The sequence below is a fragment of the Rutidosis leptorrhynchoides genome, chromosome 9, assembly GCF_046630445.1.
Source record: "Rutidosis leptorrhynchoides isolate AG116_Rl617_1_P2 chromosome 9, CSIRO_AGI_Rlap_v1, whole genome shotgun sequence".
Taxonomy (NCBI): Eukaryota; Viridiplantae; Streptophyta; class Magnoliopsida; order Asterales; family Asteraceae; genus Rutidosis; species Rutidosis leptorrhynchoides.
Window position 1 is genome coordinate 49,686,225 of NC_092341.1, and position 72,089 is coordinate 49,758,313.

Genomic DNA, 72,089 nt, shown 5'->3' on the forward strand with positions numbered 1-72,089 from the left:
CTCGTTAATTTTAAAAAAAACTCACCGTCACTAAGTCAATGCCAACCCTTTCTGTTACGACTAACTCCAAATACGTAACACAACATTCAGATAATTTATCCCGCAATTGTTTATAGCATCACAATTATCGCTTGAAGGTGTAACCGAGTACCAACAATCTACTGTTTAACATGGGCCGTGCACGTCATCTTTTATCCAAGCGCTAAGCTAAGAGGATAACGATCAAACAATTCAACACTAGAAGTAATCAACATTCATTCAAATACAAGACAACCCAAAAGTATTATATAGACCCATCATCAACTTAATTGACTTCCACAAAAAGTTTCACGTCAAACTGCCACTACACCCCACTTTCTAAAGATACCAACGGTTATATACTGTCAATTTCATTGAATCGGACTGATCCATCAAATTTCGAGATTACCCATAAAGTTAACCCATCAAATCTTATATTCAGTTTATTCTAAGTCATCAGTCTGTTGTCAACCTGTCACATGAAGACGCAACTTAGTTAAGCCCACAATTCTACATCATCAAATCAACAAAGGTCATGGGTATTACAAACCACCACAACGGCCACAACATGAACTAAGTCAAATCATGTCCTACCGTCATACACCTTACAAAGCTTCGTTCATTCTCGTAGGTCAAAAGTTATCTTATCGGTCTAAAGTCAAACACACCATCTGCTAGTCTACTACCCAAGGGTCAAGACCCGCTATATGCCGATCTGCAAACTTACTTACTTACACTACACGATATCCGAATCGTTCTTCACATTCTGGTCTAGAAAACAGTCTTTACCATTAGCTAAAGAAATTCAATGCTGACAACCTGCCGCTATCTAATAACTGAACAAGTATAATTTCATCTGAATTCCAAACTTGATCTATAATTAATCTTACGAAATACCACAAAAATTCCATCTCATGTATAGGTTTTACACACTAATACTCGAGTCACTACTAATGACCCACTACATGATATCTGTCAATCATGATTTGAGGTTATCCCCGAGTCACCTTCATCGAATTTCCTAATTCAACTCACTCTAAGACACTGAATAAATGCTATCATTTACCTTATAATACACAAACTCAGCTAATTTCATCACTACAACATAGCCAAATCAACTCGGATTACACTAAATTACCCAAACACCGTAATTTAATACTTGTTTCAATCCCGATATTCAAGAATTTCGTTGAAATTCGCTTATCTAGTTCAATATTCACCCAATTATTCAACGACTAAATCGTGATTCTGGTCAACTCACTCATAGTAGAAATGATTACTAACCCAATTTCAAATCAATTCAATCATTACATCACAAATCATGAATAATGAATAATCATCCACACATTCTGAAATTAATTATCCAAGTATTAATTTCCTCAAGTAACATCAATACACATACCCAACACTACTACAGTTACATCAGAAAGATTGTCACTTGGTTAAAGTGTTACCAGAACACACAATTAAATACCTAATTCAAATTCGATACTTAAGGGTTTCCTCATGAATCACTTATCTAGGTTGATACTTACCCAAAATTCATCACTTAAAGCATAACTTTATTCATATCATCATTAGAAGAAACACTTACAAATGTAATATTAAACCAACATTAATCATTCGAACATGGATTTCAAGTCAACGATATCCACTACCACAAGCAATAAACATCCATCTAACAATTAAGTGAAATGTCCCGTTCTTATTGATTAAAAACGTTCCATATTAATTGATTTCGTTGCGAGGTTTTGACCTCTATATGAGACGTTTTTCAAAGACTGCATTCATTTTTAAAACAAACCATAACCTTTATTTCATAAATAAAGGTTTAAAAAGCTTTACGTAGATTATCAAATAATGATAATCCAAAATATCCTGTTTACACACGACCATTACATAATGGTTTACAATACAAATATGTTACATCGAAATCAGTTTCTTGAATGCAGTTTTTACACAATATCATACAAACATGGACTCCAAATCTTGTCCTTATTTTAGTATGCAACAGCGGAAGCTCTTAATATTCACCTGAGAATAAACATGCTTTAAACGTCAACAAAAATGTTGGTGAGTTATAGGTTTAACCTATATATATCAAATCGTAACAATAGACCACAAGATTTCATATTTCAATACACATCCCATACATAGAGATAAAAATCATTCATATGGTGAACACCTGGTAACCGACATTAACAAGATGCATATATAAGAATATCCCCATCATTCCGGGACACCCTTCGGATATGATATAAATTTCGAAGTACTAAAGCATCCGGTACTTTGGATGGGGCTTGTTGGGGCCGATAGATCTATCTTTAGGATTCGCTTCAATTAGGGTGTATGTTCCCTAATTCTTAGATTACCAGACTTAATATAAAGAGGCATATTCGATTTCGATAATTCAACCATAGAATGTAGTTTCACGTACTTGTGTCTATTTTGTAAATTATTTATAAAACCTGCATGTATTCTCATCCCAAAAATATTAGATTTTAAAAGTGGGACTATAACTCACTTTCACAGATTTTTACTTCGTCGGGAAGTAAGACTTGGCCACTGGTTGATTCACGAACCTATAACAATATATACATATATATCAAAGTATGTTCAAAATATATTTACAACACTTTTAATATATTTTTATGTTTTAAGTTTATTAAGTCAGCTGTCCTCGTTAGTAACTGATGTCGTGCGAGGTGTACGTGAAATACTATATATTTTTTATACGAAAAGCGATACAAATTACACAAGTTTTAATTATTTACAAAATGGATATACCTAAACCTTGCTACAACACTATAGGCAGTGTACCTAATCGTAGAGTAGTATAGTTTTTAGTAAGTCCGGTTCGTTCCACAGGGAGCGGGCTTATTGCACACTATATTTTTAAACAACTATATTTGTACAAAATATATATAATTATATATAATAATATATAAAAGGGGGTTTACCGTTTAATGACCGGTTTGTCGATTTATATTTTAAGCGAAGCGTATAGTAAATGACGATATTTAAATAACAATGTAAAATAAATAACAATAATTAAAATGACAATAAATAAAAGTACGAGGAAAATGAAATAAAATATATTATGCTTATTTAAACTTCCGTAACCATGATGTTTGACGTTTTGATTTTAATCTATTGTCCTGGGCTAATTGTCCTTTGTCCTGGATGTATTTGAAACCTATCTGGTTTTTGTCCATAATAGTTCATCGGTCATAATTATAAACTGCTCGGCAAATTTAACCTTATACCCGAAGTCAAATATTCCAACTAACTGGGGATTCGAACTGTAACAAGGTCATAATACTTTGCTTAATGAATACACCAGGTTATCGACTGTGTGTAAACCAAGGTTTTAATACTTTGTTAACAATTACACCAATTACCCTTGAATGTAATCCACCCCTGTTTTAATGAGTCCATTGACTATTAATCCATCCCCGTGTCCGGTCAAATGAACAATAATTCGTACTTATAAATATCCCGCCCATCGTGTCCGATTAAGCGTATGTGGTTATATATAGATACTTCAAATCATAACCTTTATATTAAATTAACGAGGTATCGTTAATTTAATATAAAGCCCATTAATAGCTCATAGTCTAATTTCCACAAGTGTCGTTCTTTTGTCCAAACCCCAATTATGGTACAAAACCCAATTACCCCGTCTTTAATATTTAGTCCAACATCATGATTACTTTGGCTCAAATAAGCATAATAATAACTTAAGTACGAGACATTAATTTAAAAAGGAGAACATAGCTTACATTGATTATTTATCGCGTAGTGTTACACGGACAGAGCTCCGACTTTAAAAACCCGTAAAAATAACTTTTACATAACCCAAACTAATCTAATATAACACTAATCTATACTATATATACATATATATATTTATTTATATTATACTAGGGAGTATTATTATTATTATGTTTTTAAACTCGGCAGAATTCGCGACCTTTTATAGGGATTCTGAAATTTCTGTGCTCCGCGAGTCGCGGCACTTTGTGCCTGAGAACTTCGCGAGTCGCGGGGATATAGAATACAGCTCACACCCCTTTGGATCTTCTTTGCCGACGTTTTATATATATAAATATAAAATATAAATAATTAATATAATTATTTATATATTATATTATATTCTTGTGCATAGTAGACTTGTAATTTTTAGTCCGTTGCGTCGGGCGTTGATAGTTGACTCATGTCCTGGTTCCGGATTTTCGAACGTCCTTGCGTACAATTTAATATCTTGTACTTTGCGTTTTGTAACTTGTACTATTATCTTTTTTAGACGTTCTTCATCAATAATTTGAACCACTTGGATTGTATCTTGTACATTTGAGCTTTTTGGTCATTTGCGTCTTCAAATCGTCGTTTTCGCCTTTTGTCTTCGCACTTATTTAATATAAACGATTACAACTTAAAATAGGACAATTACAACTAAATAATTTACATATTGGGAGGATATTGCTACTAAATATATGTTCATTTGGAGCACTATTAAATATCCCCACACTTGAACGTTGCTTGTCCTCAAGCAATTCAGAACTTGAAATAAAAACATACATGAATTACTTTTTTATTCATCACACTTTGTACATTAGTGATTTTGATATGGTGGTATAAACAATGATAGTAACGATAGAACCATGGTTAAAGGTGGGTGTGTCATCTACAGTTGCCTCGGGTTTAGGTCAACGACACTTGCAATCAAATAGCCGATTTACTTTCGGTTTCCAAAGCAAAGTGCACATTTGAAAGGCGGTTTACAGTCCCACATGACTATGAAAATGTAGATCCTTAAGGAAATTGGATCTTTATGAAAACATTTGATCTTTTGAAAATTCAATCTAGCTTTTACCCTAGATAAGTTTTCCGGAATAACCCTTCACCGGTGTTTGCAAAATATTTTTGTGGGTTTTGTGGGTTTCAGATTTGAAAATTTTAGCTCAAAACTTATGGTTTTGTGTCACCCACTTGCTAACCTTGTATTAGGAAAGCAACACGTACAGTTTACTAGCTCCGTATATTACCTTTCGGTAAACTACCGTCCGGTTGTAAAGGAAAGCGTTGAACAAGCAACTGTTAAGGCAATGTCCCCTGACATGCTTTTAATTATGGTCTATAACGTGTTGGACGCAATTACTATCCTTTGTAGGAGCAATAGTAAAGCTCACCCTTATAATTTTTCGGTCTGGCACAAGGTCCTGTCTTCGACCATGCTATGCAACCACCGTTCTTACGGTTGACACCTGATTTGGTTCAGGTGACCTAATGAATTCCAGGTGAATTCCTAGGATTTTACGTTCAATGGTAATGAACGCATTGAAAATGGGTTTTCAGAAAACAAATCGGTTTATAATTTGATCAAAATATTTTCTCGTTCAAGCTCGAGTTTAGATATCATTGAATTCCATGAGTTTGTAATTCTCAATCTTTAAGGTCAATCTCAAGGATTGAGTAATATCAGTCTTAAAAGCTGATTTTTAATCTTTAAGGAGATTATCCTTTTTGGGGATCTGATTCATTAGTCTTATCAAGCTAATTTGCACGGTGCCCCCCATTGTACGAGATAAATCCTTCTCATGGTTGGGATAAATCTGACCACTTGGCGACCCTGTTTGATGCCGAGGTCCGTGGATTTCCTGCTGATTTTAGTGATGACTTTTCTAGATTTTTCGTCAACCTACAGCTGGTCTGGACGACAACTTCTTGACCTAAATCAAGAAGCGCGTGTCTTTTTCAGAAGACTTTACTTCCTTTTAATGATGGAATTGATTCATCGTGTAGATCCATCTTTCTTTCAAGTATGTTACAGTAAATAGGGTAAAACAGTTAATTTAGTCCAAACAAAAGCACCTGCAATAAACTTTACAGAAACATGTGATAGATAGTTTTTAATTGAATAACTTGGTACATTCTCCCCACACTTAGTTTCTTTCTTTGCCTTTTTATTCTCCTTTATTCCATTTTAAATGAATTCAAGCATTTTGGGTTGTTTCTCAATTTATGTCCTTTTCGAGGTATCGATAATTTCGGTATTAACACCTAGTTTTCATCGTTCATAAATATGTATAAACATGATTTTGACTTCATTTAGTTGAAAATTTTTCAAATTTTCACAAAATTTGACAAATAAACCAAGTGTAAACCCGAGAGAATTTATAACCCTTCCCCACACTTGAGATCATGCAATGCCCTCATTAGCATGAAATCAGACTATAATTATAAATTCATGAGGGTGATTAGTGTAGAAAAGTGATTGAAAATACCCAGTTTGTAATTACAAAGCTCGTCGAATGATAGATGGCGTGCCTCATCGTTCATTCCTTCTTTTGTTATTTCACACATGTTTTTCTTCAAAAACGGTTGCTTTTCTGAACTGTTTGCTAATATTTGAAAATGTGACTTTTACCCTAATTGTGCTTTTTTATTAACGAGTTATGCACTAACCCGAACCCCGAATTTAACGTTAAGTGGGGTTAGACTTCCCCATACTTAGCTGACGACATGTGAAGTCGGTAGAATAAGTTTCACGAATTAAAATAGTGAGCCAGTTATTTACATCTCGGGTGGTGTATAATATATCAATGGGTTTAAAGTTTAGACTCGCCCGATTGTCACTACTTAATTCTTTTTTAAGTGTAGCTTTTAGTAAATGGATATGTCTCTTTTCTGGTTCTTGGTCAAATGGATCGATATACACCGACATACATATTATAGGGTGGACAATTTCTAACGTTTCCTTCCTTTTATTCTCGACGTCAAAGTTTTCACCTCTATTACCCAATTGGGTGAAATTCGAGGTGTCATTATCTATTACAGCTCGTAGTTCATTTCCGGTGGATGACTCGTCTATTGAGAATATTGGGTTGGAAGGTTGTGGAATGGTGAAGTTCGGTTTGGCCTTGGGGGTAAAATTTTCAACGTTATCGTATTCCCAAGAGTACCAATTTGTTACCCTTACTTCTTCTTTATCCATTGATGGATCGATGATTTCGTCGGTAGAGGCTAATGTGTCGATATGTTGTGAAATTGGTAAGACTGAATAAAAAGTATCATCGGGATAGTTGGTGATTTCGGAGCTCTCGAATTCATCAAAATTCGATGATATGAGATTTTCTTGCACACGACTCCTCAGATCAACAGGTGTGTAGTCTGATAGAGTTTCAGCTTGCCGGTTTACAAACTCTCTCATTTGTTCATTTTGAGCATTGAGTTCTTCGAGTTTGATTTTCATATTGTCTAATAAATTTTCAGACACGTAATTTTCCTCGTCTACTGGTTGTTGAGTTTGGATATATTCTTGGGAATAATCCCAATTTGAATTGTATTCTTCATAATCATTCCATTCAGGTTCCGTGGGTGCGTAATTTTTCATAGGAACGTAATAATAACATTCCCATGTTGAGTGATAATCTCCACAGATTTCGCAACCAGTTTTTGTTTCGTCATTCGTGATCCAAGATTGACCGAACGAATTGTCATCAACACTCGTTTGAGAGTATTGATTTAATTGATTTTGGATATCAAAAAGAGTTTCCATAGCTTTGTTTTCAAAATTTTCCATTTTATTGCGATGGCCAAATTTTAGCTACAATGTGGTGCATTTACTAATTATCCTATTAGTTATAAAAATAGAAAAACTTATATAAGTTGTCCAATTAATAGACTTTTCTGCTTTTGCCCACGTTTCGAATAGCCAAAAGATGCAGCAGGGAGCCAGAACCCTTTAAATCGGAAGCTCACAACTAAGCCACTAACAAATCCAACTATTACTACGAAGCAGAAAATTGTCAACGTCCATTAATTTAACCACTTAAATAATTTTTCTTTCTGTTTGAGATATTAGATAAGAAATAGAGAAAATTTCTAAGTCCTAAAAACTAAAGCGTCGAGAAATAAGAAAGAAAAAGAATGCGCGTCGAAAAACGTCGAAAAATAAAAATAAGAAAATAGCGCGTCGTAACTTAAAAGTCTAAAAATTATATCTAAAAAGTTGCGCCTAAAGGTCTAAAGGTAAATGCAATTTTATTCAGAAAACGGCAATTACTTAAAGGCACTAAAATCTATTTAAAACTAAAGCGAAAAATGGCGTCGCAAAATTCTAAAGCACCTAAATCTTAGTCTAAAGAAAAAGCACTTAAGGGATTTTACGGCAAAGCCTAAAAATCTAGAAATAAAAATAAGCTACGGCAAAAACTATGTCTTAAAACTAAATACGAGCGAAAAACATACAAATATTACGCTAAAAACAAATAAAAAGGGACAAAATATAAAAATATACAAAAAGTTGTAAAAAATACAATTTTTATAAAAATATTATTTTTTTTATAATAGTATTAATTTTTATATATAAATAAAACTAATTAAAACTTAATATTACAAATTAATTAAAAACTTAAACTAAATAATATTATATATAAAACCTAATTAGGTTTAATAATAATAATAATAAATAATTAAAACCTAAATCGTATTAATTGCTGGACCAGGTTCGTGTCAGACGGCTCCGCGAGTCGCGGTTCCCGAAGCTGCAAACCCCGCGAGTCGCGGGGTTCCAGAATTCAACTCTGGTACAGTTTGAAATTCGACGTTTTTTTTTTTTTTTTTTTTTTTCTGTTTTATATCAAAATATTTGTATAATAAAAACATATATTTAAAAACTTAAATAAAAATAGAACTACTTTATAATTTTAAAAATATCTTAAAAATAGATTTATATATATTAAATTTTTTTTTCTTTTTCGGTTTTTTTTTTTTTTTTTTTTTTAGGATTTTATATTGTTTTTCTAAAAATAATATATATTTATACAAAAATGAATTAAAAATATAGAGTTTTGCCGATTCCCCGGCAGCGGCGCCAAAAACTTGATGTCGTGCGAGGTGTACGTGAAATACTATATATTTTTTATACGAAAAGCGATACAAATTACACAAGTTTTAATTATTTACAAAATGGATATACCTAAACCTTGCTACAACACTATAGGCAGTGTACCTAATCGTAGAGTAGTATAGTTTTTAGTAAGTCCGGTTCGTTTCACAGGGAGCGGGCTTATTGCACACTATATTTTTAAACAACTATATTTGTACAAAATATATATAATTATATATAATAATATATAAAAGGGGGTTTACCGTTTAATGACCGGTTTGTCGATTTATATTTTAAGCGAAGCGTATAGTAAATGACGATATTTAAATAACAATGTAAAATAAATAACAATAATTAAAATGACAATAAATAAAAGTACGAGGAAAATGAAATAAAATATATTATGCTTATTTAAACTTCCGTAACCATGATGTTTGACGTTTTGATTTTAATCTATTGTCCTGGGCTAATTGTCCTTTGTCCTGGATGTATTTGAAACCTATCTGGTTTTTGTCCATAATAGTTCATCGGTCATAATTATAAACTGCTCGGCAAATTTAACCTTATACCCGAAGTCAAATATTCCAACTAACTGGGGATTCGAACTGTAACAAGGTCATAATACTTTGCTTAATGAATACACCAGGTTATCGACTGTGTGTAAACCAAGGTTTTAATACTTTGTTAACAATTACACCAATTACCCTTGAATGTAATCCACCCCTGTTTTAATGAGTCCATTGACTATTAATCCATCCCCGTGTCCGGTCAAATGAACAATAATTCGTACTTATAAATATCCTGCCCATCGTGTCCGATTAAGCGTATGTGGTTATATATAGATACTTCAAATCATAACCTTTATATTAAATTAACGAGGTATCGTTAATTTAATATAAAGCCCATTAATAGCTCATAGTATAATTTCCACAAGTGTCGTTCTTTTTTCCAAACCCCAATTATGGTACAAAACCCAATTACCCCGTCTTTAATATTTAGTCCAACATCATGATTACTTTGGCTCAAATAAGCATAATAATAACTTAAGTACGAGACATTAATTTAAAAAGGAGAACATAGCTTACATTGATTATTTATCGCGTAGTGTTACACGGACAGAGCTCCGACTTTAAAAACCCGTAAAAATAACTTTTACATAACCCAAACTAATCTAATATAACACTAATCTATACTATATATACATATATATATTTATTTATATTATACTAGGGAGTATTATTATTATTATGTTTTTAAACTCGGCAGAATTCGCGACCTTTTATAGGGATTCTGAAATTTCTGTGCTCCGCGAGTCGCGGCACTTTGTGCCTGAGAACTCCGCGAGTCGCGGGGATATAGAATATAGCTCACACCCCTTTGGATCTTCTTTGCCGACGTTTTATATATATAAATATAAAATATAAATAATTAATATAATTATTTATATATTATATTATATTCTTGTGCATAGTAGACTTGTAATTTTTAGTCCGTTGCGTCGGGCGTTGATAGTTGACTCATGTCCTGGTTCCGGATTTTCGAACGTCCTTGCGTACAATTTAATATCTTGTACTTTGCGTTTTGTAACTTGTACTATTATCTTTTTTAGACGTTCTTCATCAATAATTTGAACCACTTGGATTGTATCTTGTACATTTGAGCTTTTTGGTCATTTGCGTCTTCAAATCGTCGTTTTCGCCTTTTGTCTTCGCACTTATTTAATATAAACGATTACAACTTAAAATAGGACAATTACAACTAAATAATTTACATATTGGGAGGATATTGCTACTAAATATATGTTCATTTGGAGCACTATCAGTAACCTACAACTAGTTGTCCACAATTAGATGTACAGAAATAAATCGATAAATATTATCTTGAATCAATCCACGACCCAGTGTATACGTATCTCAGTATTGATCACAACTCAAACTATATATATTTTGGAATCAACCTCAACCATGTATAGCTAACTCCAACATTCACATATAGAGTGTCTATGGTTGTTCCGAAATATATATAGATGTGTCGACATGATAGGTCGAAACATTGTATACGTGTCTATGGTATCTCAAGATTACATAATATACAATACAAGTTGATTAAGTTATGGTTGGAATAGATTTGTTACCAATTTTCACGTAGCTAAAATGAGAAAAATTATCCAATCTTGTTTTACCCATAACTTCTTCATTTTAAATCCGTTTTGAGTGAATCCAATTGCTATGGTTTCATATTGAACTCTATTTTATGAATCTAAACAGAAAATGTATAGGTTTATAGTCGGAAAAATAAGTTACAAGTCGTTTTTGTAAAGGTAGTCATTTCAGTCGAAAGAACGACGTCTATATGACCATTTTAGAAAACATACTTCCACTTTGAGTTTAACCATAATTTTTGGATATAGTTTCATGTTCATAATAAAAATCATCTTCTCAGAATAACAACTTTTAAATCAAAGTTTATCATAGTTTTTAATTAACTAACCCAAAACAGCCCGCGGTGTTACTACGACGGCGTAAATCCGGTTTTACGGTGTTTTTCGTGTTTCCAGGTTTTAAATCATTAAGTTAGCATATCATATAGATATAGAACATGTGTTTAGTTTATTTTAAAATTCAAGTTAGAAGGATTAACTTTTGTTTGCGAACAAGTTTAGAATTAACTAAACTATGTTCTAGTGATTACAAGTTTAAACCTTCGAATAAGATAGCTTTATATGTATGAATCGAATGATGTTATGAACATAATTACTACCTTAAGTTCCTTGGATAAACCTACTGGAAAAGAGAAAAATGGATCTAGCTTCAATGGATCCTTGGATGGCTCGAAGTTCTTGAAGCAGAATCATGACACGAAAACAAGTTCAAGTAAGATCATCACTTAAAATAAGATTGTTATAGTTATAGAAATTGAACCAAAGTTTGAATATGATTATTACCTTGTATTAGAATGATAACCTACTGTAAGAAACAAAGATTTCTTGAGGTTGGATGATCACCTTACAAGATTGGAAGTGAGCTAGCAAACTTGAAAGTATTCTTGATTTTATGAAACTAGAACTTTTGGAATTTATGAAGAACACTTAGAACTTGAAGATAGAACTTGAGAGGGATCAATTAGATGAAGAAAATTGAAGAATTAAAGTGTTTGTAGGTGTTTTTGGTCGTTGGTGTATGGATTAGATATAAAGGATATGTTATTTTGTTTTCATGTAAATAAGTCATGAATGATTACTCATATTTTTGTAATTTTATGAGATATTTCATGCTAGTTGCCAAATGATGGTTCCCACATGTGTTAGGTGACTCACATGGGCTGCTAAGAGCTGATCATTGGAGTGTATATACCAATAGTACATACATCTACAAGCTGTGTATTGTACGAGTACGAATACGGGTGCATACGAGTAGAATTGTTGATGAAACTGAACGAGGATGTAATTGTAAGCATTTTTGTTAAGTAGAAGTATTTTGATAAGTGTATTGAAGTCTTTCAAAAGTGTATAAATACATATTAAAACACTACATGTATATACATTTTAACTGAGTCGTTAAGTCATCGTTAGTCGTTACATGTAAGTGTTGTTTTGAAACCTTTAGGTTAACGATCTTGTTAAATGTTGTTAACCCAATGTTTATAATATCAAATGAGATTTTAAATTATTATATTATCATGATATTATCATGTATGAATATCTCTTAATATGATATATATACATTAAATGTCTTTACAACGATAATCGTTACATATATGTCTCGTTTAAAAATCATTAAGTTAGTAGTCTTGTTTTTACATATGTAGTTCATTGTTAATATACTTAATGATATGTTTACTTATCATAGTATCATGTTAACTATATATATATCCATATATATGTCATCATATAGTTTTTACAAGTTTTAACGTTCGTGAATCACCGGTCAACTTGGGTGGTCAATTGTCTATATGAAACATATTTCAATTAATCAAGTCTTAACAAGTTTGATTGCTTAACATGTTGGAAACATTTAATCATGTAAATATCAATCTCAATTAATATATATAAACATGGAAAAGTTCGGGTCACTACATTAAGTCCGTCAAATGATATCAATGCACGCATTTGACACCACTAAAACTATCTCTGCATCGACTTAATTTTGCTTCGAACTTCATCAGAACTCAAAACTAAGGCTTATTCGATCATCAATAGCCTAGGTCCAGATATTGTTCAACTAACCTTACTATGTCGGAAAAGTCTACCATCGGTCCACAGTTCATCGAAAATCACATTCATCGTCAAACAACACTGGATCTAACGCTCGATACATCTCTTCTGACTCTCGAAACTACTATATGATTTACTACAATGTATTTTCGTTGGCCAGACGTAATACATCATTCTAAATCACACTTTCATTTCGAGTATTTCGGAACAAGATCTTAATAGAGTTTATCAATACAACACGGTCTATTTTCTCAAGTCACTGGTAGTTATAAATCTCCACTATATCCCAAACTAATAGATTTTACAATCTAAGGCTATCAGAACCGCAAAAGTCTTGAAAGAAAACACCTAACTCGGTTCTAGTTCGATCTTAATTCTACTAAGTCCTCTTTAGTAACCACATTAGTAACTCTGATCCAACATCCAATAAACTATACCTACTTACTTCGTCTTATTTGCAAATGCTATTATTGTCCGTCCTCGACCTTACATTCAAATCTTCAAAAGAAAAAAATATTCACAACGGTCACTATCGAACTACCAGATCAATGATTCTACCTTAACAGTAATATGATCAATGTTCTAATCACGTCTCCCGACCTAGTCAAGATTCATCATAATTCAGCTTGAACTGAATTTCTATTCCCGTTAAGGTCTTCTCTACTTCCAAGAAAGTCCCTAAACGAACGTCTCACATACTGACATCTAATGAGTCATATCAATTCACAAAAAAAATCAACAACTTCTCAGGACAACTCTACAGGTCCTACTTAGCTAGTCAAATCCTGCAACAGTACATCCAGGCTAATAATACTCCTCACATAACGACAAAACACAGTTTTCCTATTTTCAGTCAAGACTACATGGAAAACTCCATTCAAACTTACTTCCTAAAGGTCACCACTAACTCACATTAGTCTATGGTAGGAAAACGATTCTTCAAAGTTTTACTACGACCACAATCATCTAAACCAAAAGTCAACATCATACGTGACACGCAAACCACCTACATATGACAACAACAAACAGGGTCCGGATCCTCTTATGAGAAGACAAGGAAACTACTTCTCTATTTTAATCCTTACGGGCCACTACGTGTGTCCCGTCGATCCATGGGAAGGAATTACATTTCACCTAAGTCCAACACAACTAGTCCCGTCATACAACAATATCATAGGGTCCATCATCTACTGGTTCAGTCACGGTCGACAAGCATGAAATCTACACTTCACATAGTTACACAAAAGGTTTCGGGACCTTCACCAATCATCAAGGGATCACTACCCTAATCAGTCTCTATGGGTCACTACACGTGTCCCAACAGTCAATGGTAAAGATAAGACTTCATATTCGTCTTGGTTAATACTACAAATTATTCACCTCAATTCTTCCAGTCTAGGCCAACAGTAGTCTCACGTATGGTATAACAGGCCATATAACAACAATTCACCACAGCATGACACAATATTCCAAAGGTCGTGTCTATAAAGTCTTACAGAACATAGCAGTCAGTCTAAGGGAATAAAATCCCGATAGTGGCAAGGGTAGTTCCAGATACATTCGTCGTAACTAGATCCGTTAATTATCATCTACTTCTATCTTACATGAATAATTACTCAATCGCAACTAGAATCACTAATCATCACATATTATCATTACAACAAATACACAATTTGACAAAGGCATGAACACAATCTACAGGTTCAATAATAATAATAGTTACACTAATGTAACGAGAATGTACCTTTATGAATAAGAAGACATCTTCTGTTTCTATCAACACCTCGATCGCACCCGCACCCTTAACCCTCATCAACTCTGCAACTGAATCCTCACCATTGGAGCCACGTCAACTAATACTCGTCAAATCCTTCATCTAAATCGGCATAAAAATGCATCCACCGAAGTTCTGTCAGCACTGAGGGTCAACGGGGCACCAGCAGGGTGGAATCGATCTTCATACCTGTCTTATCACCACAACTCACACACAAAAGCTTAGTAGATAATCTGTTAGTTTCCGCCAACTAACTCGTCAATACCTACTTCACTCACTTAACCCACCCCCAAGATATGTTTGACTCGACACACGGTTTGGGAACATGTCACTTCCGTGCGCATGCTGCCAAACCTACGCTCTGATACCAACTTATAACACCCCTGATTTGATTTTTTTTTTTAAATACAGCGGAAGACCTGGTTATAATATATATATATATATATATATATATATATATATATATATATATATATATATATATATATATATATATATATATATATATATATCATATAAAATCCACTTGATTATAATATACACGTTGATATTTATAAGTCTGGGTGTTATATTAAATATTACAATAACTTTTAATATAAAGGACACGACATCAGAGTTTCCAGCTTTGTCAAACATATCTTCCAGCATCCCATCTTCACCCTGATAACTAGAATACAACAAAATCCATAACCTGTAGGGAATATGTGGGGGATTAGCACGAAGCTAAGTGAGTGCAACTAACTACATGCAATAGTATACAGGAACCGTCATACTAATCATGTCACAAAGTCTAACACACAAACATCACCCAAGTGCCGTCTACAGAGACTCTGGCGGCTCGGCCAAACCATTAACCACCAGCTAATCGGACTGGGGCTTACCAGAAGTTCCTCCACCACCGTATGTGTATATATAATCCACACGCGACGGACGCGTCATTCACATATACATACACCACGATTGTCTAGGCCACCACATGAGGAACCCAACTCGCAGGTTGATCTCTCCTACCGAGGCCACCACACAATAGGGACGCACTGGGCTCCAGCAGACAAGCATCAACCAACATGCAGTTATCACAATGTACTAACTAACCACAATAATAAGTATATCTAACAAGCATGGCAGTCATAATATAACATGCTACTATATACTATATTCTCCAGTTAGTCTCACTCACCGATACCGACATCACTCGGTAGTCTAATGTCACCGAGTCTTCTCCTCGTCAGTATCACCTGAAAACAACGCTCACAAGTTAGTTATAATATCTTGATCATCAATATACAAACGGGCAGCATAACGGCTAAAAATCAACACTTAGTAAAATATTTTACTGTCAAAGACACTCGGTCGACTGTCAGAGACAGTCGGCCGACTGTCTACAATCACTCGGTCGAGTGTCTAGTCACTCGGTCGATGGTCTCTAACAGACAAACTAGGCCGTGGGTCTCACACACTCGGTCGATGGTCGAGTCGGTCGGTCGAGTGTCTCGAGACACTCGGCCATGGGTGTTTATCTGCAGAAGCTGAAGAACAATGTGACGGGTTTCACCCAAATTCAACCAATTCTTGCTCTAGAGCTCGATTACGACCTCAAAACTGACCAAATCAAGGACACTAAACATGTAGAAACATAAACCCACAAGATTTGGACTCAAACAACATCAAATCTAACCATTTTGACCCAAATTACACACTTTGTAAAAACTAACACAAAAACTCCATTTTCTCAAAGATTAAAGCATGAAACCTTGTAATTCTTACCTCAAAAGATTCAGTAATTCACAAGGAACAAGAAGATGTGAACGATTCAAGCTCTAGATCAAAGATTAGTACTTAGGGTTTTGATGTAGGTGAAAGATAAAGAACGAGGTGTTTGGTGAATTTTCTAGAAATGGTAAGAACATAGCTCACTAGTCACTTAATTTAGGCTAATTCCCACACTGTGCGATACACGGGTATTTATCAGTTATTTGATATCTTTCGTACATCATTTGGTAACCCAAACGAAGTCCAAATTAAATAAACAAACCTTTTATGTGACCCTGGTCACAAACCGGTTCTATCCACATCATTGAATAAAAATTAATGTAACATTAAAAATAAAAGCATATAATAACACCACACACCCTGAGGGCAAAATAGTAATCTAACAGCTAGGCCCGTTTCGAGGGTGTTACCAGGTTTCTCTTGTTAAAAAAATTAATATTGAAGATGATGAGTTGCTAAATATGGAGAACACACAACTTATTATGTTTGGAAAAGCTACTATTCCTTCTCAAATCCCGTTTCTAAATCGTATGTGGCATGATGAGGGTTGTTTAATCCTTATCTGTCCAGTATTTGGGTGGTACGTGGGTATGGATCGAATTTCCTAATATTGAAACTCGTGATAATTTCTGCAAAAATTTGCTTGTCCGCAACTCTATTTCGAAAATCTGTCCATACTCTGACTCGTTTTCGATCAAAGATAGAGTTATTTGGTTAGAGATTGCAGGTTTGCCTGCGAGAGCATGGAATTATGATGTCTTCAATAGGATTGCTTTTCATTTTGGGAGGGTTCTCTTTCAGGACTCTAATCTAGAAGATAAAAAGGGGAATGGTAGAGTCTGCATTTTGACCTCTAATCTTGAGCCCATTCATGAACGTGCTATAATTACGGTTCTCAAAAAAGATTATTCTATACTTGTGAAAGAAGCAGAAGATTGGAACCCATCCATTCTAAAGGTATCGTGTGAATCTTCCTTCGATAAGTCAGAGGAGGATGTTGCCTCTATAGGCGATTGTTCGAATAATGATAGCCATAATGATCTTGAAGAAGGTGAAGTGGTAAAAGATACCTTTGATGACCATATTTTTAATGTACCTAATGTTACTGATCTCACGTCTGATGCGACAACTCCTGTCTGTAAGGTTACACTTAAACAAGTAGAGATAGATGATGGTATTGGGTCTGAATCGAAAGTTCGAACTCATGCGGAACCTGAGGTGTCGCCACAGCCGGATGCTAACCTGGGTATGGATTCGAATGTTGACTATATTAACACCCCTAAGGTTTCATCAGCACAAGGATCATTTTCTCTTTCGAAACCTCCTGGTTACACTAGTAAGCGTTTCTATTCTCCTAAATTCTCTAATGGAATGCCTGTTTTTTCTTCGGATCATTCTGTTATTGCGAAACCTGTCTCCTCACTTGGGCTAGCTGAGCAATTTGATAATATTATCTCTGTCGGGTTATCACTTGGATACGATATGAAAGGTAGCCAAGCAGATCTTAAAGAGTTGCTTCTTAGAAAGGGTGCTAACAAATCGATTTAATGAATATTTTGTCCATTAATATTGGTGGAGGAGCGAGTTTCAATTATAAGCAATCTTGGATTCGTGGTTTATGTAACGAATATAAAATTGATGTTTTAGGTATTCAAGAAACAAAGTTAACTAAGTTAGATGTGTTTATTGCCCGTTCTTTTTGGGGTAATAATTCTTTTGAGGTGGCTAGTTCATGTGCTCGAGGCAGATCGGGGGGTCTTCTTACGTTTTGGGATCCCTTGAGCTTCTATAAATCGTGTATTTTTTCATATGACAATGTTCTGATTGTTGAAGGTTCTCGTCCTTGCTCTCAAAACAGAAGCTTCATTGTCAACGTGTATGCTCCTCAAGATAGGGCTTCCAAAAACAGATTATGGAAACTCATCTCTGATTTCATTCATAATAACAGTGGGGATTTTTTCATCTTTGGAGATTTTAACTCAGTAAGGGGCGCTCATGAACGGTTTGGTTTGACTTTTTGTCCGCTTTCGGCTACCGAATTTAATGATTTCATCTCTACCTCCTGCCTTGTCGATTTCCCAATGGGTGGTAGGAATTTTACAAGATCTAGCAAGTCTTGTGATAGTCGTGCCAAACTTGATCGTTTTCTTCTATCTAATAGCGTAATGGACTCATGCCTAGATTTAGTGGGGCATATTCTCCCCAATTTGTGGTCGGATCACTGCCCCATTGTAATTTTCAATGAACATTTGGATTACGGGCCTACGTCTTTCAAGTTATTCGCATCTTGGTTTTTAATGGATGGTTTTGAAAAGGTTATTCAAGATGTTTGGAACGATTCTTCTATAGCTGCTGATTGTGTGGGGATCAACCCTTTTTTTGTGTTCAAAAATAAACTGAAACATGTTAAACTGAAACTAAAAGAGTGGAGTAAAATTAAATTGGCTTCATGTGGTGCTCGTAAGAAGCTTCTGCTATCCTCTATTGATCAGATCGATAACGATTTAGCGAATGGAGGTGATCGAATTCAGCTTTCCAGGGAGAAGGTTTTGGCTAAGAGATCTTGCTTTTATTGACAAATCAGAAAGGATGAACGTTGCGCAAAAAAATAAGAAACTATGGAATACTTATGGGGATGAAAACTCATCTTTTTTTCATGCCTCTATTAATCAATCAGAAAAGAAAAAAAAACTTGCGGTTACAGGAGTGATGTCGAATGGGTTATGGGTCAATTTACCATCACAAGTGAAGAATACTTTTTTAATGTTTTTCAAAGACAAGTTTAATTGGTGCAAGTCTATTAGTATTTCTAGACCGAGTACACATCTTCGTAAGTTACCTCCAGCGCTTGCTCTTTCTTTGGAGGATCAATTCTCGGAGGAAGAAATTAAACGAGCGGTTTGGGATTGTGGGGACGACAAAGCTCCAGGCCCCTATGGATTCTCGTTTCGGTTTATAAAAAAATTCTGGGATCTGTTAAAATCGGACGTCTTTGCTTTTATTAACAACTTCTACACTTCAAGTTTTATTCCCAAAGGTTGCAATTCTTCGTTTTTCTCCCTTTTTCCTAAGGTTGATAATCCCTTGTACGTGAAAGACTATCGGCCTATTAGTCTGATTGGAGTTCAATATAAGATTCTGGTCAAACTTCTTGCAAATCGTTTGGCAAAAGTTATTGATCATGTTATCAGCAGGGAACAATTCGCTTTTATTAAAGGGCGTCAAATTCTTGATGGCCCTTTGATGATTAATGAAACTATAGATTGGTGTAAAAGGAAAAAGAAATGTGCCATGCTTCTCAAAGTTGATTTTGAGTATCAATTATAACTAGGGATACACAAAGATAAAAGATTAATAATGATTAGACAACAATCATTCCTTCGAATTGAATCAAACACCTAACGATTACACGTAAAATGATTAGCTTTACACGGTACAATTTCAACATTTGAACTACATGATCACCCAACACAGGGTTCGACCAACTAAAACCATGGTCAATCGCATTGCTTTCAATGAAATTACACTAATCGGTCTTTATTGGCCCGAAGTTCCTATTAAACATGATTCATGGCCACGAGTTATGAAATGGTCAGGACCTATCAAAGGCTTGTTATAACCACTTTCGGGCCTGGTCATTTGTAAATATATACTCAGAATAAGTGGTGAAGACAATATTTTGGATTTTCCTCTATGCAACTTAAAACAAACTCACAAATGTTTCTTACACAATTAAAAAGATGCTTATTGACAACACTTCTACACTACATTTTGGCCTTGTGGGAAAGGAGTTACAACATTATCATACGTCTGCAAATGATTTGCTGAAAGAATAAATGTCCTTTTTAGTGATCACGTATAATGCTAGATATTTGGGCTAAAGAGGGAGTCGTTCAGGATGATTCAAGGAGACGATGCTTAAAGAGCGTGGAAGACTGGAAGTAACAAAACAAGACTCCAACCCAACCTGATTGGGTTCGATCCGTTTTAAAAAGCTGACCCATTTGGGTCCGGCCCATTTAGACCCAAACCCGTTTGGGTTCGACCCAAACCCGACCAGACCCAGCCTGATTGCCAGGTATAGTGGAAGTAAGAAATAAACTGCCAAAAAAAAGACTCCGAAATATGCTTCTTCATAAACTGCTGTTCTTGGAGATAGGGATGGCAGAAAAACGTACCGGATGGAGATACCCGAAACCCAATATTTTTAGGCCGGTTCGGGCCGCGTAAATGGGTCTAGGGCTGGATATGGGGATGGTTTTTAGTTTTTTCGCGAGTTTGGGTGCGGGTATGGTTGTAGACACAAACCCGATTACCAGGCTCATATACCCGGAAAAATATCCGATTCCATATACCCGACCCATATACCCAATTACCCGGCCCGTATACCCGAAAAAAGACCGGAATACCTGTGAGAAAACCCGCTTACCCAATATTTTGTAACTAAATGGGGACCCGGATACTCGTGGGGAACCAGTTAACCCGCTAGTTTGTAACTACATAGGGACCCAACGGGTTTGGGTCAGGGTTTGGGACGGGTTTTTTTAATTGGGTTCGGGTCTAGGATCACCTAAACCCGACCAAAACCCGGCCCGATGACATCACTACTTGGAGGTTTCACCGAGTATATTTGGCTTGCACGCCATAAGCAGCAGAGCTAGCAATTGCTACAATAAGCTTTACAGAGTTAAATGACTTTTCTGAATGACTTTTCAGTCTTCATCCTGCAGCCGATGTGTAGGGAGGGCAAAAATTAAATAGATACAATTGTAGATGTGATTTTATCCAATCCATTTTCATCCCTACCGATGTGTATAAGATATTGGTTGATGCCCTACAAAATGTATCTTGATGCTCCTGTCCATCCACAATTTGATCATAACTCTCAACCAATTATGTGTTTGAAAGCTACAACGATATTTGAAAGCTACAACGATATAAATACGGAGTTTCAAGTAAAATACTTGATCATGTAAACAAACACAAACTGGGTAGAGGGAAGCAGCATATAACCCGACGATCCATATTACTACAATCGGAAAAATGAGTTATCTGAATCGATTCATCGTAGGTCCAATGATGTTTTTACATGGTATATCTCTCTTTCACATATCCAGAAAATAGTGGCTTAAAACTTCATACTCTGTTTACCCAAAATCCAGATTATACTATAAGATTATCACCACACATACCTGCAGAATTGGACGCATAAATTTTAGAAGAGAAAGTGTTGTTAGTCTAACATTAAATTGTCAGATGTCAAAATTATAGCATATCTGCTACAAAAAATAAACATAACTTGAATGTTTGTAATCTAGGGTTAAGTCATTTAGTATGTACAAAAAAAGACTAGCTAGAACCATTGTTGTAAAAAAGCCTGATTACTCCCGGTTAATCCCTGATTACTTCCTTTTTAAGAGGAGTCTGTTCCGATTTTTCAAAATCCGTTTAATTAATCGGCAAACGCCGGTTAATGGGTCAAAATCAGATTTGTTGATCAAAGTCGGTCAAAGTCAAATATGGTCAACATTTAAACATGGATTTAAACTATAATTTAAGAGTTTTTGAACAAATGAACGATTTTTAGACAATCATGTTACAGTTTATGTTTATGCTTATGGTTTTCTTCTATATTTACACATATAATTATGAAATTTAATATGTAAATGTATAAAAAGTACAGCCGATTAATCCCCAAAAATTGCTGTTTACTCCTTCCAAAGTCCCAGACCAATTAATCCCCGAATAGCGAGTTTTGCAACCTTGGCTGTAACTATGCATTCATCAACCTCTCAAATAAAAAATAAAAAGTATACATGACAAATACCCTTAAAATGTTCAAGGAACATGAAAGGCTTAAGAAAAAAATTATGTAACAGCGTAGAATAGAGCAGATAATGTTTCACCTTCACATTCTAAAAAACTCATTCAGCTAACTTACTTCAAGTTTTGAAATAAGAAACAGAATAAATACCATGTCATTTAACAATGAATAAATCCATTTTGCATTAAGACTGTATAAGAAATTTATGTTTATTCCACTCTAAAATTAATCATACTTGGATTTAACAAGGAAAAAAAATGTTACCTTTTGCAGATCTCAGTTAGGTTCCGATATCCGTTGTAGGTGATGAACCACATCAAGACAATAACCAAAGCATCTACCAAATGTTAAGCAAACGAAAGCAATATTAACTGTTTTTCATCTTATACTTGCTTTAGAATTTTAGTATAGTTGGATCTAGGTCAAGAGTTTTCAATGGGTGGTTATTTAATGGGTTACGTTCGTTATAATGCACTTAACTAAGGTCTAATATTTATAGTATGTACCTAATTACTCGGGCGTACATTGTGTGTAAGAAACCAATGTATTTTGGTGACATGTCATCTATATAAGGTGCCACATGGCATCCTTACAAGTTGACACGTCACCAAATACATACAAGGGAAATATATAACAAGTTTCTTAAACACAATGTATGCCTGCCCGAGTAGTTAATAGGTACACACTATGAATATCATACCTTAGCTAAGTGCATTTTGAGTACTTGACCCTTATTTAAACACACAAATATTAAAGCTCAAACTTTACTTTTTTGACCACTAAAAATCTAGAATGGGATCTACTTTACTACTAAAGACCTGAAATATCAAAATGCAGAAGTTAAATATTTACGTTTATGTTATAATTATCAGTCGAATAAAAAAAATGCAAACTGATGAATTAGGATACTGAACAAATAACGCTCCCATGGGTCCAGCATGTATAGACCAAACGTCACATTATAAAGGTAGATTTTGCGTTGAGCCCAGTTCATAGCCATATTGCCAAACCTGAAAACACAAACAAAGCATGATTAAAATCTGCTACTTAAGAACCATCATTTAAAGAATGAGTTACAAGTAAGTATGTACTAAGGCGTGAGATATAATAATTACACAGACACATGGCCTCAAGTAATAAAACTATTAAATGTTCAAACTTAAAAAGTTTTGAATTCCATTTGCAAAACCAAATCAAATTAACAATAAACCATTAGATTATGATGCATCAACATAATTATCAAACACCTTAGGTGTTGTTTGTTTTCCTATCTACAGATCTTATTATGTCTTACGTCTTCATGCACGCAAACATTTTCATTGCAGACAGTTTGTTTTTCTGAAGACATAAAATACAATAATGTCTTATTATGTCTGCAGCCTCGTAGACTTAGAAATATGCTTAGAAATATGCTTCTAAGTGTTGCAGCCTCGTAGACTTAGAAATATGCTTCTAAGTGTTGCAGACAGAACGCAGTTATTTTGCAGACATAAAAACAAACCGTCTTCACTATTTAGCATATAGACCTTTAGACTACATCTTCTTTACAGACATAGTCGGCAGATTTCAGACCAAAACATTTTAAAAAACAAACAGCAATAATATCAATTATATCAGATATTATTGCTTGTTCATCCAGATTACAAGATACATCAGTTGAGATCTAAGCTCTTAATACAGATTACAGATGCATAACACAATTAAAATCCATTTGTATACAAAACTAAACCTAACTGATTAATGCAATCGACACGGAAACAGAGTAAACTACGACCTAATTGGTTAGTATGATCAATAATTTACAATTCCGTCAGCATACAAAAGGGGAAAAGCCACAAGTTATGTTAATTGTTAAATATACTCGCAATATGCAATATCTAAATACATATAAATAGACACGAAACCTGTAATTGAGATCAGTTTGAATTAAAAATAGAAAGAATTATGCAGCGAAGGTTTCAGTTTTTTAGATGCTCTGATGAAGTCTGGTGTCAAAATAACACCAGCAGATCAAATCAAACTTGTATTACTGTAATAAAGACATATTACATAATTAGCCCTTAAGGTAAGGTATATTGTAATTATTACACCTTTGAGTTTGATAGTTTTCTAAAAGCAGTGATATGTGAAAATTTAGATCCTTAAATTTTTCTTGGATGAATAGATCTTTTTGACCTTGGTGGAAAACTGGGAACATATTTATTCATACAGATAAAATGACTTTATGATCTTTATATATATATATATATATATATATAGTGGTAGGATCAAGAGGTAAGTAACTAATCGGGGGGAAGCAAATTTTTTATTTTTATTTTTTGAAAAAACTTTGTTCACGAACATTATAGATGGGATGAAAATATGAACATTTACTAGAGACACTTTGTGATAAATGTTTTTATTTTGGCGGGAAAATGCTCGAAGAAGTAATATATAACAATTATCGTGTTTTTCGTGTGATGACCCGGGAATTTTCGATCAAATTTAAACTTTAATCTTTATATGTTTCCGACACGATAAGCAAAATCTGTAATGCTGAGTCTCAAAAGTTTTGAAATCTATATTCATGTAATCAATTACCCTTTGACCATGCCTGACGATTCACGAACAATTATGTGTAAACAAATATATATACATATACATATGTGTGATTTTTAAATTGAGAAATATTAATAAAACATTGAACGGATTAGTTGATATGAATATAAGCTATGAGATCTATTTTATGAACTTAGAAATGCTATTAAGGTATTGAATGAATAATACTTTACATGAACGTATATGTTCGATGTAAGTTTATCGATGAAATTAAAAGATAATATCAAATGATTGAATTATCAGATACATTGAATTATGATTACGAGTCTCTGTTATGAGGTCCACTTTGAATTAGGAAACCCTTACTTTTTAACGGTATTCAGAAATTTAGTAAAATGACTCACATGTAAGAACAAAAGTGTTATTATTGAGGATTAGACAAAGGTTAGTGGAGAATTGAATTTCATAATACTTGATTAAATCTATTTTTCAAATGTGCGAAAACGCTTTACAATATAATAGAACTCGAATATTTAAGATATCTGTGATTGAATAATGTGAGATGAAATATTGATTGTAGATAACTTACAACGTGTATTTAAAACGTGTTTACAAATATTGGAGATACATACATAGTTTCAAATTAGGTAACACTTGATTAAATTGATATTTAGATATGTCATCTAGGACATTTGATAAATGTTGGCGCATAAATAGATTACGCCAAATTAAGTATTAAATTATAAACAATACGTGTTATATTATTTTCCAAACAAAATTTAACACGAACTTTGAGATGTAATTAAATATTATATCATTACATAAATATTTTTTCATTACTCATGATATGTACAAGATTATATTTTAAAATGAATATATATATATATATATATATATATATATATATATATATATATATATATATATATATATATATATATATATATATATATATATATATATATATATATATATATATTAATTTAGTCATAAAACGTCCTGATTTAAAATAATATATTTTGATAAATAACGAGTCACTAATTTATAGAAGTAAATGACCACAATGCTCAATTTTATAAGTTACATTTTTTATAAGATAAATTATTGATGAGTAAGTCAAATTATTAATAAGAGTACACGTCGTGTAACGTAAAAGGCTAGTTTTCTAAACGTACGAAAGTGCGCTCGAAAAACTGAAAGTGGTACATGAGTCGAGTGACAACGTCCGTGTCATTTGAGTAAAAATTACATTTTTATCATAAACATAAATATAATATAATATATAATTAATTATATAAATTAAATATATTAAATATATAATATTAAAAAAAAACGATGGCCGCCCATGTTGTAAAATGAATTGGAGCTGTTGGGAGTGACCATGCAATCGCATGGTTGTAGCTCACAAACTCCATGCGATTGCATGGTGGTTAGGTGAGAGTGAAATTGCTTTAAAGTTCGATTTTTTTCGCGAATTGTGAATCAGTTTTTCATTTCCTATCTCTCTGTCTATCTAAGTACTCCGTATATATATATATATATATATATATATATATATATATATATATATATATATATATATATATATATATATATATATATATATATATATATATATATATATATTTATAAAATTATTATTATTATTAGTAATATTAATTTTATTATTATTAGTATAATTAGGAGCGATATTATTAGTGTATTACATAAAATACTACGACGAGGTTCTGCTCACATGTTTTCCAAAAATGGGTTTTTATTAGTGGGATAGAGCTAAGGAAATTATGGGTTATAGCTTTGGATATTATGGGTAATGTTCGAGGGTTATGCTCGTGAGGTCAAACTAGTGTTTACCATCTCCGTTGCGTCTACGTACCTTTCCTGCAATATTGAATCTCAATATTGATACGTGAGTACTCGTAAATTAATTTTTACATATTAATAGTGTATCCCAGACTAGTGCTCGAGAAAATAGGATTATACATGCTTGTACTTTTTATATTGCCCTTAGATAGATTATGTTGAATCCTGAATTAGTTATATATGCGGTTGAAATAAGGTATAAGATATGCATGTTCTTGGAAAGCTAGCGAAAAATTAAGAACTTTTCCTTTAGATACCAAATGGTTTTGACGGATGGATTAGAAGTTATCGTCAAATGAATTTTTGTATTATTATTAAAAATGATTATTATTATCGTCGTTATTATCGTCGTTCTAGTTTTTATTTTATTATTATTATTATTATTATTATTATTATTATTATTATTATTATTATTATTATTATTATTATTATTATTATCATTATCTATAAAAAGTTTTATCATTAAAAATTGCTATTTTTATTATTATTACTATCGTTATTATCGTTAAAAGTTATAATTAGTATTGTTATTATTATTATCATTTAAAATAGATATTAGTATTATCATTATCATAACATTTATCATTATTAGTATTATTATAATATTAGTAACACTTAATTATGATTATTACTATTATTATCATTAAAATGAACGCAATATAAAAGACGATTTAAAAGCTATTAACAAATTGACTAGGAAATAATGAGTATGAGTATCATGATGAAATTTAAAGATATTGATTTAGATAAAATTATCATTTTTATCACTATCATTATTAAAAGTATTATTATTAATATTAAAAATATCATCTTTACAAAAATTATTATTTTTAATAGGAATATCATTGTTAATATAAAATTTCATTATTAATAAGAATTATCATATTGTTATAATACCATTTTCGTAAATATAAATATTTTTATTATTTTTAGTAAAATAATAATAATTATTAATACAAAATAATACAACTTTTACTTATTATTATTATCGATGTTATTTTATCAAAGAAAAATGTAATACAAATAATATAATTACCTTAATAAAACCTATCATAACATTTTATGATATTCAATGAACTTTATAAATTTTATTATCTAAGATATATAAAAGTATATTTTTATATAAAGTTTTATTTATTAATAAATGAATTATACTATTTTACTCTAATAAATCTTTTAAAAATATTTAAAATATAAAACGACGATATTTAAACTATATAATAATCATGTATAAATTTTGGAAATCCTTTTTGAGTCAAATTGACTTTTGTTAACTTTTGCATATTAGTCTTGAGCATTAGGATTGTGGTACACTATGACTTAACCTAATTTATTAGACAAATATTGACCAACATATAAATATATATAATAAATTTAGGTTCGTGAATCCAAGGCCAACCTTGCACTTGTTCACTGATGTTATATGTATTTTTACTACAAAATACAGTATGGTGAGTTTCATTTGCCTTTTTACCCTTTATATTTTTGGGCTGAGAATACATGCGCAAGTTTTATAAATGATTTACAAAATAGACACAAGTACGTAAAACTACATTCTATGGTTGAATTATCGAAATTGAATATGCCCCTTTTTATTAAGTCTTGTAATCTAAGAATTAGGGAACAGACACCCTAATTGACGCGAATCCTAAAGATAGATCTATTGGGCCTAACAAACCCTATCCAAAGTACCGGATGCTTTAGTACTTAGAAATTTATATCATATCCGAAGGGTGTCCCGGAATGATAGGGGATATTCTTATATGCATATTGTTAATGTCGGTTACCAGGTGTTCAATCCATATGAATGATATTTTTGTCTCTATTCATGGGACGTTTATTTATGAGAATTGGAAATATGAAATCTTGTGGTCTATTACAATTATGAAATGTTTGTTTATGATAAACTAATGAACTCACCAACTTTTTGGTTGACACTTTAAAGCATGTTTATTCTCAGGTATGAAATAAATTTTTCGCTGTGCTCTTGCTCATCTTAAAGATATTAATTGGAGTCATTCATGACATATTTCAAAAGACGTTGCATTCGAGTCGTTGAGTTCATCAAGATTATTATTAAGTCAATTATAGTAAGATATATTATGAAATGGTATGCATGTCGTCAACCTTAGATGTAATGAAATATTGTCTTTTCAAAAACGAATGCAATGTTTGTAAAATGTATCATATAGAGGTCAAGTACCTCGCGATGTAATTAACTGTTATGAATCGTTTATAATCGATATGGACTTCGTCCGAATGGATTAGGACGGGTCTCTACAGTTGGTATCAGAGCGGTGGTCTTAGCGAACCAGGTCTGCATTAGTGTGTCTAACTGATAAGTCGTTAGGATGCATTAGTGAGTCTGGACTTCGACCGTGTCTGCATGTCAAAAGATTTGCTTATCATTGGTGTCAAAAATCATCTGCTTATCATCCTTAGGAAATTACCTGCTTATCATTCTTAGTCTAAACGCATCTTACTGCATTCATTGCATAGATAGTGTATGGACAAAATTCACATCTTAGCGTATCTACTAATTCATATCTCCGCGTATCTGTTAATGTAAACTTTACCTGTCATATTTCGTAAATTCCTCCGTAATCTACGAGATCTTTTGTCCTATATATATGGATATTCTATATAATTAGAATACCATCCGATATCCGAAAATCATCTCATATCGAAAAATCCTTTATTCAATTACACGAAATGGAACTCGCCACTAGTTCAAGTCCCTCAGATTCTGACATGGAATTCCACTCAAGCTCTGAAAGCAGTGTGACCGGAATGGATCAACCAATCAGTCATCATCTATTCTGGATGAAATGGGGATGGGTTCGTTGCCTCCTCAATCATTGGAGACAAGAAGAAGGTGATCCCTTCCATCCACCAAATTGCCCTCTTGACGATGAACCTGAAGCACTTACCGGCGAACCTGTTCGAGAAACCATTTTCTCTCTCATTTCCAGAGTATCTCGTCATGATTATATATTACATCAAATTCTAGATTTTATTTATCCGCTCGTCCCAACCGACAATCACCCCGGTGTAATAGAAGAATTCAACGAGCTTCGCGCTCGGGTAGTGGCTTTGGAGAATATAGTGCGAAGGTTACAAACACCATCAGCAGCACCAGCAGCATAATCAATGCCGCCAGTAACATCAACATCGCAAGCCTCAATACCCTAAGCACCAGCAGCATCACAGGCATCAACGGTTTCACCATCATCAACATCAACAGTATCATTACCACCACCAACAATCACATCCGCATCACACGCCTCAACATCACAATCTGTACTTCGGATATCAACCTCACACGCACCATAGATACCAAGGAGTATCAATAACAACAAACGATGAAGTAATAGTTCATAACTTCATCGGAGAAACATTCTGTGGTGATTATGTAATCTCTAAAGTCTTAGAGATTATCTATTTCAGCCCTAACCATAAATCAGATGAGTGAACAAAGAGTAGAAACCCTGACAAGAATGGTGCGTAAAGTACAAGCTAGACTTGTTTTACCAACAGCATCAACAGTACCCTTAGCTTCACCAACACAGTCAGTGCTGTCAACATCGTTAGAATCGTCAGCACCTCTAACGTCACAAGCTCCGCCAGTTCAAGAATCACTGTGGAAATCATTACGAATCATACAACGCGTATATTGTATCAATGAGTTATGAATCATTAACTCAGTTCCTCCGAAGAATTTATATCCTATATATAAAATTTTAAACCATAATAAATCTTTCTGTACTAAGCTATTATGTATGGAACTTAACTATCCGGTTAATTCATATTACTAATATGCTACGATGTACATTTTTAGTTAGCAACTCAATCATTGTTAACCACAATCTCTGCTTCAACTTAATGAATTTTATTTCATAATAAATCAAGTGTATTATTTAAATATATGTTTGATTTTTATACTTTCATCATCGATGTACTCGAAACTTTTCAAACAACATCATTCGTACCCTGAGAAGTTCGCAAGAGTTCCACGAACACCAACCTCAGGCACCAACCAAATAACGAAGTATTGATCCATAACTTCATTAATATTCTACGAAGAATATGTGGTCCCTAATAGTTTTGGAAATTACTTATTCTAGCTCAAATCGAAAAGCAAATGAGACTAATATCATATTAACTCCTTAAATCCATGATTTACATCTGAAGAAAATATATATGTAAGTATATTTTCATAAAGATTGTAATTAAAAATTCTCTTGTACAAAAGATTATTTGTGAAATTTTTTTTAACGGGTAGGTAATACCCGAGAGATATATAAATTCACAATTAATATATTACAATCTTCGAATCTGATTCAGCAGTCACCAACTATATTCACTACTTTCACAACAATATACATCCTTTCATAGAAACCAAAACAACTATTCTCATCCAAATTTGAGTACATATTCTGATTTTGACAAATCAAAATCCAAGTCAAGATTTAACAGAAGACGTCACTCTTAGAATTCCTACATCTAGCAAAGCCATACTTTGAATTCAAAACTGTGATAGAACATCACTTCTATTCGTAACACTCAGAAGAATATGAGAAATCATTCGAGATTCATGACGATTTCATCATTTGGATATTGACAATGACAATCTGCATTTAAAACTCTTCGAAAATTCCTAAAGACACTCGAGATGATGATCCAACCACACGATACCCGCGGTCTTGTACCTGAAAAACTCTCGAAACTAAAGTCATAGTTTAACACGTATTAGCGTCATATCATTTATTAGCAAAAAACAACTTTACGATTCTTTTTCAAAGTAGCCAGTTTTGTCACAGCTCCAGCAAGTCAACTTCGACTTTTCAGTCGGACCAATCTTATTATAACCTCGATAGATATGTTTCCTTTCTGCCATCGTTACTGGGGAACCTTTCATTAGCAGTAAGGTTATCAATAACTTCATTACTTGATGGTTTAAGTCTCTCCGAAAAACCATTACATTTGTTCGTTAAAACTCGACCGTATATTCACCCGCATCTTGTAACAAAAACTGACGTACCAATTACTGGGAATTAGCAATCAGTATTTTGAAAATTTTGTAGCGTTTCCACGCCAACAGTTATACATATAACGTCTACCTCCAAGACTTACGGATTTTGATCGTTCCTTAATTGTCACGATTAATTCTAACTAATTACGCAAAATTAACGTTACGCAAGTGAATAAGGAGATACTTTTATGGAGTTTTATGTGTTTACAGGTATTAAAGGTGTTGGCGCAAAAGATCATGCAAAAATGGCATTTTGAGTGAAAGACAGTGGAAGATGGACATGATTTGGAAGCAAAAACAGGAGCAGCTGAATTAACAAAGGCGTAATTTACGCCTGATCTGGCGTAAATTACGCCAGTACACAGATGCCTCTCAGAACAGAAATCACTTGGAGCCGTAAAAATACGCTGAGCAGAAATAACAAAGGCGTAATTTACGCCAAGACTGGCGTAAATTACGCCAGTACAAAATTCCAGAATCCGGGAAAAACGAAAATTAGCTTTTGGATAGAATTTCTTAACCCCTATTTAAGGAGGTCTTTAGGGTTACGAAAAACAACTTTTCCCTACCAGTTTTTGCAGCAGAGAACACCTAAAAACACCAAAAATCTTCAATCAAATCACCATTCTTTCAAGATTCAAGTCAAGATCAAGGTTCAAAGCATCATGCAAACATCAAGGATTTCATTGATTCTCACCACCATCATGCTTGGCTAGTAATCTAATCTTTATCCTTTCCATGAACAATTGAGTTATGTATGATTTCATTCAAGATTATGTGATTTGTGATGTTTAATACTTTTGAATTATAATGTTATGAATCAAGTTGATTGTTGATTAATGCAAGTTCTATACTTTGTTATTGCAAGTTAGATTATTGTGATTTAACAGTGTGTTCTTGATCCAACTTAGTGTTAATTAGATTAGGGATAAAGACACTTTGTCTAGATTGCATAGTTTAATCTCAAGATAATAGAATTAATGAACTTAAGAAGTCTTGTCTATGAGATTTGATCAACAATTGATAAATATAATGCTTGTTTGAATGAATGCATGCTAAATTGGGATTGTGAAAGGATAAAGGCTTTAATCTCATTGTTTACATTTCAATCTTTTCAATTGCACTTTTGTTTAAGTTTAAATTTAAGTAGTAATCAATCTAAGTAGTTTTATAGTTAAGTTAGTTAATCACAAACAACAAACTCTGGAAATTGCTTGCTTGTTGACCATAACTTCCCGTGGAACGAATCCTGCTTACCCTAGCTAAGTTAGAGTAATTAGGCTATTTTTGATTGACCCTTCGACATCGATCAAATTTTGGCACCGCTGCCGGGGAGGTGTGCGCTTGATTTGCAAGCTCTTATTTATTTGCTTTCTTGTTAAACCATAAAAACCATAAAAATCATAAAACCAATAAAAATCAAAAAATATTGTTTTGTTTCTTCTTATTTTTGTCAGTTTTACGCTCGGTGTTCTTGTTTTTGTTGCATTTCAGGTTAGTGTATGCAAACTCGGAGGTTGGGAGACAAAAATCTTAAACCTTTAGACCCGGAAATCGAGAAATCAGCAAAAGCTAATCAAAAAGCTTCAAGAATCCATAAAGGTTCAACAGTGGCTTCAGCATCAAGTCAAGCACAGTTAGAGTCACATACGATTGTTCCACCAAACTCTCCTAAGTCAGATTCCGATACTGAAGAGGAAGTTTTTGAGCAACGAGACGATATGGCTGACCGACCAAGAGGAGTAGACACCTACTACCAACCGGGTGATTTTGAGGATCATTCACCCATTGTTTATCCTGCACAGGCAGGAGGAAACAACCGACGGTTTGAGGTCCGACCTCAACTTATTTCAATCTTGCCAACCTACCGAGGTATGGCTAATGAGGAACCATACGAACACATTACGGAGTTTAATGAGATTTGTGCTACTAATCAGGTAAACGGTTTCACTGATGATGAGGTACGTCTCCGATTATTTCCTTACTCACTTAAGGAAAAGGCAAAAATATGGTTTCTCTCCTTGCCCGCCCGTAGTATTAATACTTGGGCGGAAATGAAAAAACGGTTTTTAGAAGAGTTCTATCCCATAAGTAAAACTTCAGATATGCGTACGCAAATTAAATCCTTTAAACAGTTACCAGGTGAATTATTTCATGAAGCGTATGAACGTCTGGAGGAGTTACTTAGGGCTTGTCCACATCATGAGATACCTAGGTGGGAATTGGTTAAAGTTTTCTATGATAGTCTAGATTCCCAAAACAGGCAGTTTCTTTTGGCCGCTAGTGGGGGGGGGGGGGGGCATTTTTAACTCGACCTAGTGAGGAAGAGTGGACCTTCTTTGAACAGTTAAGCAAGGGTTCAAAGACCCAAGCTTCGGTTAGTCGTAAGCAACCTAGTACATCCTGAGTAAACCATGTTTCCAACTCGGGAAGTTCATCTAGGAATTTAGAGCAAGAATTGGATGACTTAAAAATGCTTATATTTAACAGCCCAAACCAGGGTCTTGCTTGTAATGTTTCGCAGGTACAGGAAGTGTGTGAGATTTGTGGAGATCCTTCTCATTATGCATACGGATGCAGAAATGGGATCCCACCGGTAAATCAACAACAGGTGGAAGAACAAGTTAATGAGGTTCGGGGAAGGCGGTTTGATCCATACTCTAACACATATAACCCAGTTTGGAGAAATCATCCAAATTTTAGTTGGAGTAATAACAACGCGCTGAATGCTAATCAAGGGAACCAATTTAGACCACCGAACAACTTCCAAAATCAGGGTAATTTTCAGAATCAAGGCAACTACCAACGAAACTATCAAAATCCTTACCCTAACAACCGAAACCAAAACAATTACCAAAGTCAGAGCCAAAACCAAAACCACAACCAAAACCAAACTAGTACTTCATCCAACCAACCACCTAACTCGGATACTAAGATGGATGCGTTCATATCCGAAATGCGGAAGATGATAGAGGTGCAAAATAAGTCGATTGGTGCGTTGGCCAAGGAAATAGGTAATGTTGCGGAAAGTAAGGGTAATCGGGAACCAGGAACCATTCCAAGCTATACGGTTTTGAATCCAAATCACAAAGAGCAAGGAAAAGGTCATAGTGTTAATATGGTAGGTACCTTGAGAAGCGGGAAAAAGTATGATAATAAAGTTGGTGAAACAGAGGTAAAGCAACCGGAAGCAAGTAAGTCTCCAATTGTTCTTGACGAGGAGGAGGTAAGTGAAATTGATAACAATGGGGAGGGGGTGAAATTGACCGAACCTACTGTTACTAAGACCGAGAAAATGGAGACGGAATCAAAAACCGTCCCATTTCCTAAGGCCCTAGAGTCCCCGAATCAATTCCCTTATGGGAAAAAGGGACCTCAGCAAGAGGACATGTGGGAAACTTTTCAGCAGGTTAAAATAAATTTACCCCTTCTTGATGCTATTAGACAAGTTCCTTCTTATGCTAAATTTTTGAAGGACCTTTGCACTCAAAAGAGAAAGCAAAGGGCAAACTTACCTAAGAAAGTGGAGTTAACCGAGCACCTAAGTGCGGTTGTCTCGGGAACACTTCCACCTAAGTTTAAAGACCCAGGGACTCCCTTGATAGCTGTGACCGTAGGGAATGTGAATGTTAAAAAGGCGTTATTGGACTTAGGTGCTAGCATTAATATTTTACCTTCTTGTCTAGTTGACCGACTTGAATTGGGCCTAATGAAACGAACCGATATAATTATCCAATTAGCGGACCAATCAATTAAAATGCCTAGGGGATACTAGAGGATGTAATAGTAAAAGTGGAGGATTTCTATTACCCGGTAGACTTTGTTGTTATGGATATTGAGCCTAGGAATAGAGATACCCAACCCACTATAATTTTGGGACGCCCGTTCTTGGCCACCATTAATGCTCACATTAATTGTAGAACGGGTGCCATGGACATATCCTTCGGTAACCGCAAGATGAGGATTAACATCTTTAATTCTCTTCGTGCACCGGATGTCCATGAGTGCTATAGGATAGATGTGATTGATGAGTTAGTTGATAAGCATACTTCTCACCTAATAACCGACAACCCAGTAGAGATATTTTGTTTAGGTGAGGAAGAGGATGTCGAGTGTGAAGAGGTCAAAGCGGTAGAATTAGCAGTAGCAAGTACAATGGATTCTAGGTTGCCACCGTGGACTCATAAATATGAGCCACTGCCTAAATCCATTGATACTAACACGAGACCTTCACTAGAGTCACCACCGACTCTTGAGTTAAAACCATTACCGTCTCATTTGAAATATGCGTTTTTGGGAACTAACGGCACTTTGCCAGTTATTATTGCTTCAGATTTGACAGGTGTGCAGGAAAAGGCTTTGATGGAAGTTCTTCATAAGTACAAAGCTGCAATAGGGTGGACAATAGCTGATTTGAAAGGGATAAGTCCTTCGGTATGTATGCACAGGATAGTCACGGATCCTGAGGTTAAACCTGCTCGCGATACACAACGCAGGTTAAACCCAAATATGCAGTAGGTGGTGAAAAAGGAAGTTCTTAAGTGGTTGGATGCAGGGATAATCTTCCCTATCTCTGACAGTCAGTGGGTGAGTCCCACACAAACAGTGCCGAAGAAAGCAGGAATAACGGTGATGGAGACTGAGGAAGGTGAAAAGATCACAACTCGTCCCGTGACGGGTTGGAGGGTGTGCATTGATTATCGGAAGCTAAACGCTGCAACTTCAAAGGATCACTTTCCTTTGCCATTTATTGATCAGATCATCAAAAAACTGTCAGGTCAGAAATTTTATTGTTTCTTGGATGGGTATTCGGGTTATAATCAAATACCTATTCATCCTAATGACCAGGAGAAAACGACTTTTACTTGTCCATATGGAACCTATGCCTTTAGGCGTATGCCTTTTGGTTTGTGTAATGCACCCGCGACTTTTCAAAGGTGTATGATGAGCATTTTTTCTGAATTAATAGGTGAGTCGTTAGAGATTTTTATGGATGACTTTTTGATTTTTAGCAAATCTTTTGAGTCATGTTTGAGTATGTTAGAAAAAGTTTTGAAAAGATGTACCGAAACCAACCTAGTTCTTAGTTGGGAAAAGAGTCACTTCATGGTTAGGGAAGGGGTGGTTTTGGGACATATTGTGTCTAAACGGGGATTTGAGGTCGATAGGGCAAAGGTTCAACTTATTTCTACTCTACCTTACCCGACAAATGTTAAGGGGGTAAGATCGTTTTTGGGACACGCGGGTTTTTATCGTAGGTTTATCAAGGACTTTAGTGTCATTTCTAAGCCATTATGTAATTTACTACTAAAGGACGCACCATTTGACTTTGATGACCAATGTAAAGAAGCTTTTAACACCCTTAAGCGAAAGTTGACCGAAGCACCCATCTTACAGTCACCCGATTGGACCAAACCTTTTGAAATAATGTGCGATGCTAGTGATTATGCAGCAGGGGCTGTTTTGGGACAGAGAGTTGATAGGAAGCCGGTAGTGATTTATTATGCTAGTAAGACGTTCTCGGATGCCCAAATCAATTACACCACCACCGAGAAAGAGTTGCTAGCAGTTGTGTTTGCCTTAGACAAGTTTAGATCGTATTTGTGGGGGTCTAAGGTAGTTGTGTTTTTGGACCATAGTGCTTTAAGGCACTTGCTTGAGAAGAAAGAGTCTAAACCTAGATTGATTAGGTGGATATTGTTGCTACAGGAGTTTGATTTAGAAATACAGGATAAAAAGGGTGTAGAAAATGTGGTAGCTGACCTTTTATCTAGGATACCCCCGCCACCATTTGACCCTACTAAACCGATCCAGGAGAATTTCCCGGACGAATGTTTGTTTAGTGTTGTGCAGGTACCTTGGTTCGCTCATATTGTTAATTATTTGGTGACTAACAAGATACCGGAACATTGGAACAAGCAAAAGAGGGATTACTTTTTGTCGCAGGTTAAGCATTATATTTGGGAGGATCCGGTTCTTTATCGAATTGGACCCGACCAAATCATTAGGAGATGCGTGGCGGAAGAGGAGCATAAGGACATTTTGGCACATTGTCATACTTTTGCATGCGGAGGACACTATGGGGTAAAGAAAACCGGGTACAAAGTACTCGATTTAGGTTTCTTTTGGCCTTCTATTTTTAAAGATGCATTTGAATATGTCAAAAATTGTGCTAGGTGTCAAAGAATGGGGGGAATTTATAAATGTAATGAAATGCCCATGAACCCAATTTTGGTTTGTGAGATCTTTGACGTATGGGGTATTGATTTTATGGGACCTTTTCCCCCGTCTTTTGGTTTTGAATATATTTTGGTAGCCGTGGATTATGTCTCCAAGTGGGTGGAGGCTGAGGCTACACGAACAAATGACCACAAAGTTGTCCTTAAATTTGTCAAGAAAAACATTTTCTGTCGTCATGGTGTACCTAAGGCCATAATTAGTGATGGGGGTTCACACTTTAAGAACTCCTACTTTGCTAAACTTTTAAGGGATTATGGGGTAAATCACCGAATTGCTACGCCTTACCATCCCCAAACAAGTGGGCAAGTGGAGGTATCTAATAGGGAACTAAAAAGAATTTTGGAAAAAACCTTAAATCCTAATCGCAAAGATTGGTTTTTAAGACTAGACGATGCGCTTTGGGCTTATCGGACAGCTTTTAAAACCCCTATTGGTACTTCACCTTACCGACTTATTTATGGAAAGACATATCACTTACCTGTTGAAATTGAGCATCGTGCAGAATGGGCTATTAAACAGGTGAACATGAGTTTAGATGAGGCAGGAAATGCAAGGAAGCTGGAATTGACAGCATTAGAGGAACTTAGACGTGAGGCGTATGAAAGTTTAAAGATTTACAAAGAGAAAACGAAAGCTTTTCATGACAAGCAAATTAGTAGAAGGACGTTTGAAGTGGGGCAAAGTGTGTGGTTATTCAACTCCAGGTTAAAGTTGTTTGCGGGTAAGTTAAGAAGTAAGTGGAACGGTCCTTATGTGGTTACTAAGGTTACTCCGTACGGGGCAATTGAGATTAAGGATCCGAAAGGTGGGGAGCCGTTCTTAGTTAATGGGCAACGGTTGAAGATTGCTACCGGGTTGTCACTTGATGATGCTAAAGTAGTCAAAACAATCCGGTTTGAACCTATGCAAATGCAACAACTTAGGGTGATTAGAGTGAATGAACCGAGAAAAGGTGATAGCAAAGAAAGTGTTGACTCATGGCTTGATCAAAATGTTTCTATTAGTCATGTGCCTGATTTTGTTGAGTGGGAAGATGATGGGCGATTCGATGATGCATCCGAGGATGCGGTGTCCGAAGTTATTTCAGATGAATGTTTTGATGATCTTTATGAAGAATTACCTTTGGATGAGAGTGCACGCGGTAAACCGGTGATTCTTTATCAAGAAGATGACCCGGGCGAGATACTATTTGAGTTAAGTATTATAGGGGTGCTACCTCACCTTGTTAGTAGCCATCGAGAGTTTAACGTGATAGCCGATTCGGGGTCTTCGATTAACATAATGTCATATGAGACGTACAAGCAACTTTTTCATGGTGAATGTTCGTTGTGTAAGTTGAAGAAATTCGATGCCGAAATCACGCTTGGTAATAATACTACATGTAAGGCACTCGGGGTGGTTAATAAGGTTATGGTTAGTGTGAAAGGTGTTTTCATTGAGGTACCGTTCACCGTTTTCGATATGCCAACCGATCATGATGTTCCATTGCTAGTAGGTAGGGGGTTCATTTCAACCGCGGGTGGTAAATTAGACCCGGGTGCGGGGTGCATCACTTTTGAAGGAGGAAACGGGACGTTTAGGTTTTGTAATTCAGAAAACATGCGTTTCCCTTCAGCCTATATAGTCGAAAGAGAGTTTGTTGAGGATTATTGCAGGAAAATTAAGGTAGAAAAGAATGGAGCAAGTGAGGAGGTCGTTGAAAATGTGGTGGATGACACGGTAGATATAGGTGAAAGCTGTCCAAATGATGAGTGTGGGGGCATTTCCCATGATCAACAAGTGGATATCGAGAAAAGTGATGAAAATTCGGAGGGAGTTGAAAGTATAGGTGTTGGCACGATCACGGAAACTCCGGAGTTAGATAAAGGAAAGGAGGTAGATGTAGACGAGATTCGAAAGACGCTTGAAAGTATGTGGGGGAAGAAGAATACGGAAAGGTTCATGAATAACACCAAGACGTCTTTTGTTGATGACGAGGGTTGGACGATTAAAGTAGAGTATGTTAAGCCTAACCCGAAATGTGAATATAAGCCTCGCATTAAATATAGAGATCCGGGTGAGTTTGCGGTTATTTGTCAATTTAAGAAGAAAGGGGCTTACCGAGCATTGTTAGATTCGGGTGCGAGTGTTAACATGATGCCAACTAAAATTGCAAAAGAAATAGGCATTCGAGAGTTGGTTAGGACTACTACGAATATTCGAATGGCTAACCAAACGATTGATGATCCAATTGGGATTGCGGAAGATGTTCGTTTCACTATTCATGGCATTGGGTATAAGGAGGATTTCTTCATTATGGATTGTGAACCGGATGAATTCACGCCACTTATATTGGGACGAGGATTTTTAGCAACCGCAAGAATGACTTTAGATTTTGATGCGAGAACGTTAACGATTAGAGATCGAGATAATATGCTCACGTTTGGCATGGAGGATGGATTCAGCTTCGGTAATAAAGGAGCCGATGATTCGGACGAAAACTAAGCCGGAAAAGGAGTCGAGTGCGCGACTCCATCAAAAACACGCACACCCTTGTAAAGTTTGTAAGTTTTTATTTTGTTTTGTACATGCGGGCGGGTGATAATGCTAAAAACGAACATATATTTCATAGCATTATTCCCCAAGAAAGACAAGATTTTAGTTGGTATTGTTCGATTTACAAGCAATATTCGTTTAAATATTAAAAAGTGAAGACAAAAGGCAGATTCGACAAATTGAAGACAAAAAGGTCCAAAGAGCTAAAAAGTACAAGATACAATTAAAAAGGTTCAAAATATTGATGAGGAACGTCTCAAAATGACAAGAGTACAAGTTACAAGACGCAAAGTACGCGATTTAAATTAATACGCGAGAACGTCCGAAAATCCGGAAACGGGACCTGAGCCAAGAAGAAACGCCCGACGCAACGGACCAAAAATATCTAGTCTACTATGCACAAGAATATAATATAATATATATATAATTATATATAATTATATATTATATATATTATTATTATTATATTACGTCGGCAAGAAGAAAACAAAGTAGTTGGCTGAATCCAGGGTGGCCATGCGACTCGCATGGCCAGAAGCACAAAATCATGCGAGTCGCATGGTGTGAGATTGCTGGTCAGGTCCTATATAAAGCCAGTTTTCTGCCGAGTTTTACACACAAAATTTACATCCTTTTTCTCTTCCTCTTCAACGTAAATATATTTATATTTATAATTTATATTTTAATTTTAATTATAATTCTAATAATAAGGGTATGTTAGCGAATGTTGTAAGGGTGTAAGTCGAAATTCTGTCCGTGTAACGCTACGCTATTTTTAATCATTGTAAGTTATGTTCAACCTTTTTACATTAATGTCTCGTAGCTAAGTTATTATTATGCTTGTTTAAAACGAAGTAATCATGATGTTGGGCTAATTACTAAAATTGGGTAATTGGGCTTTGTACCATAATTGGGGTTTGGACAAAAGAACGACACTTGTGGAAACTAGACTATGGGCTATTAATGGGCTTTATATTTGTTTAACTAAATGAAAGTTTGTTAATGTTAATATAAAGATTTACAATTGGGCGTCCCTATAAATTACCATATACACTCGATCGGACACGATGGGCGGGGTATTTATATGTACGAATAATCGTTCATTTAACCGGACACGGGAATGGATTAATAGCCACTAGAATAATTAAAACAGGGGTGAAATTACATTCAAGGGTAATTGGTGTAATTGTTAACAAAGTAGTAAAACCTTGGTTTACACGCAGTCGATAACCTGGTGTATTCATTAAACAAAGTATTAAAACCTTGTTACAATTCGAATCCCCAATTAGTTGGAATATTTATCTTCGGGTATAATAATAATTTGACAAGGACACTTGCAATTTATATTTATGACTGATGGACTGTTATGGACAAAAACCAGACGGACATATTGAATAATCCAGGACAAAGGACAATTAACCCATGGGCATAAAACTAAAATCAACACGTCAAACATCATGATTACGGAAGTTTAAATAAGCATAATTCTTTTATTTCATATTTAATTTCCTTTATTTTATATTTAATTGCACTTCTAATTATCGCACTTTTATTTATTGTTATTTTATTTAAACGCACTTTTAATTATCGTACTTTTAATTATCGCAATTTAATTTTATCGCATTTTTATTATTTGCAATTTCATTATCGTTATTTACTTTACGCTTTAATTTAAAGTCTTGTATTTATTTTATATTTTACATTAGGTTTTAACTGCGACTAAAGTTTTAAAATCGACAAACCGGTCATTAAACGGTAAAAACCCCCCTTTATAATAATAATATTACTTATATATATATTTGTATTTTTATAAAATTAAACTAATATAGCGTTGAGCTTTGTTTAAAGATTTCCCTGTGGAACGAACCGGACTTACTAAAAACTACACTACTGTACGATTAGGTACACTGCCTATAAGTGTTGTAGCAAGGTTTAAGTATATCCATTCTATAAATAAATAAATATCTTGTGTAAAATTGTATCGTATTTAATAGTATTTTCTAGTAAAATATAAACTATTTTATATACACCTCGTTGCACATCAAAGTATTTTTGGCGCCGCTGCCGGGGAACTCGCCGAAGCGAAACGCCATATTTTTAATTTTTAAGTTATAATTAGTTTTGGTAAAATTTATATTTTTTTAAAAAAAAAAAAATAAAAAAAAGTATTTTAAATATATTTTTTTAAGTTTTTCTTTTATTTTTACAAAACTATAAAGTATTTTAAGTTTATTTTTAGTTTTAAAAATTAAGTTTTATTTTAATTATATATATATATTTATATTTTAAATATAAAACAGAAAAAAGAAAATAAATATTAAATATACGTGACCTGTCAAATTGAACCTGTCCAGTTGAACCGGTTCAGTTCAGTCATGCGACTCGCATGACCTACCCTTTTAAATCATGCGACTCGCATGAGGGGTCTGACAGGGCCACCAACAAACCCTAAAAACGCATTAATTACGGAGTATAATATATATTATTATAATTAAACCCTAATTTGATTATTATTAATTAAGTTTTTAATTTTAATTACTTTTAATTAGTTTTATTATATTTAAAACTTAATACTTTAATATAATTAATATAAAAATAATATTTTAATAAAAATTGTATTTTTTTTCACTTTTTATTTCTTTTAATATTTTGTCCCTTTGTAATCGTTATAGCGTAATATTTATATTTTTCGCTCATAATTAATTTTAAACTTAGTTTTTGATATAGTTATTTTTACTCCTATATTTTTAGGCTTTGCCGTAGAATTCCTTAAGTACTTTTTCTTTAGACTAAGATTTAGGTGCTTTAGAATTTTGCGACGCCCTTTTTAAGTTTTAGTTTCTTTTTAAGTTATTTCCATTTGGGATTTAGTTTTTCCTTGTAAGCTTTAATATTTTTAGACCTTTTACTATGTATCAATTATCATTTCAATTAGTAATTTCAATTTGCGATTATAATTTTAAGTTAGTTATAGTAATAAGGTTAAATTAGTTAAGTATTTTTAAGTTTTGATAAGTTTCTTTTATTTTTCCGTCACCTTTTATTTTTCAACCATTTTTTCTTTTTCGACCTTTTTCGACGAACTCTCTTTTTCTCTCTTATTTCTCGCTATTCTAGTTTTTAGGACTTAGAATTTTATTCTACTTCTTATCTAAATTTCTTAAAATTACGAAAATTTATTTTGAGTAGTTAAATTAATAGACATCAAAATTTTCTGGTTCGTAGTAATAGTTGGATTTGTACGTGGACCGGGTTATTGGAGCCAAACAGTCCTCAATTATATTGAGACCAAACGAATCCTGCCCCTCTGCTGCATCTTTTGGCTATTCGAAACGTGGGCAAAATCAGAAAAGTCTATTGATTGGATAACTTATTATAATTTTTCTTTCCTTTTTAAAACTAATAGGATATTCAGTGAATGCACCGAGCAAGACGTTCATCACCTTTTGTACGTTCACCACCTGTAACTCGATCAAGACATCGTTTAACAAATATAACCGCCGTTGATTTTTCTTTAGAATCGTCATCCAGTCGACCAAGTACTTCAGTTCAAATTTCCGATAATCCATTTTTTGAACCCAACCTCACAATTGAGAATCCAGAGAATATTCAGGAACGGTTCATAGATCCTGAACCATTAAACTTTCCTCCGGAACCACCAATCATTCAAACAGAGATTGTTGAGGAACGAACTATTAAATCAGAACCATCTAGTGATACCGATTCAACAAATTCAATTATGGAGAATCTGGAACCTTTAAGTATGGAAGACCGAATGAGAGCTAAACGCACTGGCCAAGGTCACGCAATTACTCATCCAGACATTAATGCGCCAGATTATGAAATCAAAGGACAAATTCTACACATGGTGACTAATCAATGCCAATTTAGTGGTGCGCCGAAGGAAGATCCAAATGAACATCTACGTACCTTTAATAGGATCTGCACACTATTTAAAATCCGAGAAGTGGAAGATGAACAGATATATCTCATGTTATTTCCCTGGACTTTAAAGGGAGAAGCCAAAGATTGGTTGGAATCGTTACCTGAAGGGGCGATCGATACATGGGACGTTTTAATTGATAAATTTCTTAAACAATTCTTTCCTGCATCTAAAGCCGTAAGACTTCAAGCAGAAATTGTTACGTTCACACAGAAACCAAATGAAACTCTATATGAGGCGTGGACAAGATATGGAAAGGTGTTAAGAGGATGTCCGCAACATGGTTTAGACACCTGTCAAATAGTACAAATATTCTACCAAGGATGCGACATCACTACAAGAAAAGACATAGATATAGCAGCTGGTGGTTCTATTATGAAGAAAACCGAAACTGATGCTTACAAAATTATTGATAATACTGCTTCCCACTCACATGAGTGGCACCAAGAAAAAGATATCATTAGATCATCTAAAGCAGCTAGAGCCGATTCTAGCCATGACTTAGATTCCATTTCCGCAAAGATAGATGCTTTCGAGAGACGAATGGAAAAGATGACTAAAGATATTCATGCTATACGAATTAGTTGTGAGCAGTGTGGAGGACCACATTTGACAAAAGATTGTCTCAGTATTGAATTAACAATGGAACAAAGAGAGAATATTTCATACATAAACCAAAGGCCTGGAAATAATTATCAGAATAATTATCAACCGCCAAGACCGATTTACAATCAAAACCAGAATTATAACCGAAATATTCCATACAATAACCAACAAGGTCCTAGCAATCAACAAGTATCCAACAATACTTACAATCAGCAAAGACCGAATTTTCAAAACAAACCACCACAACAAACCGATGATAAAAAGCCAAATTTAGAAGATATGATGACGAAGCTAGTTGAAACTCAAACACAGTTTTTCACATCTCAAAAACAAACCAATGAACAAAATGCTCAAGCATTTAGAAATCAACAAGCTTCTATTCAAAATCTAGAACAAGAAGTAAGTAACCTAGCAAGGTTAATAGGTGAAAGAAAACCGGGAAGTCTACCGAGCGATACAAACGCTAACCCCCGGAATGAAACAGCTAAAGCTATTACCACAAGAAGTGGTACAACACTTAAACCACCTGAAATACCTGTAACTTCTGATGAAACTATCCCTACTCCACAAGAACCACAACCTGATCAAGATAAGGAACAAGAACCGGTAGTTGAAAAGGTTAATGAAAATAACAAAGTTAAGGATAAACCTTATGTTAAACCATACCAACCACCACTTCCTTACCCGAGTAAAATGAAGAAAGAAAAACTTGAAGCCGAGCAATCCAAATTCTTGGATATGTTTAAACAGATAAATGTAAATCTTCCTTTCATTGATGTGATTTCAGGAATGCCAAGGTATGCTAAATTCTTGAAAGATCTAATCACGAATAGAAAGAAAATGGAAGAACTCTCGGCTGTTACTATGAATGCCAATTGTTCAGCAGTGCTGTTGAATAAGATACCAGAAAAACTATCTGATCCAGGAAGTTTCACAATTCCATGTTTTCTGGGTAGTCTTAGTTCAATAGAAGCATTGGCAGACTTAGGTGCTAGTATAAATCTAATGCCGTATTCACTATACGCTAAACTAGACCTTGGAGAATTAAAACCAACCAGAATAAGCATACAACTAGCCGATAGATCAATAAAATATCCTAGAGGGATAATGGAGAACATGCTAGTTAAAGTTGGTACTTTAGTATTTCCAGTAGATTTTGTTGTTTTGGACATGGAAGAAGATTCTCAAGTTCCTCTCATATTAGGAAGACCATTCTTAAACACGGCTAAAGCAATGATAGACGTGTTCGGTAAGAAACTGACCCTAAGTATAGAGGATGAGAGTGTTACCTTTTCAGTTGATAGAGCAATGCAACAACCACAATCTGCAGATGATACATGTTATTATATTCAAACTATAGATGCACATGCAGAATTATTAGAAGAATTTCCAGAATTACAAGGAACAGGAGAATGTTCTTTAGGAGAAGGTAATGAACCAATTGATGAAGCTGAAATGTTAGCTACACTTATAGCTAATGGATATGAACCAACAACAGAAGAAATTCAAATGCTAAAAGAAGAAGACAGATATCGATATAAATCATCGATAGAAGAACCTCCAAAATTAGAGTTAAAGCCACTTCCAAACCATTTGGAATACGCTTATTTACATGGTGAATCTGAATTACCTGTAATAATATCGTCTTCTCTTACTGAAAATGAGAAATCACAACTCATTTCTGTGTTGAAAGCTCATAAACCAGCCATTGCATGGAAGATTCATGATATTAAAGGAATAAGTCCTTCGTATTGCACACATAAAATCCTTATGGAAGAAGGTCATAAAACGTATGTGCAACGCCAACGAAGACTAAATCCTAATATGCAAGATGTAGTTAAGAAAGAGATTATTAAGCTGCTAGATGCAGGTTTGATATATCCAATTTCTGATAGTCCATGGGTAAGCCCAGTTCAATGCGTGCCTAAGAAGGGTGGCATGACTGTCATTACAAATGAGAAAAATGAGCTTATTCCTACTAGGACTGTAACAGGATGGCGTGTATGTATTGATTATAGAAAATTAAATGACGCCACCAGAAAAGATCACTTTCCCTTACCTTTCATAGATCAAATGTTGGAAAGATTAGCCGGAAATAGTTACTATTGTTTTCTAGATGGATTTTCCGGATATTTTCAAATTCCAATAGCACCCGAAGACCAAGAGAAAACCACATTCACGTGCCCTTATGGTACTTTTGCTTACAAACGCATGCCATTTGGACTTTGTAACGCCCCTGCAACCTTTCAAAGGTGTATGATGGCGATTTTTCACGACATGATAGAAGAATGCATGGAAGTATTCATGGATGACTTTTCAGTCTTCGGTGATACATTTAAATCATGTCTAGTTAATCTGGAACGAATGCTAATTAGATGCGAAAAATCAAATCTAGTACTTAATTGGGAGAAATGCCATTTCATGGTTAAAGAAGGCATCGTTCTTGGACATAAAATTTCAAAAGAAGGAATTGAAGTGGATAGAGCTAAAGTAGATGTAATTGCTAAACTTCCACATCCCACCAATGTTAGAGGAGTTAGGAGTTTTCTAGGGCATGCCGGTTTTTACCGACGTTTCATAAAAGATTTTTCTAAAATTGCCACTCCTATGAATAAACTCCTAGAAAAGGATGCGCCATTCATCTTTTCAGATGAGTGTATCAAATCTTTTAATATTCTTAAAGAAAAACTCACTAATGCACCAATCATGATAACACCAAATTGGAATCTACCATTTGAACTAATGTGCGATGCAAGTGATTTTGCAATGGGAGCCGTTTTAGGACAAAGGATTGAAAAACGATTTCAACCTATATATTATGCTAGTAAGACATTACAAGGAGCACAAACGAACTATACAACTACTGAAAAAGAACTCCTTGCTATTGTCTTTGCTTTTGACAAATTTCGATCATATCTCGTTCTAGCAAAAACGGTGGTCTATACCGACCATTCTGCTCTTAGATACCTATTTTCAAAACAAGATGCTAAACCAAGATTAATCCGTTGGATCTTACTCTTACAAGAGTTTGATATTGAAATCCGAGATAAAAAAGGAGCAGAAAATCTCGCCGCTGATCATCTTTCTCGTCTTGAAAATCCCGAATTAGAAGTTCTGAATGAATCGGCCATACAAGACAACTTTCCTGATGAATATCTATTGAAGATAGATTATAAAGAAATCCCATGGTTTGCAGACTATGCAAACTACTTAGTTTGTGGATTCCTTGAAAAAGGATTATCGTACCAAAGACGAAAGAAATTCTTCAGTGATATAAAACACTATTTCTGGGAAGATCCACATCTGTTTAAAAGTTGTCCCGATGGAATAATACGCCGATGTGTATTTGGAGATGAAGCTAGTAAAATTTTAAACCATTGTCACACAGGACCAACAGGAGGGCATTATGGGCCTCAACTAACAGCAAGAAAAGTTTATGAAGCTGGATTCTATTGGCCTACAATTTACAAAGACGCACACCTTCTTTGCAAATCCTGTGATGCATGTCAAAGGGCCGGAAAAATAAGTCAACGTGATGAAATGCCACAAAATGTCATCCAAGTATGTGAAGTATTTGACATTTGGGGTATTGACTTTATGGGTCCATTTCCAAAATCTCATAATAATCTATATATACTCGTAGCCATTGATTATGTATCTAAATGGGCGGAAGCACAAGCTCTCCCAACTAACGATGCACGAGTTGTAGTCAACTTTTTAAAACGTCTTTTTGCAAGGTTTGGAACACCGAAAGCTTTAATAAGTGATCGGGGTACTCATTTCTGTAATAATCAACTTGAGAAAGTTCTTAAAAGATATGGAGTAACTCATAAAATCTCCACCGCATATCATCCACAAACAAGTGGACAAGTTGAAAATACCAACCGAGCTTTAAAACGTATTCTAGAGAAAACCGTAGGATCAAATCCAAAGGAATGGTCCATTAAATTGGAGGATGCACTCTGGGCTTTTAGAACAGCCTACAAAACTCCAATTGGAACCACACCTTTTAGACTTGTTTATGGAAAAGCATGTCATCTTCCAGTAGAAATTGAACACAAAGCATTTTGGGCTTTGAAGACATGTAATCTTGATTTACATGAAGCCGGACGTCTACGATTAAGTCAACTAAACGAATTAGAAGAATTAAGACATGAAGCATACGAAAATTCGTTAATCTATAAAGAAAGAACGAAGAAATGGCATGATAAAAGAATCAGAAGTTCAAAAGAATTTAAAGAAGGAGACAGAGTTCTTCTTTTCAATTCACGATTCAAGCTATTTCCTGGAAAATTGAAATCAAGATGGTCTGGACCATTCATAGTCAAAAGAGTTTTCCCATACGGAACGATAGAATTGATAAATTCAAATGGGATTGAATTTAAAGTTAATGGTCACAGAGTTAAACATTACATACAGGGTCCGATGGAAGTCGACAACGAAGTTAATCACAATTTCGACACCACAGCTAACTAAGTGTGGGGAGAATCAAGTCTTTAAAGGATAATATGTATTTCTGTTAGAGTTAGATTGTCTGTTTTCGTGTAGTTCTCGAAAATGGAACACGTATGGTCTTTCCCTAGCAGACCCTAAAGAACTAGTCTTCTCCCCCCATTCTGAATTTTTATTTTTTTTAGGTTTTTACAAAATGAAGACTGCCTGTGAACTAAACCATGGTCTAATGCTACATGCTTTGATCACTAAACGTAATAATGACATACTCCCGAGTGAAATAGTATCAGTAATCAGAGAAAGAATGGACGGAGTTAGAAAAGGATCCAGATGCGAAGATAATAAGTTACAATTTGGTAAAGGAAAATCAAAATCCGCAGCAAAAAGAAGAGCACGACACCTAGAACGATGTCACAAATGCGGAAAATGGTCACATGGAGGTAAATGTTCAAATAATCAAACCTATTCAAATACCGAATTTGTTACTTTATGCAGAGACGGACCGTTCATATGTTTAGAAGAAAAGACAATGAATGCTCGAGGTTACGCCTATGCAGCCATGGAAAACCAATTAAACCGACTATCTTATGAATATAATAGATCATATAACTAAGAAATCTATTTCACAGGTATGTCTGTACAGTTTTTATTTTTATTTTTATTTTTAACCTTTTGATAATAAACGCTAATTTGTTCGCTAAAAAGTATTAAATTGGTATTAAATAAAATTAGGTTTGGCGACCGAAATTATTGATATCGTTCAAAAATTTATTACATCACTGCGAAATTTAACGTTTATTCTTAAGGTATAAATATCTTTAATCAATCAACCCAAAATATTTCAAAAATTCGTCATGAGTTAAATTAGGTCTTGGAACCGAAATTACTTTACCGAAAAGAGGGGCGCATATTTTTGATAATATTTGATTGATTAAAGTGGGATAAAAAGACAAAAAGATTTTTAAATTTTATTTTTACCATGTTTTTAAAATTAATATTTAAATCTTAAGTTAATATTGTAAACTTTGTAAAAACAATATATTTAAAATTGTAAATATTTGAATTTTTAAAATAAGTTTGGTGTGAATTTATAATATGAATTTATAAATTAAGTCTGGTGTGAATTTTTAAAATATGAAATTTTAATTTTATGCATTTCAAATTTTAAGTTTGGTGTGAATTTTTAATTTTTAATATTAATTTTGAATTTTATATTTATGATGTGTGAATTTAAAAACAAAAATTTACTTTATCTCATTAAGTTAAGAATATGATTTTTAAAAATTCGTCGTAAGTTGAAGACTAGGTCTTTGAACCGAAATTGCTTTACCCGAGGGAGGGACGAGAACTTTTATTATCATTATTTTTAATCTTATTGATTTAAAGTATGCCAAAAACAAAAAAAACCCAAAATTCTAAGCTTTTAAAACAATCGCTACAAAAAGACAAATTTTAAAATTTTGTCGAGGGACGGACTAGGGCATCGTCCCGAAACGACCTCGTCTTAAAAAGAAACAAAATTTTTAAAATTTTATTAAATTTTATGTTTTAAAAGTTTAAGGTTTATATAAAAAAAAAAAAAAAAAAAAAAAACAAAAAAAAAAAAAAAACAAAAATACCTGGAATTACACCCCATGCGAGTCGCATGGGGATGGGCAGGAAGCCATGCGACTCGCATGGCCATAAAAAACTGGACAGGATCAAGTTTCAGCCGAGCTGCTCTGTCTCTCACAATAACACACACACACATACACGAAAACTCTCCAAACTCTCTCAATTTTTCACCAATTTTCACCAAATTTCTTGCAAAAATTTCACAATAATCATGCCTAGATTCAGTAGTCTCAACCCCTTCAGGAGAAAGGTAAAGATTTCACCCCTAATCTCTTTAAATTCGAATTTTTGTGTTCTTGAGCTAGAAAATTTATATTTTGATTTTGTTAAATTTAGGTGTAATTAGAGCTAAATTGTTGTTATATTATGCATGTATATCCTAGATAGAAGCTATTTAACATGAATTGAAGCTAAAAACTTCAAATTTTTAAGAATCTAGGGTTTGTGTTCTTGAGCAATTTGGGGCTTTTTGATATAAACAGGTTATGGCCGATTTTTGTCATGAATTGTTACTAAATTGAGTAGTGTAACATGTCTAGGTAGTTAATTGATCCAAACTTTGAGCCTAAACATGTTTTTGAGAATTAAAGTGGACTTTTTAAGTCTAAAAATTCATGAACTTGGATAATTTGATATAAAGGCCATTTGAAACTTGTTTCATTGCTAGTAGTGATTATTTGGCATGTTATTTAAGATAAATGCTTATGAACTTGATGTACATTTTTCGTATATGCTTATTTGACAAAGTGTAGACTTGACAAAAATATGAAAATGAGCACTAGTTTGATTTGAATGCCATGTAACAAGTGTTTAATTGCTATAATGATTATTGTTGACATGTTTAAGAGTTTAAATGTGATAAAACATTGTATACATTTTCGTATGTAAAAATGTAGAATTGTTATTGTTAAGAAAATGTGTATAAAATGTGTTATGAATGGAACATGTCATCATAATTGTTTCAAGTTATTATTTTGCTAACACTAATGCATATTTGGATGCACAATTTTTGTGTTTAATGTGTTTTACAGAAAGCCGATACTGGAGGTTCAGGAGCATCATCATCCAGGCAACCAGAGCCCGAACCGGAAATGTTTCATGAACAAGAACAGCATATGCAACAAGAAGAAGAAGAACAGGAGGAGCAACATATTCCATATCACGATCAAGATCAGTTATTCATGAATCAGTTTCGTCAATTCGCTCCACATCAAAGGATTCTGAGCTTAGACATTAATGAAGATCAGTTACACCCAAATCTGAGATTTGATCGATGTTGGATAGAGTATCCAGATTATCAAAAGAACATGCACATTCTCTACTTTAAGGTTGTTGAAATGCCAAGGGCAATTGACTGGGTACCTTTGGAAACAGTTGACCTTGCCGAACCGATTCGGGGATTATTGGTGCAAAGGTATGGTAATTCTCAGTTTAACGATTGGATGCGCCTATTTTCCATTCGTAGAACCATATATAGGGAATGGTGTATAGAATTACTTAGTACTATTAAGTTAAACAGTGATGTTAGGAGGATAGATGATAGAAGCTTTATTAGATTTCTGTTAGGTGGACGCATGTACAGAATGTCCATGATAGATTTAGCCAGGGCCTTACAGATTTACACCCCTGCTGAACTTTTGAGCCCCGACTGTAATAGCCTGATTGCCCAAGGAGAAAGGGTAGATAGGGAATTTGATGTTAACGCTGTCTGGAGGCGTATGTCCCACTTTAATGAATTTCACGCCAGTGGAAATCATACATACTTAGATATAGACAGAGCTGAACTCCGGGTGATTCATAGATTCTTAGCAAACACAATTACACAAAGGGGTAGGAATAAGGAGAAATTGACCGTAAACGATTTGTTCTACCTCAAGTGTATTAGAGACCCGAGGAGTTTCGTTAACATTCCCTATTGTGTTGGTTATTATCTCGCTAATGTAGTTTCGGGGATGAAATCGGGGAGTATTATAGGTGGTGGTATTTTCATTACTCTCATTGGAGAGTATTTAGGTGTAGATAAGCACCAAGGGGGTCCAATGAACGAAATAGAGGACGGAGGTGAAACTATAAGTTCAAACCTTTATCACGGTGCAAGGGTATTATTGATGAGACGTGGTCGGGTATATCGATACGAGGGACCTCAGCGACAGGTAGAAAGAGGTTCGGATGACGAGATGGAGGATGCGAACAACATTATAGGAGTTGTTCGGGAGACTGCTCTTGATTTAGGCATTCGTATGGAGGATGAATACATGACGAACTATGATAGGCATATGCAGTACGAGGCATGGCAACGCCGGAATGACTACGAGCATTCCCGGCAACGAGAGCATGGCCGATGGGATTATCATCAGCGCCAAATTATAAGCCAGTTGCAGCCTGGCGAGATGTATTATCCGACCCGACCCGCATACTATCCCGCACATCAGCCAGAAATGAGACCACCCTATGATTCATATGATTATGACGCAGCATACCAGTTCACCTATAATCAGCCATGGAACCCGGACGCGAACATGAATTGGGATCCATATCCTAATTTTCCTCCTAACCCACCTCCTGATCAGTAGAGATAAGTTGGTAATTTTTATTTTTATTTTAAACACTTAACATTTTATTACGTTTATGTAATGTTTGATATTCTTATTATTATTGTGTACTAATATTTTTCTTATAGTTTGAAAGTGGGATGCCAAAGTTCCATTTCAAATTGCATGTATGATTATATTTGTATTGTATGTATTCTATTTTATGCACAAAACAGGGTAAAACAACGCATTTTCAAAGACTGGCATTAAGTTCAGCAAAAGCAAGTAATTTTGACGACAATGATGCAAAATATATGTGAAATAACAACAAGACGGAATGAACAAATGACGTGCACCATTTATCATTCAGCAAACAAACGCCAATATATTTGGAAACTTTGGTAAAAATTTAATCATTTTCACACAAATCACCCTCAATAATTTAAATTGTTACTGATTTCTTGCAAATGAGGGCATTGCAAGATCTTAAGTGTGGGAAGGGGTTAAATTCTTTCGGATTTTAAAATTTTTATATTAAACACTTGGTTACCATTAAAAATACTAGTAAAGCAGTAGTTGTATTAGAATCTAGTGCTCTCTGATAAAAAAGAACAGCCCTAGTCTTATATACTGACTACCCAATTCTAGTAAAATTTTTCAAAATTTTCAATTAAATGAATTTAAAATCATGTTTATACATATTTATGAACGATAAAACTAGGTTTTAACACCGAAATTATTGTTACCTCGGAAAGGACATAAATTGAGAAACAAACTAAAATGTTAAAATTCATTTAAAATGGAATAGAGGACGATAAAAAGGAAAATAAAAGCCAAGTGTGGGAAAATTTACCAAGTTATCTTAAACATATGTCACATATATCTGTAACAAATAACTAAAAATACTTTTGCTTTGTACTAAACTAAACTGTTTTACCCGATGAAAGAAAAGAAGAGATGGATCTACACGATGAATCAATTCCATCATTAAAAGGAAGTAAAGTCTTCCGAAAAAGACACGCGCTTCTTGATTTAGGTCATGAAGTTGTCGTCCAGACCAGCTGTAGGTTGACGAAAAATCTAGAAAAGTCATCACTAAAATCAGCAGGAAATCCACGGACCTCAGCATCAAACAGGGTCGCCAAGTGGTCAGATTTATCCTAACCATGAGAAGGATTTATCTCGTACAATGGGGAGGCACCATGCAAATTAGCTGGATAAGACTAATGAATCAGATCCCCAGAAAGGATAATCTCCTTAAAGATCAAAAATCAGCTTTTAAGCCTGATATTACTCAATCCTTGAGATTGACCTTAAAGATTGAGAATTCAAACTCATGGAATTCGATGATATCTAAACTCGAGCTTGAACGAGAAAATATTTTGATAAAAATTACAAACCGATTTGTTTTCTGAAAACCCATTTTCAATGCGTTCATTACCATTGAACGTAAAATCCTAGGAATTCACCTGGAATTCATTAGGTCACCTGAACTAAATCGGGTGTCAACCGTAAGAACGGTGGTTGCATAGCATGGTCGGAGACAGGACCTTGTGCCAGACCGAAAAATCAAAGGATGATCTTTACTATTGCTCCTACCAAGGATAGTTCTAGCATCCGACACGTTAAAAGACCATAATCATCTGCATGTCACGGGACATTGCCTTAACAGTTTCTTGTTCAACGCTTTCCTTTACAACCGGACGGTAGTTTGCCGAAAGGTAATATACGGGACAAGTAAACTGGACGTGTTGCTTTCCAAATACAAGGTTAGCAAGTGGGTGACACAAAACCGCAAGTTTTGAGCTAAAATTTTCAAATCTGAAACCCACCAAACCCACAAAAATATTTTGCAAACACCGGTAAAGGGTTATTCCGGAAAACTTATCTAGGGTAAAAACTAGATTTCGAAAGATCAAATGTTTTCATAAAGATCCAATTTCCTTAATGGATCTAAATTTTTATAGTCATGTGGGACTGTAAACCATATCGTTACTACCATTGTTCATACCGCCGTATTGAAATCACTGATGTACAAAGTGTGAAGAATAAAGAAGTGATTCTAGTATTTCAAGACAATATTGCTTGAGGACAAGCAATGCTCAAGTGTGGGAATATTTGATAATGCTAAAAACGAACATATATTTCATAGCATTATTCCCCAAGAAAGACAAGATTTTAGTTGGTATTGTTCGATTTACAAGCAATATTCGTTTAAATATTAAAAAGTGAAGACAAAAGGCAGATTCGACAAATTGAAGACAAAAAGGTCCAAAGAGCTAAAAAGTACAAGATACAATTAAAAAGGTTCAAAATATTGATGAGGAACGTCTCAAAATGACAAGAGTACAAGTTACAAGACGCAAAGTACGCGATTTAAATTAATACGCGAGAACGTCCGAAAATCCGGAACCGGGACCTGAGCCAAGAAGAAACGCCCGACGCAACGGACCAAAAATATCTAGTCTACTATGCACAAGAATATAAAATAATATATATATAATTATATATAATTATATATTATATATATTATTATTATTATATTACGTCGGCAAGAAGAAAACAAAGTAGTTGGCTGAATCCAGGGTGGCCATGCGACTCGCATGGCCAGAAGCACAAAATCATGCGAGTCGCATGGTGTGAGATTGCTGGTCAGGTCCTATATAAAGCCAGTTTTCTGCCGAGTTTTACACACAAAATTTACATCCTTTTTCTCTTCCTCTTCAACGTAAATATATTTATATTTATAATTTATATTTTAATTTTAATTATAATTCTAATAATAAGGGTATGTTAGCGAATGTTGTAAGGGTGTAAGTCGAAATTCTGTCCGTGTAACGCTACGCTATTTTTAATCATTGTAAGTTATGTTCAACCTTTTTACATTAATGTCTCGTAGCTAAGTTATTATTATGCTTGTTTAAAACGAAGTAATCATGATGTTGGGCTAATTACTAAAATTGGGTAATTGGGCTTTGTACCATAATTGGGGTTTGGACAAAAGAACGACACTTGTGGAAACTAGACTATGGGCTATTAATGGGCTTTATATTTGTTTAACTAAATGAAAGTTTGTTAATGTTAATATAAAGATTTACAATTGGGCGTCCCTATAAATTACCATATACACTCGATCGGAAACGATGGGCGGGGTATTTATATGTACGAATAATCGTTCATTTAACCGGACACGGGAATGGATTAATAGCCACTAGAATAATTAAAACAGGGGTGAAATTACATTCAAGGGTAATTGGTGTAATTGTTAACAAAGTAGTAAAACCTTGGTTTACACGCAGTCGATAACCTGGTGTATTCATTAAACAAAGTATTAAAACCTTGTTACAATTCGAATCCCCAATTAGTTGGAATATTTATCTTCGGGTATAATAATAATTTGACAAGGACACTTGCAATTTATATTTATGACTGATGGACTGTTATGGACAAAAACCAGACGGACATATTGAATAATCCAGGACAAAGGACAATTAACCCATGGGCATAAAACTAAAATCAACACGTCAAACATCATGATTACGGAAGTTTAAATAAGCATAATTCTTTTATTTCATATTTAATTTCCTTTATTTTATATTTAATTGCACTTCTAATTATCGCACTTTTATTTATTGTTATTTTATTTAAACGCACTTTTAATTATCGTACTTTTAATTATCGCAATTTAATTTTATCGCATTTTTATTATTTGCAATTTCATTATCGTTATTTACTTTACGCTTTAATTTAAAGTCTTGTATTTATTTTATATTTTACATTAGGTTTTAACTGCGACTAAAGTTTTAAAATCGACAAACCGGTCATTAAACGGTAAAAACCCCCCTTTATAATAATAATATTACTTATATATATATTTGTATTTTTATAAAATTAAACTAATATAGCGTTGAGCTTTGTTTAAAGATTTCCCTGTGGAACGAACCGGACTTACTAAAAACTACACTACTGTACGATTAGGTACACTGCCTATAAGTGTTGTAGCAAGGTTTAAGTATATCCATTCTATAAATAAATAAATATCTTGTGTAAAATTGTATCGTATTTAATAGTATTTTCTAGTAAAATATAAACTATTTTATATACACCTCGTTGCACATCAGCGGGGCAAAGGACCAATTTGTGAATGTTAAAAACGGGAACGGTTTAAAAGACTATCTCTAACTTTTTGCATTGAGGACAATGCAATGCTTAAAGTGTGGGAGGGGGTCAAGGTTTTTAGTCCCTAAAATGTTTTGTGAAAAGGAAACGAGAAAAACGGAAGTTTCATGCGAAAATAAGGTGAAAATTGAAAAATTAAAAAACTGAAAAAAGCTGCATGATGGCGTAAATTACGCCATTCTGGGCGTAATTTACGCCTTTATAATGTGTAAATTCAGTCAAAAATCGAGTTGGAGGCGTAAAATTACGCCAGCTTTTTACGCCCAAAAATGCAAAGGCGTAAATTACGCCTGGCCCGGCGTAAATTACGCTAGTTGAAAAATGCTGATGCCAGGAGAAGGGTTCAAAATTGGTGAAAAAATTAATTTATTAAAACCCATAACCCACGCAGCCATACACACGAACACACACACTCCAAACCCTAATTTTCTTCATCTAAACATCCAATCTAAGCTTGAATCATCACCAATTCATTATAACACTTTAATTAAACATCCAAATCCTTCTTAAATCATACAAATTGGGTTTAATTGGTGTTCTTGGGTAAAAATCAAGTTTGGGGGTTTTGGTTGGTGAGTTCAATTCTTCAAGTAATCATCCAATTCGTGTGTTTTAAACATCAAGGTAATCATTATTCTTGTGTTTTTCATTGTTAATTTAAGGTTTTTGTTATGTTCATGTTTATGTGCTAGGGTTAGTCCGAATTAATGATGGTTGATTATTATTTTTGTTCTAGCTTGTGTTAATTGTGTTTAAATATGTCAATGTAGTTTGTGTGCATGATTAATTTGAAAGTTAGGGTTTAAACTTGTTAGATACTTTCAAGTGGTTGACTAGGGTTGACTTTGACCAAGAATTGATAATGTTAGTGATTTGATTGTGTGTTTCTAAGTGTTTAATGTTGCAATTGATGTTTGTTAGGTGTCAAGGCAATAATGTTCATTAATTAAGTTTATAGTTTTCGTTAACATGATGATTACCATGATTATGTGATGGATACTTGAGAAAAAGGGGTTGATAAGTGATAATGTTAATTTGAAACATGTTGAATTAAGTGTTTGTGGTTAAATGAAGTAGGCAAGGTTGATATGTTAGTGCATAAGAATAGGAATGACATGTATTGCTAGATGTTTTCATGTGAATTTTTGAGCAATAACATGTGAGGTGTTTTGTTAAGTACTAATGAGTTTGTTGAGTTATGTGATTGCAGAAAATGTTGCGAGGACTTAAAAGAGGTCGTGGTGGTAACCAAACCTGGGCACAAAAATGGGAGGACAAGAGATGGTTAAGTGAATTGCCTTATGATGTGCAGGTTCGGTTGTATACTGAGAAAAAGGATCAATTATTGAGAAATGCCTTTTGCGAAAGGTTCATTACTTCAAGTGAGTGGAGAAAGTACGGGGTGTTTCAAGTGTTTGTCGATTGGGGTTGGAGTGCTATGCTTCAACCGGTTCAAACAGGGTTCGAGCAGGCACCGCTAGAGTGTTCTTGGGAGATGACTTATCCCAATCAAGTGTTTCAATGGATGTCAACTTTAAAGTGGATTCCAGGGGACAATTTTCCGAGAACATTAATTTTGGAAGGTAAAGTGGGCAACACGGTGGTCCCACTTCGGATGGATACTTTTAATGAGCTAGCCCACCCCGATATTCCATATGATTCGGGAATTCTTATTCCGAGGAAAGATGCGTATGACTATCCAACTGAAAAACAATTGTTTGAGGTTCCCGCTGATCAGTATGCCCATGTGATACGGACGTTGTTTCATGTCGACCGACTTGACATTGAGAATTTTGAGTTAGAAAGAAGTAAGTTAAGAATCATTCCAAAGTTGTTGTCAACTGTGATGCACTACAACATATATCAACGAAAAAGTGATCTCACTCATGTTCGAACTTATGAGTTACCGTTGTTGTACGCTATGGTGACTAATTCGATGGTGCCGTCCTCGAGGTTGGTTATGATGATGTGGATATGGGAATGTCGACAGCAGTTAAAGCAAAGGGCGGTGATCCCTTATATGCGGTTCTTATCATTTTTCTTGTGGAGAAAAGGGGCGCTTTCCAATAATCCTAGGGGTGTAAAGGAAACAATGAGGTATGTTAAGGAAAATGTGGCTGGGTTACAGTTTATGAGAGAAGGAGCGGGTTATGTGATTGAGAATCCGACTTATGTGGAAAGGTATACTTTTGGGGTTAATGATGATAATCTTCCTGCGGATGAAGCAGAGTATGATACGGATGATTCAAATGAGCGGCTCGGGCGACAGTTGGATGAGTTAGAGGAGAGGAGTGATCCGGATTTTAACCCTCATGGAGAGGGGTCGAGTAGGGGTAGGCGTTATGTTCAGGTAGATGAACGACAGTGGGCGCGAATGGAGGAGCAGCAGGGTACCCTCATGGACATAGCTAGGGCTCAGATTTACATGACTGAGCGATATCAGCAGGAGGCATTTGAGAGGGATAACCGGAGGCGGCAGTATGATGATTTGGTACATAATCGGCCAGTTACACCATATTATGAGCCGATTGATTATACTACTTATGCTTCGGGATCTACACCCGGGATGGGATATGTGGCCCCACCCGTACCTTCTATCGCACCACCATTGTTCTATCAGCAGCCTACACCATTGCCACCGGAGATGGAGAGATTTCGGGAAGAAGGGAGGAAGTCGGTGTTTGACATGGCACCGTTGGCGAAGAGTATGTTTGAGAGTATTTTTGGTCCCGATACCCGAATGGAATGAGCCTCTCTAATTTTTATCAGGTCCTGTGCTCCGTCTGTAATAAACATGTACACTTTACTTTGCTTTTATTTTTCCTTTATTTTTATTTTTCTTATTTTTATTTTTAGTAGTTAAATGAACTTTGTGGGTATGTTCGCTATAAGCCCTCACGAGACAAAACTCGTCCACCCGAGCTATCGGGTGGTTTAAAGCGGGATCCCTCCGTAAACGGGCTAGTTAGTTTTTACTTTTTCTTTTGTTTTTGTTTTGTGAGAATAAAATTGGATGGAAGGAAACATGTTGTGAGATGAAATGGGAGATTGGTGTCGTTGTCACGAGTGGTATTTTGGGAAGTTGCTTTTGTAATCCCGGGTAATATTGTTCTTTTTCTTTCTCCTTGTTTAATTTTCTCACTTTAATTTAACATAACTTTTTAACATGCGTACGAGGACGTAGCATGATTTAAGTGTGGGGGGGAGGAAGGAAATTTGCACATTTGGCTTAGCTTGAAAATGTTTGTTGTTTAAAGGTTTTATGTCTTAAATGGTTTTAATGGCCTAGGTGGTAAAAATTTGAAAAATTTTAATTTCAAGGCTATAATCAAGATGTTGACCCATGAGAGTAACCTTAGTGATTAGGGATTAATTTGGAATTTCTTTGAAGTTTTTGGACTTGGCCGGTGAGGAATGATAGTGTTAGACATTTGACCTTGTTGACCTTGACTAGTAACTTTAAGGAAATATACTTTTGTGGAGAAAAGAAAGTTTAAAAAGAAAAGAAGGAAAAAGATCCCGAGGTTTTATGCTAGGTAACATGGATGATAAAGAAACACTTTAGGATTTTTCTTTTTAAACCAATTCTTTATGATAAAGCATGGACCACTGAGGCATAAAATTCGTCTCGTTGAAGTTTAAGTTTTAGAATATAAGATTCCTTATAACCTTGGAAAAACCTATACCTTCCATGAATGCCTCGCACAAATGGGCAATGTAACCAAAACTTCACCATTACCGAGCTTGTGGTATGGGGTATTTCTAACTAGACTTAGGGGGTTCATTGGTGTCGAGACTTAGAAGGTATGCACTTAGTACTAGTGTAGACAAGGGCATGAGTTTGGCTAATTGAAAAGTTAAGGAGGACAAAAACACAAACATGTGCACAATTCTAGTTATGTTTGACATTCCGGTTTATTGTAATTTATCTTGGTACGAATGAGGGTCACGTTAAAATTTCTAAACCTTATAAAGTTTGAATGGTTCAACATTCGTAACCGTTTTACACCATTTTTATTTGAGTCATGGCCAACCCAATGAAATTAATCCGGATTTAATGTAACCCGTGTTGTGTTTCTTTTGACATGTTATTTAAATACATTTATTTTGATCTTAAAAAGAATAAGTGTGGATCATGAAAGTTGTAAGGATAATTGTTTGATTTAGTGCTAAGTTTTGATCCATATGATGATTTAAGGAAAATGTTTGAGGATTATGAGGATATGATTAATGGAGGAATTATTGAAATAAGGAAATGATTTGTGAAAAGGAAGTTATGATTGAAGGTTTTAGAGAATGAAAGTTATTTGAGGTTTTGAGTGAATTAACCCATATCGTATTTACATCTTGATTTATAGTTAATTTTGCTTGTGAAAAAATTGTTTGAGTTAATACCACCTAGGTGTTATTGTCTTGTAGCTAAAAACAGATTTGCTTGAGGACAAGCAAAAGCCAAGTGTGGGGGATTTGATCGTTCCTTAATTGTCACGATTAATTCTAACTAATTACGCAAAATTAACGTTACGCAAGTGAACAAGGAGATACTTTTATGGAGTTTTATGTGTTTACAGGTATTAAAGGTGTTGGCGCAAAAGATCGTGCAAAAATGGCGTTTTGAGTGAAAGACAGTGGAAGATGGACATGATTTGGAAGCAAAAACTGGAGCAGCTGAATTAACAAAGGCGTAATTTACGCCTGATCTGGCGTAAATTACGCCAGTACACAGATGCCTCTCAGAACAGAAATCACTTGGAGCCGTAAAAATACGCTGAGCAGAAATAACAAAGGCGTAATTTACGCCAAGACTGGCGTAAATTACGCCAGTACAAAATTCCAGAATCCGGGAAAAACGAAAATTAGCTTTTGGATAGAATTTCTTAACCCCTATTTAAGGAGGTCTTTAGGGTTACGAAAAACAACTTTTCCCTACCAGTTTTTGCAGCAGAGAACACCTAAAAACACCAAAAATCTTCAATCAAATCACCATTCTTTCAAGATTCAAGTCAAGATCAAGGTTCAAAGCATCATGCAAACATCAAGGATTTCATTGATTCTCACCACCATCATGCTTGGCTAGTAATCTAATCTTTATCCTTTCCATGAACAATTGAGTTATGTATGATTTCATTCAAGATTATGTGATTTGTGATGTTTAATACTTTTGAATTATAATGTTATGAATCAAGTTGATTGTTGATTAATGCAAGTTCTATACTTTGTTATTGCAAGTTAGATTATTGTGATTTAACAGTGTGTTCTTGATCCAACTTAGTGTTAATTAGATTAGGGATAAAGACACTTTGTCTAGATTGCATAGTTTAATCTCAAGATAATAGAATTAATGAACTTAAGAAGTCTTGTCTATGAGATTTGATCAACAATTGATAAATATAATGCTTGTTTGAATGAATGCATGCTAAATTGGGATTGTGAAAGGATAAAGGCTTTAATCTCATTGTTTACATTTCAATCTTTTCAATTGCACTTTTGTTTAAGTTTAAATTTAAGTAGTAATCAATCTAAGTAGTTTTATAGTTAAGTTAGTTAATCACAAACAACAAACTCTGGAAATTGCTTGCTTGTTGACCATAACTTCCCGTGGAACGAATCCTGCTTACCCTAGCTAAGTTAGAGTAATTAGGCTATTTTTGATTGACCCTTCGACATCGATCAGATTTCGAATGTGAAGTTTCTGAAAAACACCCTGAACTGCGAACTAGTTCTCGAAATGCTGATGAAGCAGCAAAAACTGTAAACGACCCTAATAGTCAAAAGTTTGATGATAAAGAATAGTGTGTTGGTAAAGCTCAGAAAAAAAAAGAAGGTTTGGAACTGGAAAACAGATTGAGCAAAGTATGAAAGAGGCTGTGGATAAATCACAAAGACTGAACCTGCCTTCAAAGGATCCAAATGATTCAGTATCTGCTGAAATCGTTAGCAAACACCTTACTTCTTATTCTAAACCTTCACAGACAATATTCTTCATCATCATCTTATCTTAAATATTATAAGATATCTTCGTATCTCCCATTATACATATTCTCCATATTTCTGGAGATATTTTCACAACTATTCTTATCTGAAATCATCTATCTCTCCGTAATATCTGCAACGTAAAAGAAACTGTGTTAGTTTCTAAATTCTTAAAAAAAAAAATCGAATATGAATGTTTTTGAAGTAGTGTTGGGAACTGAAGCATGAGTTAGTATAATATAATGACACTTGATCAACGTGATTATATTACAGTAATTCATGCTAAGTTTCTAATGGAATGTGATGATTCACAGAACATATCGTCATCATATACCATTTACACGACTCTTACATTCTATCTAATCTCTAAACATATCAAGAAAATATTTTTGTTGATGATTCGGTCTTTTCCGGGATATTCTAATAATTTAACAAATCAAGATTGTGCCATTACGATTCCCTTCTTAGAATATTAACTATATTCATTTCAAAATTCATACTTACGAATTCTGGACCATTACTCGCTTTGCTAGAGATCGAGAGGAGAATATAAAGGCAAAGAGATTCGAAATATAAGGAAAGATATAAAACCCAACAACCACCCAGAAATTATAAACCGTATATATCGATGCATATAGCGATATAAAGACACAGGAGAACTAGAAACACTATAAACCCAAGAGTATAGTAAAAGAAAATAGAATCTTCCGGTGGTAGATGAAAGAGAAGAATGACAGATATGAAGGTTAGGAGTATATCAAGGATTAGAATGGGATGGAGCATATTGATGAATGCTTCAAAGTATGAATTAAAGAAGAAAGTATGGAAGATGGGAGATGTGAGAATAAGGAAACGAAGAGGGTGGATTTATAAGGAAATGTCCGACAAAACAATCGAAAAAGATTATTGCATTTAATCCAAGAAGATCCTAATTTCCTTAATCGCCGAAGAACCAAATGTTATTACAAAGATTTTCTTTAAATTCCTTGAATTCCAGAAAACCATCTTGACTACGACACCGGTTAAGTCAAACATATATTTATTTATTTTCACTCTTAAGTGATAGCTTCATTCGTGCTCTTCACAAGAACGAATATTTTATCCATATTACTCAATAAGGATAAAATTCTATTTACCAACTCATATTCGTCATGAAAACAATTTTTATGGTTAACCATGACAACCTCGATCAAATTTCGGGACGAAATTTCTTTAACGGGTAGGTACTGTGATGACCCGGGAATTTTCGATCAAATTTAAACTTTAATCTTTATATGTTTCCGACACGATAAGCAAAATCTGTAATGCTGAGTCTCAAAAGTTTTGAAATCTATATTCATGTAATCAATTACCCTTTGACCATGCCTGACGATTCACGAACAATTATGTGTAAACAAATATATATACATATACATATGTGTGATTTTTAAATTGAGAAATATTAATAAAACATTGAACGGATTAGTTGATATGAATATAAGCTATGAGATCTATTTTATGAACTTAGAAATGCTATTAAGGTATTGAATGAATAATACTTTACATGAACGTATTTGTTCGATGTAAGTTTATCGATGAAATTAAAAGATAATATCAAATGATTGAATTATCAGATACATTGAATTATGATTACGAGTCTCTGTTATGAGGTCCACTTTGAATTAGGAAACCCTTACTTTTTAACGGTATTCAGAAATTTAGTAAAATGACTCACATGTAAGAACAAAAGTGTTATTATTGAGGATTAGACAAAGGTTAGTGGAGAATTGAATTTCATAATACTTGATTAAATCTATTTTTCAAATGTGCTAAAACGCTTTACAATATAATAGAACTCGAATATTTAAGATATATGTGATTGAATAATGTGAGATGAAATATTGATTGTAGATAACTTACAACGTGTATTTAAAACGTGTTTACAAATATTGGAGATACATACATAGTTTCAAATTAGGTAACACTTGATTAAATTGATATTTAGATATGTCATCTAGGACATTTGATAAATGTTGGCGCATAAATAGATTATGCCAAATTAAGTTTTAAATTATAAACAATACGTGTTATATTATTTTCCAAACGAAATTTAAAACGAACTTTGAGATGTAATTAAATATTATATCATTACATAAATATTTTTCCATTACTCATGATATGTACAAGATTATATTTTAAAATGAATATATATATATATATATATATATATATATATATATATATATATATATATATATATATATATATATATATATATATATATATATATATATATATATATATATATTAATTTAGTCATAAAACGTCCTGATTTAAAATAATATATTTTGATAAATAACGAGTCACTAATTTATAGAAGTAAATGACCACAAGGCTCAATTTTATAAGTTACATTTTTTATAAGATAAATTATTGATGAGTAAGTCAAATTATTAATAAGAGTACACGTCGCGTAACGTAAAAGGCTAGTTTTCTAAACGTACGAAAGTGCGCTCAAAAAACCGAAAGTGGTACATGAGTCGAGTGACAACGTCCGTGTCATTTGAGTAAAACTTACATTTTTACCATAAACATAAATATAATATAATATATAACTAATTATATAAATTAAATATATTAAATATATAATATTAAAAAAAACGCTGGCCGCCCATGTTGTAAAATGAATTGGAGCTGTTGGGAGTGACCATGCAATCGCATGGTTGTAGCTCACAAACTCCATGCGATTGCATGGTGGTTAGGTGAGAGTGAAATTGCTTTAAAGTTCGATTTTTTTTCGCGAATTGTGAATCAGTTTTTCATTTCCTATCTCTCTGTCTATCTAAGTACTCCGTATATATATATTTATTTTATAAAATTATTATTATTATTAGTAATATTAATTTTATTATTATTAGTATAATTAGGAGTGATATTATTAGTGTATTACATAAAATACTACGACGAGGTTCTGCTCACATGTTTTCCAAAAATGGGTTTTTATGAGTGGGATAGAGCTAAGGAAATTATGGGTTATAGCTTTGGAGATTATGGGTAATGTTTGAGGGTTATGCTCGTGAGGTCAAACTAGTGTTTACCATCTCCGTTGCGTCTACGTACCTTTCCTGCAATATTGAATCTCAATATTGATACTTGAGTACTCGTAAATTAATTTTTACATATTAATAGTGTATCCCTGACTAGTGCTCGAGAAAATAGGATTATGCATGCTTGTACTTTTGATATTGCCCTTCGATAGATTATGTTGAATCCTGAATTAGTTACATATGCGGTTGAAATAATGTATAAGATATGCATGTCCTTGGAAAGCTAGCGAAAAATTAAGAACTTTTCCTTTAGATACCAAATGGTTTTGACGGATGGATTAGAAGATATCGTCAAATGAATTTTTGTATTATTATTAAAAATGATTATTATTATCGTCGTTATTATCGTTGTTCTAGTTTTTATTTAATTATTATTATTATTATTATTATTATTATTATTATTATTATTATTATTATTATTATTATTATTATTATCATTATCTATAAAAAGTTTTATCATTAAAAATTGCTATTTTTATTATTATTACTATCGTTATTTTCGTTAAAAGTTATAATTAGTATTGTTATTATTATTATCATTTAAAATAGATATTAGTATTATCATTATCATAACATTTATCATTTTTAGTATTATTATAATATTAGTAACACTTAATTATGATTATTACTATTATTATCATTAAAATGAACGCAATATAAAAGACGATTTAAAAGCTATTAACAAATTGACTAGGAAATAATGAGTATGAGTATCATGATGAAATTTAAAGATATTGATTTAGATAAAATTATCATTTTTATCACTATTATTATTAAAAGTATTATTATTAATATTAAAAATATCATCTTTACAAAAATTATTATTTTTAATAGGAATATCATTGTTATTATAAAATTTCATTATTAATAAGAATTATCATATTGTTATAATATTATTTTCGTAAATATAAATATTTTTATTATTTTTAATAAAATAATAATAATTATTAATACAAAATAATACAACTTTTACTTATTATTATTATCGATGTTATTTTATCAAATAAAAATGTAATACAAATAATATAATTACCTTAATAAAATCTATCATAACATTTTATGATATTCAATGAACTTTATAAATTTTATTATCTAAGATATATAAAAGTATATTTTTATATAAAGTTTTATTTATTAATAAATGAATTATACTATTTTACTCTAATAAATCTTTTAAAAATATTTAAAATATAAAACAACGATATTTAAACTATATAATAATCATGTATAAATTTTGGAAATCCTTTTTGAGTCAAATTGACTTTTGTTAACTTTTGCATATTAGTCTCGAGCATTAGGATTGTGGTACACTATGACTTAACCTAATTTATTAGACAAATATTGACCAACATATAAATATATATAATAAATTTAGGTTCGTGAATCCAAGGCCAACCTTACACTTGTTCACTGATGTTATATGTATTTTTACTACAAAATACAGTATGGTGAGTTTCATTTGCCTTTTTACCCTTTATATTTTTGGGCTGAGAATACATGCGCAAGTTTTATAAATGATTTACAAAATAGACACAAGTACGTGAAACTACATTCTATGGTTGAATTATCGAAATCGAATATGCCACTTTTTATTAAGTCTGGTAATCTAAGAATTAGGGAACAGACACCCTAATTGACGCGAATCCTAAAGATAGATCTATTGGGCCTAACAAACCCCATCCAAAGTACCGGATGCTTTAGTACTTCGAAATTTATATCATATCCGAAGGGTGTCCCGGAATGATAGGGGATATTCTTATATGCATATTGTTAATGTCGGTTACCAGGTGTTCAATCCATATGAATGATATTTTTGTCTCTATGCATGGGACGTTTATTTATGAGAATTGGAAATATGAAATTTTGTGGTCTATTACAATTATGAAATGTTTGTTTATGATAAACTAATGAACTAACCAACCTTTTGGTTGACACTTTAAAGCATGTTTATTCTCAGGTATGAAAAAAATCTTCCGCTGTGCTCTTGCTCATCTTAAAGATATTAATTGGAGTCATTCATGACATATTTCAAAAGACGTTGCATTCGAGTCGTTGAGTTCATCAAGATTATTATTAAGTCAATTATAGTAAGATATATTATGAAATGGTATGCATGTCGTCAACCTTAGATGTAATGAAAGATTGTCTTTTCAAAAACGAATGCAATGTTTGTAAAATGTATCATTTAGAGGTCAAGTACCTCGCGATGTAATTAACTGTTGTGAATCGTTTATAATCGATATGGACTTCGTCTGGATGGATTAGGACGGGTCTCTACATTTCGAGCGTATTTTGAGGTTTTAGCTCTTGGGGTTTAGATATTAGGGTTTAGATATTAGGGTTTATAGGGTTTAGATATTAGCGTTTAGAAATTTAGGGTTTAGGGTTTAGATTTAGGATTTAGATTGAGTTTTTAACACGAACGGTTTAGAGTTTAGGGTTTAGGGTTTAGGGTTCATAAACCCAAAACACCAAACCCTAAACCCTAAACCCTAAACCTAAACTCTAAATCGGGCTAAATTTTACTTCACAAAACATGGAGAAAAAAAAAAACGTTCATATTCTTCACGAACAATATTATCTTGAATGTTATTTTTGTCGATCGTTTCCCGCCTAAATAATAACATTCATCACGAAGTGTCTCTTCTAAATATTCATATTTTCGTGTGATCTTGATGCCGGAAAAAAAAAATTCCAAAAAAACGAAAAAAAAAATTTGCTTCCCCCGCTTCCCCCCGATTGGTTACTTCCCCATTGATCCTGCCCCTATATATATATATATATATATATATATATATATATATATATATATATATATATATATATATATATATATATATATATATTAATATTTTCGCCGTAAAAAAAAGAAAAAAAGATAAAATGACTAGTCGTGCCCTTTAATTTTTCTTACGTGCATCATCATCCTTGTAGCGTTCTGATGTTACGAATATTATGACTTCATCAAACATCCGTTGATTATTATTTTTGTTAAAAAAGATTTAGAGATGCGGCTAGTAATTTTGTCTTAATTCCATGCATATTTGTTAGATTTTTTATAATAATAATAATAATAAAATCTTAAGATATATATCTTGTTTTATTGTAAAATTAGTTCTATGTTAGAATTAATTATACATCATATTTTAATTCTTATACATATAGATAACAGCCATACTTTGTGTTGCTAAGTATTGGTTATTAGTTTGTATTATTGAATATGCATCGAAGTGGTTCAAGTTACTCCTACTAGTTATGTGTATATATGTTTAGGTTCATTTGAACTTATTCACGAAGGGTTGCATTCCACCATGCACGGGTTCAATTCCCGTCGTTCACCCATATTTCTTTTTCTGCTTTTGTGTTAAGCATATTTATTTCTTTTAATAAATTATTCGCTACAAAAGGATTTTTTTTTTTTAGTGAACGTGTCACAGCTTCCTCCTATTTTTTTTGTAAAGACGACAAAAGAAATTCTATTTTTTCTCCTATTTAGTACGGCGACGAAGAATCAAATTATCACTATATTTATTCCTTTTTCTAGTTCTTTTTCCAAGTGCATACGATATTTAAATAACGGATTTTTCGTCGAATGAATATTCATCTATTGTATTTTCATGCAAATAGGGAGCAAGAAAACTCTTTGAAAAGATGGTGGTTCAATTCGATGTTAGTTAAGAAGGAGTTCGAACACAGATGTAAGCTAAATAAATCAACAGGCAGGCTTGGTCCTATTGAAAATGCCAGTGAAAGTAAAGATTCGAATATAAATGATTTGAATAAAAATATTCAGAGTTGGGGTGGGAGATTTTACATCGTTGAATGGGCCTATTCGAGAACAATTGGATGATGACAAAATTATCAAAGACTGAGATTCCTTATTTCGATTCAATAACGTATGAATAGTTCTTTGATTTGGATTAAGGGATTCGTGAATCCTTGCCTTGGAATAGGAATAAATGGAAGAAAATGGATTGACATTAGCGTGATCTGATCCATTCTCAGAGATCAATCCTGAACCCGATAGATCGTTCCTTTTTTCGGTATACGAAATAGGTGACTTTGTTAAGTCGATTCTTAGAAAATCTCTAATCATATGGCTCACTTAGGGCCTGTTTACTTATGACTTAATGAGCTGTATTGAGGCAACTGATTATTCGGTCAAAAATACATGCTGTTTACTTTCAACTTTATCATTAATTTTTGCAGACCAAAAGCCTTTCTGGGACAGTCCAAAAACCTCACTACTATCCATATAGCTACCTTTATTCTCTAAACTACCGTTACTACCCTCACCATCTCTTTTATACACCATATTTCTTTCATCTTCTTTCATAAAACAATGGAGTAATACGCATCTTGTGAATAAATCGGCAAACCTTACCTCCAACAATGACTCCGGCGACCACCATCACAGTTCCGACAACCACCGCCACAGTTCTGGAGACCACCACAGATCTGACGACGACCACCGCTGCTGTCGGAAAATAACCGTCTGATATATGTGACTTTATGCTAAAATTAAACTAGTAATTACCATTTAAAATATCATACAAACCTATTTTCATCTTTAATTTATTCATCACAGGTCTGTGAAATTTATTTATTCGATTTATATTGCATATTATTTTGTCATCGTGTGACCTAGAACTATACTGAAGAATGTAACTGTTGACCAAAAGGAAGTTTAATAAAGAATTGAAGTACTGGTTTAATTTGATTTTTATTTTTATTTTTATTTTTATATGGAACGTGGATTTTATTTGTTACTTGGAAATGTATAGAACATAAATTTGTTTGTAAATTAAAAAGAAAATGATCTTTGAGCATAAGGGCAAAATAGTAATTTTTAATGATTCAGTCTTTTTATTCAGCACAAAAAGTAAACAACATTATATATTCACTGATTACTACATATAGTCATTCAATATTCATACTGCCATCTTTATCCATATGTGACTTAATGAAAAAAAGGGTAAACAGGCCCTTAGGGCTAGAAAGA

At 33.8% G+C, this 72,089-nt stretch overlaps 3 protein-coding genes across 3 annotated transcripts; 2 read left to right on the top strand and 1 right to left on the bottom strand.

Moving 5' to 3' along the window:
• The first annotated feature begins 18,218 nt into the window (after positions 1–18,218).
• LOC139868032 (uncharacterized) lies at positions 18,219–19,247 on the top strand. The gene has a single exon (XM_071856369.1). It carries the CDS (start codon positions 18,219–18,221, stop codon positions 19,245–19,247), a length of 1,029 nt encoding a protein of 342 aa, XP_071712470.1.
• Positions 19,248–22,755: 3,508 nt separating this feature from the next.
• On the bottom strand, positions 22,756–24,496 carry LOC139867208 (uncharacterized). The gene is made up of 3 exons (XM_071855540.1): positions 24,400–24,496; positions 23,405–23,505; positions 22,756–22,832 (listed from the first exon to the last, which is right to left on the bottom strand). The coding sequence occupies exons 2-3, from the start codon at positions 23,493–23,495 to the stop codon at positions 22,756–22,758; spliced, it is 168 nt and encodes a 55-aa protein (XP_071711641.1). The 5' UTR covers positions 23,496–23,505; positions 24,400–24,496.
• An 8,934-nt stretch (positions 24,497–33,430) lies between these two features.
• LOC139868033 (uncharacterized) lies at positions 33,431–35,703 on the top strand. The gene is made up of 2 exons (XM_071856370.1): positions 33,431–34,191; positions 34,509–35,703. Exons 1-2 carry the CDS (start codon positions 33,431–33,433, stop codon positions 35,701–35,703), a joined length of 1,956 nt encoding a protein of 651 aa, XP_071712471.1.
• Positions 35,704–72,089: the final 36,386 nt, after the last annotated feature.

Coding starts and splice junctions, on each gene's coding strand:
- LOC139868032 (XM_071856369.1), top strand. CDS start 18,219: ATGAATATTTTGTCCATTAATATTGGTGGAGGAGCGAGTTTCAATTAT.
- LOC139867208 (XM_071855540.1), bottom strand. CDS start 23,495: ATGGCTATGAACTGGGCTCAACGCAAAATCTACCTTTATAATGTGACG. Junction 22,833..23,404: donor ATGGGAGCGTTATTTGTTCA/GTATCCTAATTC, acceptor AACATTTGGTAG/ATGCTTTGGTTATTGTCTTG.
- LOC139868033 (XM_071856370.1), top strand. CDS start 33,431: ATGCAAACTCGGAGGTTGGGAGACAAAAATCTTAAACCTTTAGACCCG. Junction 34,192..34,508: donor AGTCTAGATTCCCAAAACAG/GCAGTTTCTTTT, acceptor ATACGGATGCAG/AAATGGGATCCCACCGGTAA.